The following is a 72,089-nucleotide window of genomic DNA, read 5'->3' as shown; positions in this document are numbered from 1 at the left end:
ATGGCGGGAAGCTTTGAAAGTAGACTTTCCTTTATCACTAAATTCGACCACAGTATTACAATCACTGTGTCCTAGGTGTACTGTACCATTTTTCCTAACGCATAATTCACCTTTTACGGGTAAAACTGTTATGAATGGTAAGTCCGAATTAGTCTCGGACTGGACGTTCAGAATCATGAGGTTAAGGGAAAAATTACCTAAATCATAAACTTCATTTTCTAGATCGGTCCCTGTCCTTTGGGGAAGACCGTCCTTGTCTGGGAAACAGGCTTTATTCATAACTGTATTCTGGTCTCCCCATATCCAATTGCTCTGGGAAACTGTGGACTTACTGCCTAGTGAGGACATTAAAGCAAACCGTGCTCCGCACGAACCATTGTGTGAAAACGGATAAGGAAAGAGGGGCAGAGCTCCCTTCATTTTCTGGTAAGGTGGGAGTCGGCCACATACCCAGCAATTCGTGACATTGCTGGTCTGGTGAGAATGGTGTAACATACAGATAAAAGTGTTGTTGCGCAGTGCTAGTCGATAGGATAGTTCGTGAGGGGGCAGGTCACTAAATGTGTGCTCTATAGTGTCATTGAAAGAAGAATGTACATGTGAACCAAGAGGAGGAAAGAAAACATGTAGCGTCAAGCTTATACATTTAATCGTAATATTCAGAAAAAACATAAAAAGCAATGTAACGATGCATCTACTACGTAGATTTTTACAGTATTTCATTTTCATTATTTCCTGTCTATCTCTCTCACTATTTGGGTCTACAGTCTCATACATATCAGGAACCTGTCTAACCGCTTCACCCGAAGGGGACTTAAACAATTAAATGCTGCCTGACTTACTAGACCGTAGCTTAGTTCTGTACTCCTGTTGCGGAGTTTTTTCTAACAAAGGGAGTTTAGTGTCACTATCAGAAATGTTCTCAGAAACCTCCGAGAAACAGTCTTTGGAATCTGAGCTTAGTCCATGAAATCGTTTAACATGATGGGCATGGATCCAGCCCTTGCGACCTTCTACTTTTATTGCCGTCCTCGTTGTTAACAACACAAGTTTCGGTGATTTCCAGCGCGGCTCCAGGGGACTTGACCGGTCGAAATTTCGTACAAAAACAATGTCGCCCGGGGCAATGGAGTGATCCTTAACCTGGGTGTTGTCTGGGAAGGCGGCGGCAACCTGTGAACGACAAGAGAGTAGTGCAGACATCAAGGAAGCCAGGTAATCTGTCAGCATGTTACTGTCAACATCGGTTATTTTCCTAGGCATAGGTGTACCCCAAATATTTGGGGGTCGACCGAAGACAACCTCATAAGGAGATAGTCCGGTTCTGGAATGAGCTACCATACGCATGTAAAAGAGGGCAACCAGCAAGGCTACCATCCAATCTACGCCTTTTTCTGCACAGATCTTTGCTAGTCGTGTTTTCAGATTCTGATTGCGTCTTTCTACGAGGCCAGCTGCCTCTGGATGTCGTACACAATGGAACTTCCACTGGTACCCTAACAGAAGAGATACTTGTTTCATGAGTTCGGAAGAGAATGGTTGTCCATTATCTGAGTACACGACACAGGGCAAGCCGTATCGCGGGAAGAATTCACAAACCAACTGTTTGGCAGTGGTCCCAGCAGTGTAATCTGGGACTGGGTAAGCTTCTGTCCATCTGGATAGGGCACATACAACTACGAGGACGTACTTGAATCCTCGGCATCTGTCCATCTGGATATAATCCATCTGAGGGACTTCAAAAGGGTGGTCAGGAGGATGAAATCCACCTTGTTCCACGGGAATGCCTTTGCCTGGATTGAACTGACAACAGATCATACAGGTACGTACTTTCTGTTTTGCTGCTGCACGTAAATGTTTGTTGAACCAAATATTCTGTATGCTGTCTAACATAGCTTTTTCTCCTAAGTGTGCCGGACTATGTGCTGTATTAATGATAACTTGAACCATAGAGTCGGGGAGAGACCATGTGGCTTTTCCCTTTGTCATCCATCCCTGATCTGTCTGGACCCCTCCTTGTTCAGTCCATTTCTTGATTTCGTCTGGAGTAGCATGTGTCTGTATGTCGAGTACATCTTGTGTGGGATCCCTGACTGTCATGCAATTCGTCAGTGATGATACTTCAGTCTTTGTCGTGTCAGCTGGAATGTCTGTATGAGTCTGAGCTGTAAGCTTGGCTGTTCGATCTGCCAGGTCGTTACCCTGGGAAATGGTGTCAGTAACTTTCGTATGTGCTTTGCATTTCATGATGGCTATGGCTGTAGGCAAGTGTATTGCATCTAACAGAGCTTGAATGAGGGGACCATGCTGTATCTTGGCTCCATGAGAAGTCAAAAAACCTCTCTCTTGCCAGAGGACACCGAAGTCGTGAACGACTCCGAATGCGTACCGTGAATCTGTGTATATGTTTACTTTCAGGTTCTTGGCTCGTATGCAGGCTTGGGTCAGAGCGATGTGTTCTGCTGCTTGGGCAGACAGAGTGTCAATACGATGTGTTTCTATGACTTCAGTTTCAGTGGTCACTGCATATGCGGCCACTAACTCTCCTGTGCTTGTTCTCATGCATGAACCATCCACATAAAGTGTCAGGTCTGGGTCGGGTAATGTAATGTCTGTCAAGTCTTGTCTTGGCTTCGTCGTAGTGTTAATGACTTCCACACAGTCATGTGGCGTAGGGTCTGCTGTAATCGAGGGTAACAGTGTAGCAGGGTTTAATATGTTGCAACGTCTGATCTCTATGTGTGGCTGGAACAGTGTCAGTTCATATCCTGTTAGTCGTGCTATGGTCAAGTGCTGAGTCTGTGTCCTGTTTAAGAGAACTTCCACGGAGTACTGTCAGGGGATGTCCTAACACTATGGAGTCACTTTGTCTGATTGCTAGAGCTGTTGCTGCAACTGATTTTAGGCACGCAGGCAAAGCCTGGGCTACTGGATCCAATGTACTAGAAAAATAAGCACAAGGCTGGTGTTTACCGGCTTGATCTTGTGTGAGAACAGATAATGCTGTGCCATCGCGTTCAGTGACAAAACGTGTAAAAGGTTTGCTGTAACATGGTGTCGCTAAAACAGGTGCTTGACATAGGGCTTTCTTCAATTCGTCAAAAGCAAGTGTATGTTCCTGAGTCCAAGGGAGGACAGTCGAAGTCGCTGCCTCCTGTGTTGTCAACTGTATGAGTGGTTTGGCTAGATATGCATACTGAGGAATCCATTGTCTGCAGTAAGAAGTGAGGCCAATGAAGGCTCGTACTTCCTTTTGTGTCCTGGGCTGTGGAAGATGTGGAAGATGTGGAAGATGTGCAATTAACTGAATGCGGTCAGGTGTCAGCTGTCTACCCCTCTTGGACAGCAAGTGTCCAAGGTAAACCACTTGCTGGGCACAGAATTGTAGCTTCGAAGGGGACACTTTATGCACCTTTTCGGCCAGGAAATACAAGACTGTCAGTGATGCACGTTCGCAGTCTCGTTCGCAGTCTCGTTCTGTTCGTGCTGTGATCAAGAGATCGTCAACGTACTGGAGTAGGGCAGTGTCAGTAGGCATGTGAATACTGTCTAGTTGTCATTTCAATGCTTGACTGTAAATACTAGGGCTTTCTGTGAACCCTTGAGGAGCCCTCGCAAATTTGAAGCTTCGGCCATTTAAACAGATTCCGAAAAGAAACTGGCTTTCCGGATGGATGGGAACGCTAAAGAAGGCGTTCTTGAGATCAATTACAGTGAAGAACGCAGCTTCGGAATCAATGGCAGTCAATAAGGAAGAAATGTCTGGGACCACTGGGTACTGGGGTATGATGCATTTGTTTAATTCTCGAAGGTCAATCACCAGTCTGTAGACCGGTGGTGCATTAGGGTCAGTTCGTTTAAGAACCGGAATGATAGGAGAATTACACACATTGGAGTCAGTTTCTACAACTACTCCTTGTGCAATGAGTTCGTCAATAATTTTCAGTAAGGCCACTACAGCCTCAGGTGGTAACTTGTATTGACGGATTCGGGGCAGCACAACTCCTTGTTTGAGAGTGACACGGTATGGTGTAATGTGCATGCAACCTACATCAGTCGGACCTTGTGCCAATAAATGCTGTGGTACATTCTGTAATCTTGGATCAAAATCTCTTAACACATAATGTCCTTTAAAATCACGTAAAAACAATCTCACTCCTTCCGGAGAACAACAAATCACTGCTCCTAGTTCTTTCAACGTTTTTATACCAAGCAAGTTTTCTGGACATGATTTCGTAAGTAACAAGTCTGTAGTACGAGACAATGGACCAACTTCTAGGGAAACTGGTTTTGACACTTCGTTAACAATAGGCTTTCCTGAAAATCCCAGGGAAACATTTCGTGAGCCTGAGAGGGGTGCCCCTGGAACCTCGTCATGACTGATGGTAGTTCTGCTCGCCCCTGTGTCAATCAAAAACTTTCTGTCTTTCCCTAATACATGGCTATGTACATAGGGACCCTCTTGATCTACAGGAACCTCGATAAGGGGCAAGCCAACCTCCCTCTCTAGGCTGTTTCATGAGTACTGTTGATAATCTGGGTAATCTGACTGAGCATACTGGTACATTTGCTGTGTAACATGTTGTGTGGCAGCTATGGGCTGGGGTACGGCTACTGTCTGTTGGGCATTCTGAGGGGGTTGCGTGTTCTGCGGAATGTGTTCCTGTCTAGGAGGACGCGGTCTTTCTTTTGTCCTGCCTGTAGCTATATTGTGTTTCAGGACGGCACATTCATTTATATAGTGACCTGGCTGTTTACAATAATTGCACGTCCCTTTTACAGGTGGCGCGCCTTTTCTCTGACCATCAGCTGTCGGAACAGTTTGGGCAACTAATACTTTCATTTTCGTGTCTTTCATGCGTCTCTGTTCGTGTTCCCGTTCCTCTCTAATTCGGTTCTGATGATACTGTAACATTTGTAACATTTGGGAAGGGGTATTAGCTTGCCAGGTACTCTCAACCTTTAGTACTCTATTTTTAACATGGGGTATAGAATTCTCTACTAGTTTGGTCACAAACAGATGTGGATACGATTCACTACTTGTCTTTAGGCCGCTATTAATAATAAAGCATTTCTCAAATCTAGAATAGAAAGCACCAGTGTCTTCATCTGGTTCTGTTTGCAGGCTGATATGGCATCCCAATCTTCCTTTTTGGTAATCAATAATCTCGGCAAAACCTGTATCAATAGCTCTGGTAATTCTCTAGCTCTATCCCCGAGACCACTTCCAGGGACCCGTGTATTTTCTTCGTTCTCCAATTCTGTCCAATTAATCTTTTTCTCTCCCACCTCCCATTCTTTCTCTTTAAGTTTCTCGTAAATGCCTGCAGGTAACAGGACTTTTAACATTTTAAGTGTATCAGCATATGTATATTCTCCCATACGGAGCATGTCTGTTAATTCACGGTGGAACCCCGCTGGATCTTTATCATGACAGGGCAGTAATTTTTTCATTTCCAATAATTCCATTTTAGTCAAGGGTGTGTATACGAATACTCGTTGAAGCGTACCCGCGTCATTTCTGACGGGATGAACCTCACGTAAAGGATTCTGTCTGTCTATGTAATAGGTCTTCCTTTCTGGATGTGAAACAGGAACGAAATGTGGAGTCAGGAAAGTCCTATATTTGTGTTGTTGTTCTAGAGTGACATTAATTAATTCAGTAACTAGACCTCTCCATCTTGCTAGGAGTAAATCGTCCAATACTTTATATAGGGGACCTGGATCAGAATGCTGACTCTCGTACAATATAATGAGATGTAGAATCATGTACATACCAGCTAATCGCTGTTCTTCCGGAGGAAGACTCAAAAATGTTTGCGCTACTATGTCATCTTTATATACACTAGTATTGCCAGCCCATTGTACTGCTGACCGGGCTAGTTCCTGTTCATGCATGGTACTAAGTTCGCTACTCCCTATTCGTCTTTTTAATACTTGGTCAGTGGCTTGAAATATGTGTTCGAGGGAATACTGTTCTGGTATGGGAGAAAGAGAACGTTTCTTGTATTCTAGGTGTATAGGTCTGTCAAAGGGCCTTGCCCTTCCTACGTATTGTATTCTATCCGGGTTCTCAGTTTCTATATCATCGTCTTCTGAAACTTCGTCATCCTCTTTTTCGGCCTCTCTCTCTGCCCTTTCCCTCTCGTGTATCTCAATGATTTCTTTACGTATCTTTTTGTACATGGCTTCTATACAACTCTGTTTATCATGTTTACCATCAGCTATGTTGTCACTCCATTTTGTCAGGGTTCTCATCTCATCTTTATCTTTACTTGGCTGGTCTTGTTCCCTTATCAAACAATTAATCAAAAACTGCAAGATCAAATGTTGAACCTCCGCTTTCCTATGTGCCATGGCCACGTGAATACTTTCTGGTCCCTCCCCCGTTCTAATGAAATGGTATATTTTATCTAAATGTTCCTTCATGTCTGGTAGAACACTCAAATAGTTTGCAACGCGTCTTACACGTAATGAGTATATAAACATTTGGCCTTCACCTGGTACTGGATCATATATACAATCAGTAAGATACTGTTTAAGGGCTGCGTGAGTAGCTGCTTTTGGCGTGCGCTGTAATGCTAGTTCTCGTAGTGATGGTCGTTTTAACTGAGGCGGGGTGGAGGGGCCTCCACCCGCTGCTCCTAAACTGAGATCGCCTAGGCCTGCGTCGACCTTTACGGGCTGTGCTGTTGCTGGTAGTGTAGCTGTAGCTACTGGTAACGTTGTCACTGGTATGGCAGGTTGATCTTGGGCTACGGGTGCTGACGAAAAAGGATTGGGAGGGGGATTGGTAACAGGAGGAACAGTAGGGGGATTCGTGTTATTAACAGGGGGAGGCAGAGGACAATTAGTAGGTGGTACACGTACATTTACATATTCTGGAGCAACGTCATCTAAATAGGAAGAAAGGAAAATGTCCGCTGCGGTCTGTTTATGACGGAGTTTAGTCGGGATTAGTGGTTGCGGCAAGTTACTGGGTACTTCCGGGGTCGCCGTAGGTAGGCCCTCGGCGAGAAGGGGATACATGCCTTTAATAAGGGCATTTCTTTGTCTGTCTAATTGTTCTGCTCTAACTCGTTCACCTTCTTCTAGTAATTCCTTTTCTTGGGCTTTTTCTGATGCTTCCCTACTTTTCTCTGCTTTCCTAATTTCTTTCTCTGTTCTTCTATGCGCTTCTTTATGCCACAATTCTATGGCATCTTTCTGGGATTGTCTGGCTTTCTTTTTCCACAGTGCTTCTTCGACTCTCATGATGCAATCAGCATCCCATGTCCCTGAGACAGGCCATCTATATTTCTCTTCCAGATCTTTAGTGTAGTCAGCGCATAAATCTAAGTATAGTATGGCATCTAAGCCATGTTTATGGTACATAAAATGTCCGGGAGTATCCCTAGGCGGGACGGGAACTGCCTCTTCGAGTATCCCTTTCCTGGTTCCTATCTGACGTAATTTCGAAAACAGCGGCATATTTGAACTGACTTGAACAAGAACACATTAAGCACAATAATAAACTGCAAACAATCATTCATACCACGACATTAAAACATTTCGAACAGAGATTACCTGATACATAGAATAACACAAATCTGAAAAACAATACTAGAATACTGGATACTAGATGCACTGCTAGAACAGTACAGTCATACCGGTCCCATAAAGAGACACGTCATACCGCATCCACCTAGGTGGACATGTCTATACCGGATCTGTGTACCCAGACCCGTCTTGACCGGGCTCAAATAAATGAACCCGTCTAAATGCGTTCCCAACAACGGTACTCACCGGGAAGCAAACTGAAGGCCTCGGAAACTCGACACTGGACTGGACTGGACTGCTACGGCTTCTGGCTGCTACGCATGCGCTTCGTAACAGGTGGGCCTCCGGATACCTCGGACCTTGCTCTCTCGGCTTGGGCTCTGGTCGGGACAGTCCGCATTCCTCACCGCCTCGTATGGATGCCTGGTCGCAGTCTCCGTCTCCTCCGTGGGCCTGAGGGAGTTAGCAGGAAAACCCGCGGATGTGCACAGAAGGGGGTCCGTCACAGCTGTAGAAGGGGTCAGGGGCCTGCGTTACATCGCCGGCGCGTGGGGAAGGGGACTCGTCCCTGTTCGGGCGCCAGATTATGTGGTAAATAAAATTACCGGGACTATTTTTCTATACATTAAATGACAATAAGGATAGCTCATAAATAAATGAGAGGCAGAGTCCGTGGTATCTGAATCATACGGGCTTTAATTAAGATGACTCGAGTCACCGAGAATCGGGTTCCATCACCACTAAGGTTCAGGAAGGGATATCTCATGATTTATTAACATCACACATTATATATAGTAAAACTGTACAGTTGCAATGAATACAGTAGGCGTAACAAGTGAAGAGAGAGAGAGATAAGAACACATGGGCGTAAAAGAAGGCGTGTACAGGGGCGTACACGGAGGTGTGTGCTGGATACGTCACAGAAGTGTCATAGGTGGGTGGATGCATAGAGGAAATCTGCAGGGTCTGCAGAAACCTTTAACATACATGCGCGCGCAACTGAGCATGACGTATATTGACGTGTAACTGGGGAGAGCTGGGGGCTTGACTTTAGCACTAGTAGAGGAGTCAGGTGTCTGGGATGTCAGAACGACCTGCACCTATAGCATATCTGATATCTTGTGTTTGGAGGATGTGTTGTCTGAAGTAAAAGGTCTCTCGGGCAGAGGCCGTTCATCACTGAATGTTAGTGGGTGCATACGTATCTTCGTGTAATGCGCGGGGCCATGGGCCTACTATGGCAACGGGTGCAGTAAATTACTTGCAAGGAGACAGGAAGGCCGGGCCCTTTACTCTGCACACTGGAATATGTTTACCTATTTCACTAGACTGGAATGTGTTTTTGCGGAGGCTGAGCAGATAACTGTAGGCAAAATACCATTTTGGCAGGCAGACCAGGCCGAGCCGGGCACCGCTTGGCTGGGCAGGAAGTAAGGTAGAGGTCAGGGATGCATACCTAAACTGCAGCTTTCTGAGACAGAAGAGGCTCGGAGCCTGAATTAAGGGTCTGGCTCGATTGAGCCACAGAAACGTGTGCTTCGCGATATTTAAAAGTGCACCATGTAAATGCATTGGAAACGTAGGCCTGGATGCGGAATTGACATGAGAACCATGGAGGGCCTACTAACTGACATGCTAACATTTGACGGAAATGCAGGAGCATTATTAAAACAGGCACGGAAAAGGAATTACATGATAGCATGGACATACATGGGACATAGGTACATGGATAGGGTGCGAGGGGGGGGCACACTGACTACCTGAAAATTTCTATTTCCTCAGTTAACAGGGCAAAAAACGATGACTGTCTAACATGCCCCCCTGCTAAGCGAAAGGTGATGGGTAATTAACCTGCATCCTGGTAGTCCTCATCAACTAAGTGGAAAAACCTTGAAAGTCCAGCTGCATTGGCAGGAGGAACGCCAGGTCTGTGTTCCACTGTGAACTTCATCCACTGTAGGGAAATGGACCACGTCAATAGCTTTGAGCTCAGTTTGATTTAGCAAGTCCCCTCTGCAGAATCCATCCTCCTCAGCTGCAAAGCTCTCTCCATCAGATAACATCTGTCCAGCCAGGTTATTTATCACCTAGTCAAAGATGCCTGGCTAAACCTGTTAAGGCTGACCAATCAGCAGGGACCTCTAGAAGACTGGATTGTGACTTGCAGAAGAGAAAGTTCCATAACTTCTCTTCTGTGCTAGTTATGATAAATTTAACAGTTGCAAGTTTTCGAATTTCACAATACCAATCTTTTAAGTCTTTGAATTATATTATTGTACTTCTGTCCTAGCAATAGTTATACCTAAATAAAATATTGCAATGTTAGCTGATGGAGCTAAGTATCCACAATGGGGGAAAATGAAACGGTCAGTTTTCCCCTCATCAGGGCATATAAAACATATTCTATAAGGTCCCTGCATATAGTTACATAGTCTTCCACCCCTAGGACAACTAGAGGAGACCTTGGGGGTGTGTAATATGTATGAAATAAGGTAAATTGTCACTTTTAAAGTTCTCATACCACCAAAGTCAAGTTTGCACACAATTTACTTTTAAAGGCAGTCTGCAAAGCCATGCTGCCTTTAAAATGACAGCAGGCCCTCAGCAGCGCACACATGCTAGTGCAGGAAATATGATGGGCCTCTAAACTTCCTTGCCATATTATATACTAGGTACTTATAGGAAGATTGCACCCCTGGTCCTATTATCTACTAGGGATTACCCTTTTTAAACATGGCACTGGCCCAGGGCCTGGTTAGCGGTGCCCAGGGTACAGTCAGAGTGAGTTACCACCAGTATCATTCAGCAAATAAAATGGGGATGAACAGTGCAAAATGATTATTTTATAACAGTGCCTGTCTAATGTGATGCAGGCCTCTACAAACTGACGCATTGGGCCCAATGCATCAGTTTGTAAATATGGAGCGTTGTGGAGCACTGATTGTGTCCCTGCTGCCTCAAAAAAAGTGACGCTGTTGCGGCGCTAGCTTCTTGTAAATATGCCCCTTCATCTTTAAATAAATATGCAATTCCTCATCTGGAGCGGCAAATGGAGAAATCACTCTCTGTGTTAGCGCCTGCTGTTGGCTGCCCCCTAATGGGAAACATATTGCTCTTTACAGCTCAAAAATGCTGTGCTTATGAGGTTTTGATAAAGACATATTGGACAGAAGGGAAGACTCGTCTGAAGGAAAATGTGTATTTTATTAACTTTTCCTACACAATATTTGGAAATGTGGCAGAGTCAAGCATTGCTAACTTCTCTCAGAGGGATTTTGGTCATCAGGTGATAGGGTGACAGGAAAATATGTACAAAAGGCTGAAGATACTAGGAGGAGGGCAAGCAGCTCAGAACCCTGTTTTCAACAAGTGTTAGGTGTACACTTATATCATATACTGCAAAAGAAAGAAGCTAGAATCTAAGGACAAGGATGGAAAGGTCAAAAATCAGACAACAGGTCAATTGGCAAATACATGTAAAAATATACACCTCTTTCAGAAAGGCATGGATTTGTGTCACATATAGTGAGCACCAGAAGAGATATTTTAATGCAAGGACTCAGTTTTGGTCTGACTGGTGTCTTAAATAGTTGAAGATCTGGAACACTGGTGTTTTACCATCTCGTACGGTGATAAATAGTATCTTTTAACAACAGGTTTAAAGGAAAGAGTAATTTTGTATGTAGCAGTTTTTGTTGAACTATTTAAAGTACCCACAGAACATAAGACATAACTTTAGGGAAGCTTATGAAACTCTAGCGAGTAGAAGTAGTTTATTAAGCTTCAACATACACAGAAAAGTGTAGTGAGCACAACTGCAACTGACCAGGATTTGAGCCCACGCATCCTGTACTCTACATTCCACTTACACAGCAACATAGGCATCCTGGTACAAGTCCTCACATCACCGGCTCTCAGCAATAACATGACGCAAAGCAAAATAACAACATAACATAAGCATAACAGGGAACACCATCAGTCAGTCAGTCAACAATACTTCATTTGATTAAAAGATATAATCATAAAAGTAAACATAAATACACATACATAATAAAATAAGTCAATGGAATAATACATTTCAAAAGTTAATGGTTAAAAACATAACGATTTGCAACATTTGTAATGGTTTTGATTTTTGTGCTGGTGGTAGTAATGGTGACTCAGTTAGACAGTGGCAGAAAAATAATTAGCAGATATATGTTGAGACTGGCTGAGGGTGAGACTGAGTGACATTGACAAAAAGACTGACGGAAATTGAGCAACTGAGATACACCCAGACTGACTGAGATTGAAAAGTTCTGAATCGGAGTGAGACTGAGAGTGACAGATTTATTGGCAAGACTAAGAACCAAATTTAGATCTTGGTGGAGGGGAATACTCTGTCACAAATGTGATGGAGATCCCATCCATGGATTATGATCCCATTATATCCTATGGAGGTCGTAATACGGCGGACAGAATATCCTTCACGTTTGTGACGGAATATTGTATCCGCCGAGATCTAAATAAGTCCCTAAGCGTGACTGTGATTGAAGACTGGTGAGAAGACAGAGACTGACCAGTGGTGAGACTGAGTGAATGATGGTGAGACTGAGTGAATGATGGTTAGAATGACAGAGTAAAACTGACTGACAGAGAGACTAAGATATACTGAGCTTACCCGAGATACACCGAGTGAGAGGAAGACCGGCAGGGCGAGACAGGCTGACTGAGTGAGACAGAAGAATGGCTGAGACAGGCAAGAGTGACTTGGACAGCAAGACATTCAGAAAGAGAGAGACAAATCGATTGACTAAGTCTTACTGGGAACAAGAATGTCGACTGTGAGTTACAGCGTAACAGAGTGGCTGAGCCGCTGAGCGTGAGACTGATGGGCAGGACGACTAAGAATCAATGAGCCTGTCTGATCCTGACTGAGCATTATTGATACAGACTGAGTTGACTGAGAAGACACAGAGTGTATCTGTGAACTGACTTGAGAAGAAATTCTACTCCTGCGTGCTACCAAGTGAAACTAAAGCCAACTTTGATATCCCGCCTCAGCCCATAGGTGGTATCACAAACATTTCTCACTATATTGTCTTGAGGTCCTATATTCTTACAATGTACAGGTTCACAGCCACATAGGCATTGATAACCGAGGTTTTCTTAGCTGCAAACAGGACATTATTCCAGCTAGTAAATCTATGCACCATTAATAGTAATGGGGTGACCCAGTATACCTCAGAACCTGGGAACTCTAGTGGTATGCAACAACAATTGGTTCTGTGGGAAATGTATTTCTTTCACACCAGACATTACTTAATAAGTAACTAGTTACGCGACCCCAAGCTGATTTATTATCCTTTCCAGCACTCTATGATATATGATCATTTAATATACCATAAGATTCTTAATTTTGGTTGTTGGTGTCATATAATTTATGGTCCATATCAAAGCATGATTGAGTCATCAGACCTACAGAAAATATTTGTGTATTAAGTAATGTCTGTTGTGGAAGAAATACATTTCCCCACAGAACCAAGTGTTGTTGCATACCACTGTAAATCTATGAAAGCTGCTAAAGCTAAGGCAAAGTAGTAGTTACAGAAAAGTTACCTTTTCTTAGACATAGCAGTGACTTTTAATATTATATATACGAATTAGTCACTATGCTTTTCATATCTCAAAATGTTTACATTAACTGATATTGCCTTGTTTTGTCAAATCCAGGTGTTTGCCATCTGTCATGCCACGCTTTGGAATGTGGTGGAGAAAACTTTTTAAACGCGGTGCTCCATACCTCAGGCAGTACCTTTTAAAAAAAACAGAACAGAACATGGAATGTGGGTGTTACTTTAATTCATATGCACAGTTTCTCAAAAAGGTTGAGCCTTTTTAACAGGAAGCCAATTCAGAGCGGACAATCAACAGGTCAACAATTTTGATTAGCCTGAACAGGAAGTAAAATGGAAACAAACCAACACACACATATTTCCTTTTGTCTATGTTAAAGTGTTAATGTTCCTCATGGTGCTTCTAAGTCCAGTAGCAAAAGAGCATGTATATTTTCAAGGTAAGTGTTACTTTACCTTTCTACATTTTGCTCACATCACAGTATCTTGGTAATGGTTGTCCCTTTGTTCTTTTACCCAGCTTCCTATACTTCCGAGGTACAAATTACCAAACTCATACCATCCACCGGCAAATAGATATAAGGGGATGTCCACTTCTGTCCTGCTACTCTACCTTCACCCACTCTCCCCTTCTTCTAACCCCCCTCCCCATTCATGGACCTCTTCTCATGGCCAAGACCACTTCAATGCAAAAGGTACAAGGGAACGTGAGCCTCTGCCCTACCAGTTTCTCTTCATCACTCTGACAAGTAGGAAAGAGCTCTGTCTATGTGGTTAGAGAGGCTTGGGCATGCCTGTTGTTCTCTACCTTTCAACCTACTGGTCAGAACTCTGTCTTATCTTGGTATGCAAGGTTCTAATAAGTGGGGTTCGGTTCTTAGGAGAAGAAGAAACTCTTCTCTTGAAAGAAGGATCCACCGCTCCTATCCTTTAGGAAGATGGCATGGTGAGTAGAACTCCCATAGGGAACCCGAAGGTTCAAGTTGCCTTTAAGTTGGTAATTCCCAGCAGAAGCAGCAGGCCAATGCCCTGCTCTCCTTGCATTTGATGCCAACCTTGGGGAGAATGTTTTGCCATTGTGCAACATTCCGTCCATCACCTTGTGTGTTTTGCTGTTCGCCCTATGTGGGAAGGGTATGCACAGACGTGGGTCCTGTGCTCACTACGCCACTGGAGTCAAGCTATCCTGGCTGATGACAGCTGATAGCCAGAAACCGGTCCTAGGATGCTTGATTCCGGTCCAGGGAAGACAAGGCTTGGCAGTTCGGGCTGGGCTGTTCCTATGAGGCACAGGGTCAAGACTGATTTGCATTTGGTCATGTCTGAACTGGGGTGGCGTGGCGAGCAAAATAACGATGGATTAAACCCAGATCTGTGACTGGGGGTGAATGTTTTGCCGATGTACAAAATTCCGTCCATCACCTTTTGTGTTTAACCTTGCCACAGGAGTCAGGTTTGGAGAAGGTGCTGCTTCCTTGAGTGAGCGTAAGCTATCAGTCATTTGCCATTGTGACGGAGCATTACCACATATGGAGGACTACCAGATGTGGAACCTTCACTGCAATGAAAGACCTTGGGGCAGATTTACAATTACTGGCGCATCCCTGCATATCGGCAGGGATGCGCCAGTAATTGTGCGCCGCCGCTCCGCCACCATTCATGCGCCGCATTTACAATGCGGCGCACCATGGGGCAAAAACGGCACAGATGCGTCACGCATCTGTGCCGTAAAAGCGGCGCATTGCTGGAGTTGCGTCTCAAGCGCGACGCAGCTCCAGCAATGATCAGGGGGGCCCTATGTGCACAATGCTGCGTCAATCCTTACGCCTGCTTCAAGCAGATGCAGGGTTTTGAGGCAGCATGGGCCCAAAAGTGACTGAGTGAAATCTTGTAGATTTCACTCAGCCACTTTTGGGAGGCGTTCCTGTGCCGGAACACCTCCCCCTGCGATGGTACGCCTCTTCTGGCGCAGGGTTTTACAACGTGACGCATCTGGGAGATGCGTCACGTTGTAAATACCCCTCAACATGGCGCATCTTTTGCTCCGCCGCTGAGTCACAAAAGTGACGCAACGGTGGCGTAAAAGCGGCGTAAGGGGCTTGTAAATCTGCCCCTACGTGTCTTATGCAGAATTTGATGGTAATAGAGGATTCTCCAACTTCTGGAGCAAATGCTAACAATGACCCACATTACGAGCAGCATGGCGAGGCAAACATCATTTACACCATTTATCAATCTGATTAACGTTGATACGCTTGGCATTGGGTGAATAAATAAAATTAATTTTCTTCTCATAAAATCAGTGTCCTGGAGTTCACTAGACGTCTTTTGACACATTAAATTTCAGCAAACTTCACCTGTGGAAATTGAAATCTGCCTAGTCTTTGATTTCATTAGGTGAATCTTGTGGTCTACATTATCTAATTTCCACACAGCCTACCAACTCCTATGTTGAGCTTAGGCAGTTAACAGTCTTCACCTTGTGGGAACTAAGTGTACAAATAGAATCATTTGATCATCTAAATTTTGGGACATTTGTGTCTCTTGCCTTGGATATGCAGCTCTCACCACACACAATATCCTTTAATTACAAATGCTATAAATAGTCAACTGTGCATTACACTGTTATTGTAAACTTTATTATTTTATCCGCAGGTTTATTGCAAGTGAATATCTGGCTGTGCTCACAGTTGGGTGGGAAACTGGTCTGGCGGTTTGCATATAACTAGTGCAGATTATTACATAACCATGCACTGGATCCAGAGACAGTGGCCTTCTAGGACCCGAATCGATATATAAACACAAGACTGAAGTACATGAACTTGAGTCATTGGGCTGCAGCCAACACTTTGACAACTAGTGAAATTCACTGAGGAATAAAAGGACAGTACAGAAAAACCAAAGCTGTGACGTCCTGATTTTCACTCCACATCTAAAAGTAACCACCATCACCCTACTTTAGCACTGCCAACGCTTGTTAGCCGCCAGCTACCATGATTTAATAGTTGGTCTAGTAGGCAATAGACACTTGTTTGTTTAACTGATCCACCTGCTTGTTATAATCTTTGAAACTTCAGATTGGCAGAAAACACTGATAATTGGCTGCACAGCATAGAAGTGCTTAGTACTATGAACAAGTTGTTCATATAAACAAATTAGAAAAAGAGGAAAGTTGGATGACTTAGGCATGCTCAATAAAAACAGCTGTGTGCGTTGACTCTGTATCAATAAATCTCAACCAATGCAATTCATATTTGCCAAGGAAGAAGAAGCATGCTATCTCTCAGACTCTTTCTGTTCCCTCTTCTTTTTTTCTCTGTTCTTTTTTGTCCTTTTCTGTTACCCTCTCTCTTGCCCTGCATTTCTCTTTGTTGCTTTCTCTGCCTCTCGCTTTGTTGCTGTGTCTCGCTAACTTGCTCTATCCATCCCTGTTTTTCTGTGTTTCTCTGTCCCACTCTATCCATGTCTCTGTCATTCTGTTTTTCTACGTTGCTCTTTCTGTCTCTCTCTGTCTCATCTTCTTCTGACTTTGTATGTGTTTACCTGCTTATCTCCACCTTTTTCTCTTTTATTGTCCAGGCAGTTGCAGGGACGAACGCAGAAGTGCTTTGCAGGCCCAGTCTTTCGATACATCTGTGGGGGCAGAAGTTTGCTGTAGCTGCAATCTGTTCTAGTTTGAGCCGTCTAGGCACCTACTGGGACAGAAGTCTAGACTCTTCTGTCACCGCAGATACTGGGACAGATGTGCATTGTGGGCCCTCCCTTTCACCACATCTGCAGGGACAGTAGTGTGCTGTGTCTCCAACCTGCCGTCCAGGCACCAATGTGGTCAGAAGTGTTTAGCGGGCCCATTCTGATGATGCAGGGACAGAAGTGCTTTGTGGGCTCAACCTTTTCTCACATCTGCAGGGACAGAAGGGTGTTGTGGCTGCAATTTGTCCCACTATCTGTGGGGCTTGAAACGTGGTGTGGGTCCATTCTTCCCTAGAATCTGCAGGGTCAGTCTCAGCCTCATTTGAAATGCATGGGGGTCAGCATTGACCGCTGTAATGTTTTCTAAGGTAAGCATCTTAAACCATGAGCATCTCATACACAAATGTGCACATACACACATATATACCTCCTTCCTGGAATGTTTTGGGGTGGTTCAGCAAACAGGGACTGAGGAAAAGAGGGGGGGTCCTAAAAAGCATTTTTTTGCATGCAATTTTCCATAGGAAATTTGAGAAGCGACACAGAAAGAAACAGCTGAGAAGAATTACACCAAGTTTGGCAGAAAACTAGATATTTACTCAGAAAGTGTGCTTTTTGTGATTTGGTGTACGGTAAACCTTTTCAGGGATTTTCCAGAAATTAATGTTCAAAATATAGTGATATCTGGATGGTTGTTCCCGCAGCTGCTAAATAAAATAATTAAGCATTCTGATTGGCAGAGAGGGCTTTTTACTCGTTGGCTCCCTCAGTCCCTCAGGGCACATACTGCCCTCATGCGACTGAGTGATCTGATTCAGTGACTGCAACATAAAGAGGAGGGGAATGTAGAAAAAAATGTGTGCCACGTGCTTGCGGTGCTTCTGTATTCAAAAGGTTTCCCTCAAATATTGGCCAGTCTTCCCTCTGTGAAGCATCTTCTGGCACAAAGTATATGTCACCTCCTGTGCACTATTGTTTAGTCAGCTGGATGATATAAATAAAATTGTCACACTGGCCTTGCTTCTTGCGGGGCTGCAAAAGTACTTGGTATCACAATGTCGACAACATCTTCAGGCGGTGAACATTGCACAGGTGTGGTGAACAATATGCTTAGTGTGGATTGTATGTATTGCAAACTGTCTCTGTAAAACACCAATCCTGTAATGGTGATTAGCAAAGTCAACTGCGGTTGTTTCTAAAGGGGTTGGGCGTTTTGTTAGTAGCATCTACTTGAGTGTCTAATGAGATTACTATAACTGGTGAATGTCAGTGATTTTGCTCATTTTTCACGTTTTTTTTTTATTGGCATTTTTACCTAACTATAATTTTAAAGTTTGTTCTTTCAATATGTGTGTGTGTATGTGCATATATTTATTTACATATAGTTATATGTATATAAATTCACCAGCTATAGTAACCATAGCTCACTATAACTTGCGTCGTCGCTATGCACTGCTTATGGCCTCACATAATGTGGGCATTTTCCGCTCCGTCCTGAGGTGGAGAAGTGTCCGACCACTCTGGTATGGTGTTTAATATAATTGATTCATAGTAAGAGCGGGCCCAGGGGCGGCCTTAGGCATGTGCAAGCTGTGCACCTGCACAGGGCCACAAACCCCAGGGGCCACCACTCCAATATATATCCTTAATATAATAATCCTCTGAGGATGGATACATATTTGCGTGGCGGCCCCTGGCAGGGATTTGGCAGCCTCCTGAGCTCGGATGGGGGGGGGGGGGGCTCTGCACCGCCCGGACCCCCTCTTCCGGGGCCCCCTACCTACACTATCTGCCCAGAGCCGCCATGAGCCTAGAGCCGCCCCTGGCGGGCCTGTCTTCTGGTCTTTTCCTTCTAGGTTCTCCTTGCTCCATACCTATCAACAGGCGTTGCCTTCACAGACAGGTATCTTGATCTCCTCTGCAAGGTAGGGTCATGTGAAGACGCTTCGAACTGTTGGAGCAAAACCCACAATAAACTGCATCCGCTACTAATTTACAAACATATGAACGAATGTGTCATCTCTGAATCAAAAATATCCCATCCAGCTGTTAGATCAATCTAGAGAGATGGGAATGAAGACGGTGGTGAGTGCCATGGATTGCAGTCAGTGGCACATTAAGAGATCTTTAAATTGTGGGTCCCTTGAGTGAACTGTGATGGTAAACCTAATAAATAAAACTAAGCACTGAGGGTCAGGATACATAAAAAGAGAAAAGTGGCACAATGATACAGACAACCCTGTGCACTGTATGTTTTTTCTCTCCTGTTACACTTCATTATCTACGGTTAATTAATCACCATAAAGCCACCGAACAGTACAACTTGGATGATGTTTAATTCTAAATTATTCGCAGTTTAGCATAAGAAAGAACAACTCCATCAACAAAGTCAAAACGAGAGTAATATAAGCTGCTAAAACAGAAGCTTTTAGAAAGTGTTGTTGTGGGGCTCTAATTACCATGGCCAGTACTGTGCCATCTATACTAATATAATAAAGAGAGAGCCCAAACCTTTGAGGCGGGTAATCTCAGGAACGACAGCGCCAATCACAACACTCAATACAGCGTTGGAAAGGGCAGTTGCAGCAGAAGGACATAGGCTATGCAGACGCCCACCTTATACATTTAAAAGGTAAAAGAACCGTGCCAGTAAAGTAGTACCTGGGGGCGTGTGGTACGTTCCGCCCTTCATGCCATGTCTCATATCGTGTGCTGTGGGCGTGTGCTGGGGGCGTGGGCGTGAGCGGGGCGCGGGATTACGGAAAAAAAAAGCGAGCGTTGTGCCCAATATTTCATAGTTTTTTCTTCCCAGGTTCTGTACATTCCAGCTCCGTGCTTGACCCGCGCTCCCAGTGACGTGCACCTGCTTTACTGTATGGAGGTCAGGCATGGCACTATTCCCAAGGGACGGAAGGAGCGCAAACAGGGGCCATTGTGCAGGAAATGTAATCTCGCCTTAACTTCCGGTGATGCCTGAAGCGCACACTGGAGATTTTCCACTTCTGTTGCGCACAGGCCTCGCGCCACGCACATCCGGACACAAGGCCCGCCTCCACAGAAATAGCAAGAAAGGGACAATCCCTCCCCTGGGAATATGTGATGATATTCCGCAAACCAACATACCGCATACCATCACTCCGCAATTTTTATAACGCGGGACTAATACTCCGCAAAGACATAATTTCTAAAACTTTTACAACGCATATGACTTTATCACGCATGCCATTATAACGCAAATGCATGTGTGGTAAAGTCATAAACATTGTAAAAGTACATTATTAAATCATCAAATATATGTTTGTATATATGTGTATTATATATATATATATATATATATATATATATATATATATATATATATATATATATATATATATATATATATATATATATATATATAGTACCTACTGGCGGTCGCCAGTAGGTAGTTATAGTTAGGATTATTTTGAATAGGGAAATCGCAACATTCTATTGTGAATAACTTTGGCGCCGGTTGAGGAATCTGCCTGAAACTTTCCTCAAATTTGCCTCGCAGCACTCCGGTCCTTCCCTGAGAGTTTGGGGGGGATTCGTCAAGCGGGGGCCGAGATAAAAGGGGGGTCCCAAAACGTGTTTTCCCCATGTTAATTTCCATAGGGCCGTCAACCTCACTTTTAGCCCAAACGGCTGAATGGATTTCCACCAAACTTGGCAAAATTGTAGGGACTGGTAGCCCAATGTGCCTTTGCTATGTCTCAAGATATGTGCTCCAGTGGATTTTGAGTAATATAGGTTCAAAAAAATATATATATATCTGTAAGCGCGCCCCGGTACGGGCACCGGGGCGCGAACCAGCGCGCTACGCAAGTTCGCGCACGGAAACCTGATTGGCTCTCGGGTGTCTGTCAACATTCCAAACAGTCCGGAGCGGCCGCCATCTTGTGTCTCGGTAGGATCGAGACCCAAGAGGTGGCAAAAACAAAGGGGGAAATGACCAAAACGGGGTAGAGTAGACCCCCCCTGACCCACTAGGTTTGATGTGGGGGCCATAAAAGGACGATTTACGTGGGGTAGTGCCCGGTACGCGCACCGGGGAGCGTACCGGGGAGCGTACCATGGGGGAAAAAGAATGACAGAGTTTTTAAAAAAGTCGCTTTTTATTTTTTTTTGATTTAAGTACCTACATGTAGGTACCAATGCAGGGACTTAAATTTAATGTACACCGTCTTCACTGTAGATATCTTGCATGTTGTTACAGAAGTTATTGTGGTATATGGAATCCATACCATAGTCTGTCAGGAAAGCAGAAACAGATACTTTAAGCACTCCCTGAGAAGGCCTAGGGGATCATGGGTAGTCTATCCTGCTCCCTTATGATGAAAAAGAGATGTAAAATACACATTGGAGATAATATAGTGGGAGAAAGTAAGTAACTATGAGCAAACTTACTATGTAACACAAAAAAGTTGCACAGTATACTATAAGTCTCACTTTATATAATAATCATTTTGGTACTACTTCATGAATTACATATACAAATGAATAATGTCTCAAACAATTTTTGATTATTAAATATAAATGTATTCTTCTGATTCTTTTTCAAAATTTAATAAAACTTCTAACATTATATTTTCCGGAATTTCCTCATATTTATCATTGCATGATTCAATGTGTTCTAAGCAGTCAATTAATTGTTGGTCCAAAGAGTCATCCATGAAATCCAACTCATCTTTTTTTTCTTCTGGATTTTCAACCTTTACTTCGAATGAAATAACATTGGATTGTTGTTTTCCTTCTATTTTCTTTCTGTAAATTGCATAAAAAATAACTATATCAGTAGAGTTAGGGTACTTTTGGGTTTAAGTTCAGACAGGTACTTCTGAGTTCTTAACAGTGAAGTAATTTTTGCGCAGTGTATGGTTTCAGGCAGGAAGTAGAACTATTAAAAAGTGCATGTGATGAAGCCTAAGTAAATTCATAATTATACCAGAGAAGCCTAACTCAATCCATAACTATAACAGAGAAGCCTAACTCAATCTCTAACTATTACAGAGGGACAGTATATAACTATCAGAAAACGTTTTCCCAAATTAACTTAAAGTGCACAACATAGTTCCCCTTCCAAATTAACAACTTACCTTTGTCAAAGTAGTTGAAGTTTTCCGTGAAAATCCTTTTCAAATGTACCTCAGGTAGTACTAGTCAAAATGGCTGTGTTTCCCTCTCATTTTTCATATATATTCATGTACATAACCAATCAAATGTCAGCACATAAAAGTATAAAATGTAAGTAACATTTTAATTGGTTGTAAATTCTAACACTTTCATATGTGTTTTTGTCATGTAATTTACCTCAGGATATTTAGACAGGGCTACAGTCTAAATGGCTCAATGGAATACCACCAAATTTGGGAAAATGGTAGGGACTGCTATGTAGTAGGGCCTATTCTATATTTGGTGAAAGTGTCTCTAGTGGTTTTTATGTAAATTAACTTCACACATTTTTCTGGGAGCGCTTACCGGTGCGCGCTCCGGTACGCGCACCGGGAGCGCTACGGGAGTCCGCCATTTTGTGTTTCGGTAGAATTGAGACACAAGATGGAGGACAAACAACGTTGTGAATGGGTAAAAGGGGGCCCGGTAGACACACCCTGACCCTCTAGGTTTTCTGAGGGGAGTTTAGGAGGTACATATATGCCACAAAAAAAAATCTAATTTTTTCGCGGAGGAGCGCCCGGTACGCGCACCGGGGAGCGTACCGGGGAGCGTACTTTGGTGAAAAATAGTGAAAAAAGTTTGAAAAAGATAATCATTTTGAGTCATCAGAGGTAGGGTAGCCCTGAAAAGAGCTTTTGGGTTCTGTGGCTGATTTAGGTACCTACAAGTAGGTTCCAATGCACACTTTTAATTTCAGGAGGAATATTCTATTCCCCTCATCTGAGAAGTGCACACCATCTCCTCTGTAGATATCTTGCATGATGTAACGCAAGTTATTGTTGTATATTGAACCCATTCCATAGTCTCTCATGTAAGCAGAAACAGTTTTATTCACATGTTTCCGTGCTTTCTCAAATTGCGGACAAAATTGGTTGGACCACTTCCATTTCTGTCTTTGACATATATTGGAATATACCAAGGCAGTTTGTGGAAAAAGTGCCATCAATTTACCAAAGGTGTCCTTTAAAAGCATTTCCAGACCTACCCCAGTCAAAGTGCCCAAGTCATTTCCACCACAGTGCACAATTAAGAGGTCAGGGTGTGGCAGATGCAAAAAGGTTTTCCCCAATTAGTGACATCTCAATCCTCTCTGGCCAATCCACTTGATGTCCACATTTGGTAAATCAAGGTTGTGAACATTTCTGATAGCTGCATACCTTTGAGCCCAGTGGATGTAGCTATGTCGAATAATCCAGACAGAATACATGGTGAGAGAAGGTTCTGGTGCAGTTAGATGAAGTGTGGGAATGAAATGGCGGTTGGAACAGTAGGAGCTTACAAAAATAACTGTGGAGTTTCACTGCTCTTGAATCACAAGCAATGATTGGTGGATTCAGATAGTTGAAAACTGAAGGTTAGGATGCATGGTTGTGTTCTGTGAAAGAAGCAATTTGTATGGTTAAGAAAAAGTCATTTAAAGAAACATTGCACCGGATAAGCTGGTGTATTAAGAGGTCAAACATCCTTGCATTTGCAACATTGTAGAATAAACTTTTTAACCTGGGAGTTCAGTGAGGAGGGAGTTGCTATGGTAACAGGTTGAAAGGGCTGAGGGGGGAAGGGTGTTGGTTTGAAAATAGTGAGGGAAGAGTTTTAATTGGATGAAATGATGCATATATGTGTAGAATTAGAGGTTTTCTGTGCCAGTCATGGTTGCAGTGTCTGGAGTGCATACCTTTTGCTCTGCTAAAGAAAAATTGGTGTGTGTGTCTGACACTGTTCTCAATCTCCCAAAGCATTTGTAAAGGTGAGTAATGATTCATTTAATTTAGATAGAGACGTGTATGCTCTACGGAGAAGATTTGGAAGCAGATTGTGTTTTTTTAATGTTGCTTAGTGTCATGTTTTTTTTATAATGCTTGGTAAAAAGATTTTGCTGCTAGAGGAATTGTCTTTTGTGAAATAGTGAGGTTTCAGTAGTGAAATTAAATGCTTGTACATAGGACCTGTGCTGTGTTTCTAAAATGTCATTTTAAAAACGATTTTGGGGTAAATGAATGGCTTTTAAATTTTTGAGAAGGAATTAATAGTGTCTCCCTCATTAAATAAATATATTTGAACCTTTCACAATGATGTCACCTGCGTTACCTCAGATTAGGAAGCAGATTGAGCTTCTTTCTTGTTGGTTTGTGTCATGTTTTTTGATAATGCTTGGTAAAAAGATTTTGCTGCATATAGGAACTGTATTATGTAAAATTGAGAAGTTTCACTAGTGACCTGGAATGCTTGTACATAGGACCTGTGCTGTGTTTCTAAAATGTTATTTAAAAAAACGATTTTGGGGTAAATGAATGGCTTTTATATTTTTGAGAAGGAATTAATAGTGTCTGCGTCATTAAATAAATATATTTGAACCTTTCACAATGATGTCACCTGTGTTACCTGAGATTAGGAAGCAGATTGAGCTTCTTTCTTGTTGGTTTGTGTCATGTTTTTTGATAATGCTTGGTAAAAAGATTTTGCTGCATAGAGGAATTGTATTATGTAAAATTGAGAAGTTTCAGTAGTGACATGGAATGCTTGTACATAGGACCTGTGCTGTGTTTCTAAAATGTTTTTAAAAAAACGATTTTGGGGTAAATACATGGCTTTTATATTTTTGAGAAGGAATAAATAGTGTCTGTCTCATTAAATAAATATATTTGAACCTTTCACAATGATGTCACCTGCGTAACCTTAGATTAGGAAGCAGATTGAGTTTCTTTCTTGTTGGTTTGTGTTATGTTTTTTGATAATGCTTGATATGAACATATGCAAGATAGAAGAATTGTATTTTGTGAAATAGTGAGGTTTCAGTAGTAAAATGGAATGTTTGTACATAGGACCTGCGCTGTGTTTCTAAAATGTTATTTAAAAAACGATTTTGGGGTAAATGAATGGCTTTTACATTTTTGAGAAGGAATACATAGTGTCAGCAAGATTAAAAAAATATATTTGAACCTTTTAGAATGATGTCACCTGCGTTACCTCAGATTAGGAAGCAGATTGAGGTTCTTTCTTGTTGGTTTGTGGCATGTTTTTTGGAAATGCTTGATATCAACATATGCAAGATAGAGGAATTGTCTTTTGTGAAATAGTGAGGTTTCAGTAGTGAAATTGTATGCTTGTACATAGGACCTGTGCTGTGTTTCTTAAATGTGATGCGAAAAACGATTTTGGGGCAAATGAATGGCTTTTACATTTATGAGAAGGAATAATTAGTGTAGATGAGGTGAGGCCTGTCCAGGGGTGTAGATGAGGTGAGGCTTGTACAGGGGTGCAGAGGAGGCGAGGCCTGTGTTCAAGAGTGTAGTGGGAGAGAAGCCTGTCCAGGGATGCAAAGGAGGTGAGGCCTGTGTCTAAGAGTGCAGTGGGGGAGAGGCTTCATGAAGTCCAGTCCACTGCATTCTTAGACACAGGCCTCACCACCTCTGCTCCCCTGGACAGGCCTCACCTCCCCTGTGCTCCTGGACAGGCCTCACCTCATCTACATCCTTGGACAAGCCTCTCCCCCACTACACTCTTGATCACAGGCATCACCTCTTCTACATCCTTGAACAGGACTGATTTCCTTTGACCGCTGGACAGGCCTCACCTCCTCTGCACCCCTGGACATGCCTCACCTCATCTGCACAATCTGCTTCCTAATCTGAGGAAACACAGGTGAAACGTGCAATCATGTACACAGTATCTAAACCTTGTGTATATTGTAAAACCAATTCATGTGCTGTAAATCAATTTTTACATAACATTTAAAAAACAGAGCACAGGTCATATGTACAAGCATTACATTACACTACTGAAACTTCACTTTTTTTCAAAATACAATTCCTCTATGCACTAACATTTCTTTACCAAGTATTATCAAGAAATATGACACAAAGAAAAAATAAAAAAGCTTAATGTGCTTCCTAATCTTACGAAACACAGCAGACAAGTTTTGGAAAATTGCAAATATATTTATTTAATCATGCAGACACTTTCTAATCCTTTTGAAAAATGCTAAAGCCATTCATTTGCCCCTTAATTGTTTTTAAATTAACATTAAGAAAAACTGAGCACAGGTCATATGTACAAGCAATCCATTTCACTACTGAAACCTCGGTTTTTTACAAAATACAATTTCTCTATGCAGCAAAAAATGTTTATCAAGCATTAACAAAAAACATAGCAGAAAGCAACAATAAAAAAACACAATCTGATTCCTAATCTAAGGAAATACACCTGACATGATTGTGAAAGGTGCAGAGAAGGCGAGGAAAGCCCAAATGCCTTTTATGATTGTGAAAGGTGCTGAGGAGGTGAGGCCTGTGTCTAAGAGTGCAGTGGGGGAGAGGATTTATGAAGTCCTGTCCACTGCACTCTTGGACACAGGCCTCACCTCCTCTGTTCTCCTGGACAGGCATCACCTCATCTGCACTCCTGGTCAGGCCTCACCTCATCGGCACCCTGTCACCATCAATTATACCCTATACATTGAGGCCTGTCCAGGGGGCACAGAGGAGGTGAGGCTTGCCCAAGGTTCAGAGGAGGTGAGTCCTGTACATTGCACTATTGGACACAGTCCTCTCCTCCTCTGCACCCCTGGATAGGCCTCACCTCATCTGCACAATCTGTTTACTAATCTGAGGAAACACAGGTGACATTATTGTGAAATGTGCTAATATATTTTTTAATCATGCAGATACTATCTAATCTTTGTCAATAATGTAAAACCAATTCATGTGACAGATATCTTTTTTTAAATAACATTAAAAAAAACAGAGCATAGGTCATATGTACAAGCATTTTATTACACTACTGAAACGTCACTTATTTTCAAAATACAATTCCTTTATGCATCAACATTTCTTTACCAAGCATTATTATTATTTTTCCACCTGTCCCCTTCTAACACCCTCTCTCTGACTTATTCCTTTTTATATCCTGACTCTGTGTTACACTCTCTTACACTCTCTCTTTGACTCACTTTCTGTTACACCCTGTCTCTGATTTATTCCCTCTCTCTCTTTGTTTTTTTCAGCAATTTCTAAATCATACTCTGTCTTACATCCTCTTCCTGATTTACTCCGTCTTACAACATTTCTCTATGTAACATTCTCTCCCTGTCTTACTCCCTATTACACCTTTTATGTGTTTTACACCCTCTCTCCCTCTTTCTGACTTTTTTTATTCTCTTCCTTTCTTCCTGTTACATCCTCTGTCTGACCTACTTCTTGTTATATCCTCTCTCTTTTTTTACTTCCTCTTACACCCTCTCTCAAACTTACTCTCTCTCTCTCCCTTTTACAGGCTCTCTCTGGGGGACACAGTCCAGTCCAGGACTAGAGCCACGGGTCACGGAGAAGGAGAGACTCACCGGGACTCACCGGGCACACTCCGTCACTGCTGCTGCTGCTGGGGCCCACATGCTGTGAGTGCTGCACGCCGCCGTTGCTTTCCACCTGCACGGCCGCCGGCAGACTACAGCTCCCAGCAGCCTGTGAGGGGCATTTCCGGTAGCTACGCGCCCGGAGGCGCAGAAAAAGGACGAGGCTCCCACTGAGGAGCGGGGGGACACAGTCCAGTCCAGGACTAGAGCCACGGGTCACGGAGCAGGAGAGACTCACCGGGACTCACCGAGCACACTCCGTCACTGCTGCTGCTGCTGGGGCCCACATGCTGTGAGTGCTGCACGCCGCCGTTGCTTTCCACCTGCACGGCCGCCGGCAGACTACAGCTCCCAGCAGCCTGTGAGGGGCATTTCCGGTAGCTACGCGCCCGGAGGCGCAGAAAAAGGACGAGGCTCCCACTGAGGAGCGGGGGGACACAGTCCAGTCCAGGACTAGAGCCACGGGTCACGGAGCAGGAGAGACTCACCGGGACTCACCGGGCACACTCCGTCACTGCTGCTGCTGCTGGGGCCCACATGCTGTGAGTGCTGCACGCGCCGTTGCTTTCCACCTGCACGGCCGCCGGCAGACTACAGCTCCCAGCAGCCTGTGAGGGGCATTTCCGGTAGCTACGCGCCCGGAGGCGCAGAAAAAGGACGAGGCTCCCTCCGCGTCGCGGGACGCGCGTGGGACTGCGCCGGGCTAAGCCCGGGCAAAGGGCGGGCCCTCTGTGGCCCTCAGAGGCACAAAGAGGCCGGGACGGGCCACCACCCTTATCACTCTGTTACAGCAAAGAGGTACTGTGCTCCCCCTTATCATCTTCATTTAGCCCACTGTTTGCTATTTAGCATTATACCATGTCTATCTGGGACGAGCTTAATGCCATGTGTGGAACTCAATATACCCCCGACCTTTTATCCTCCATAAGCACAGACAACAACCCACATCTCGCTTACGACACCCTGCAGATGTCACCTCTGTCTGTAAATAAACTCCAATCTCCACTTATAGCACTACCGGGTGGGCAGAACACCAAAAGAAAGACCGATGATGCCATCAACAACGGAAAGCCACCCAAAACTCCTAAACTATGCCCCAGTCCCTTTCAGCACCACTCAAATGTTACCTCTGTGTCGGGGGATATGGAGCTTGGAAAAAAGGAAAACTCCCCATCATCTCCCCAACCAACTTTATTGGCCCAGCTCGAGCATTTATTAATCTCCCTTATTTCTCCATTGGCGGAAAAAATCAACGATCTGGGGGATAGGATATCTAACATTGAACTGATAGTTAAAACACATATCCCACCAGGATCTAAACCAGCATCATCTAACCCTCCGATCCCCCTCCTTGTCCGGGAAAAACCAAATCTGAACCCCCGCAGGAATGCGCATTCTCAAACTTTATCATTGGCCCAAACAAACCACATTGAGGTGAAAAATGAACCTATTAGAATGCCACGAATAAATTTACCCCCCGAAGCCGCCCCCTATGTGACTGTTGTTTCCGGGATTCCACCCCTAACCCACGGAAAAGTTGAAACACGCCAAGACTTACTACACAAGGCCATGCATTGGTTACAGACTAATAGACCTCTGCCACCTGACCTAGATGGGGGGATCCTAAGCGTTAGGAGGGTGGGGTGGTTGGGCACTCTGCCAAAAGACATTCCAGGGGACTTGGTCCTAATTAGGTTCAAGCAAAGGAAAACAACCCCTTATTTACGTTCCTGCAAGTATAAACAGGGGGATGGCCCAATTCGTATCTGGGATTTACATGACTTTTATCCGAGCTTTCCACCCACCCAGATATCAAGAACACAAGGGCCTAGGAAAACTTTAGATCGATATGGGACATAACAATTATTGCTGTTTTTAACTTGTTGTTTTTAAATGTCGTTTCTAAATAGTTCCCTTATCAGTGATTTTTAACCTCCTACTGAGTATTGGATGACTTCTTTTAACTGAAATCGTTTCTTGTCCTTCATTATAATGCTTTTTTATAATGCTTTTTTAAATTTTCTATAAAAATGTATGCTTATGCTTATATGATATTTTTTCTAAATATCGAATAAAGCTTATTTTGAACCTTTTGAACCTCTCTCTGTTTAAGTCTATTTTACATCCTCTTCCCTTCTAACAACCTGTCTCTGTCTTACATCCTTTTACACCCTTTCTCTGTTTTACACCCTGTTACACCCTTTTTTTGACTTACTCTTTTTCTCCCTTTCTTTGACTTACTCCCTCTCCCTATTACATCCTTTCTCTGTCTTACAACATATTATACACTCTCTTTGTCTTACTTCTTCTCTATGTTTTACTCCCTCTACCTGTTTCTTTGTCTGACTCTCTCTGTCTCTTTGTGTTACTCCGTCTAGCTGTTTTTCTCTGTCTTACTTCTAGTTATATAGTTGCTGTGGTATAAACTTAGATATGTTGTAAACTAGTGTTTATATTGTTTGCTTATTGTCATTCCTTTGTTGTTTGCTAATAGTGGTCTATAATGTGTTATTATTTTCTTTTACCACAGATTGAAATCAACAATTCAAAAGTAAGGAAATATGCCCTCAAGTCAGAAGAGAAGAAAAGATGCCATACGAAAAAAATCAAAAAAGGCAACGGAATTAGAGCACTCCCCTACAACAAGTACTTCAAAAACACAAAAAAAGCTCCTGGTAAGACAACTAAGTCTTTTTTTCGGAATATATGTAGACCAAAAAAAAATGTTAATGGGAATGTGAATATACAGAAGGAGAGAGCAAATTTGAAAAGGAAGGAGAGGCCCCCCAAAAATGTTACTACTGGACCACGAGAGAACAGTATGTATAGCAATAGAAGGCAAAACTAATTTAGGGACATTCGTAGATGATTGTTTCGCAATAGGGTAGTTTTAAATTTGTTAAAAAATGTAAAGAAAGGTAAACAGAGAGCTGCTTTCTACAAGAAAAAGAAAAGTGTAGAGAAGATTGTTGATCAGGCTTTCGAAGTTAAGAAAAAATTATTTATTTTAGTAATCAATAGAATTAGGATACTTAACAAGGCAATTGATGTTTTCAAATCGAACAGTAGATAGAAAAGAATAATTAATCGGAATAATTTTTGTGAAGTTTTGTCTGGAGAATGGATGCATAGTTCAAGTTCTGAGCCATTTTTTAATGAGGAGAGTTACTTCCAGGAGAATGTTTTGGTGCATGCAGTTGACACCAGTGGTCGAGCATATGAGGTGAAAGACGGTTGTCCGATGGAAAAAGAGAAACTTGTGTCTAGAGATGCAGAAGAGGTGTTAGCTGATGAAGTTTTAGGGAGACGTACTAAGGGTCCAGTGTACACATGGAAGTGTAGTAGTATTTGTAGTGTGCAACAGGATTCAATCGATTTGCTTCGTAATTTCTTACGTACATATAGTAAGAAAAGTCTAAAACAGAAAATGAAGATGTTGCAAGACTTAGATCCTTGCAGAGTGAGATAAAACACAGGTTTGCATGGGCATTCACTGGCTTGTCTTTCTAGAAAAGTATGTCAGAGTGTTTTTCATCATTTTAGGATGTTAGCAGTGCATCATAATAAAGTGAGGAAATTAGTGAGAAGGTTGTATTATGCAAAAAGTCCAGCACTTAAGCTTAAACAGTTAAACAGTGCTCTTTTGCATGGATCTGAATTAGATGTGAAGAGCATTTGTGAAGAAATTGAGTTTTGTTATTTTCGGAACAAAGAGGACAGTGTAGAAATTGATATAGTAACAGATGGTAATGTGGAAGACAATGTACAGATTTCAAGTATAGAAAAGTTTGACGAGGAAATTACCAAGTTTAAGGTGAAATCAAGTGAAAGGCCTAATTTTACTTGTGTTTGTTGTCGACGGACTCATTATAAGATTCAGACTAGGTTAGTTGATTTATATGCAAAAAGTGAAATGGAAAATAATAGTGAATGGAAGGATTTTGTAACTTATTTGTTGGTGGAGAATTCTTTTGATTTGAGTTCTGATCAGCGTATTTGTAATTATTGTTTTAAAAAATTAAATGAAAATAGAATGCCTGCTAGAGCTGTTCATAATAATCTTGAGTTGGTAGATATTCCTTATGAATTGATGGATTTAAATACTTATGAATCTATTTTGATTCAATGTGTCCATCCTTTTCAGGCTATTGGTCGCATGGAGCCTAAGATAGGGAAATTGCCTCCTTCAGATTTAAAAAGAGGATTAAAGGGAAGAGTTGTTTATTTGCCTCTAGATTTCAAGAAAAATATTAATACAATTGGTGTAGAAAGAGTAGAAGAGGATCATCTGGTTATTCTAGTTAACGGGGTTCCGACAAAGAGTAAGAAAATCTGGCAAGATTTAGTGGATATTAGGAAAGTCAAAAAGTCAACGTTGTATTTGGTCAAAAACAATGAGTACTACAAACATGTATGTGTTGGAGCAGAGGAAACAGCTATAGAAGAAGACAGTGATTGTTCAGCCAGCCAAATTGAAAACGTTGATGTGTCTAGAAGTGAAGAAATATATGAACATTATACTGTTCATCCTTTGCATTCCAAAGAAGTATTGGGGAATGCAATTGACTTGTTTCAAATGAAAGCAGCAAAAGGAAGTCCCATTAGTGTATAGGAAGAAAGTTTGGAAGCTCGTTCTTTTCCACAGTTATTTCCAACAGGTCGAGGTGGACGATATGACGATCGACCAGTTCAAATTCCTGCAGCTGACTACCAGACTTTAAGATTATATGCTGAAGATCCAAGGTTTCGTCAATGCATTCCGTATTTGTTTCATCTACTGTATGAAAGTGACTTGTCTGGGCTTTCTTATGCAGTTAATCATATACTGAAAAGTGGAGCACATCTGCAAAATGTTTCTGCAAGGGACTTTATGGAGAAAGTCAATCTGCAAGACAGTATTTTGGAATCTCAGCTAATCAATCTCATGGCATGTCAGCGTGGTACAAGCGAGTATTGGTACCGTCGTCATGGGGAATTGAAATGTATGCTAAGAAACTTAGGAACTCCTACATGGTTCCTCACTCTTAGCTGTGCTAAGTATGCATGGGACGACTTACTTCAATTTCTACGAGAGGCAAATGGAAACATACAAAATATAGAATTCAAAACACCTGGAGAACTGTGTTCTTTGGATCCAGTGAATGTATGCAGATATTTCAATCATAGATTTGAAGCTATGATGTCTTTTATTACCAACAAAAAAAATCCTCCCCTTGGAGAGGTTTTGGATTTCTTTTGGACGAAGGAGTATCAAGCGAGAGGTGCTCCTCACATACATATGTTGTTATGGATTAAAGATGCACCCAAATTTGGAACTGATTCGGATGACACAGTGATGAGTTTCATTGAAGAGTATTCAACATGTGCTGTTCCGAAAACTACTGAAGAAAACAGTTTAAGGCAACAAGTTTTACGCTTTCAATCCCATCGTTGTGGAAAGTACTGTCGTCGAAAATTCAGAAACAAGGACAAGTTCTACACAAAATGTCGTTTTGCGTTTCCACGACCAGTGATTTCTAAAGGAAGAGTAAATAATTTGATGTCTTCTCTGCGACATACTGTGACGAGGAAATCACCAAAAAATACATACAATTTTTAAAAAAACGAAGAGTCCAAGTACATCAACGACTACAATCCAGTGATTTTGTCCATGTGGAATGCTAACATGGATATTCAGTTCGTTGCTGACAACTCTATTGCTGTGGCTCGATATGTGACGTCTTACATCACATCACAAAAAAAGAAAAGACAGAACTGAAGGAAATGTGGGAGGACATTTCACATGAAAAGAGTATAAGTAAAAAATTATACAGTTTCGGTCTGAACATGTTGTCACATCGAGAAATTGGAGCATATAAATGTTCTGATCGGTTATCATCAGCAATCATTTGGGTGATTCTAGGTCTTGCTGCAACACGAAACCGAGTTTAGAAATCTGTACAAGAAATTGAGTATTTGGCGGAGAAAGAACCAAACAGTACAGATATTTTGAAGACAAACATGTTGGATACATACTATCCAAATAGAAGTAGTCATCTTGAGAACACTTGTTTGTATGAAGTTCTGCAAAACTATAGTTATAAGAGGAACATCACAGAAGATAACAATAATGGAAAATATGCTGTCATTGGGTATGAAGGATGTCTAGTGAAGCAGAGAAAAGGCCATTTGATTAATCATCGAAAATTGAGTTGCGAATCTCCAGACAAAAGGGAATTTTACTATTTAGCTCTTTTGCAACTCTTTAAGCCATGGCGTACAGAAGAGGAACTACTTGGAGATTTTCTCTGTTACGAAGATTCTTTTAATGCGACCAAGGATACCTTAGAATGTCCTGTTTTTCCAAATTATCTGCAAATGTTGAACGAAGAAATAGAGCAAGAAGCAACAATTGCTGAAGAGATTGCTAGAGACAGTTCTCAAGACAGTCAGAGTTCTACTTCATTGAGTCAGGATCCACTAGGAGGACCAATTATCCAAAATGAAGCTGCCACTGCCATGGATGAGGTGGAAAGAGCTATGGAACAAGCTCAAGAGGATGTAGTTAACTTAGAAGATTTGGTGAAGCAACTAAACGTTGAGCAGAAAAAGATATATGACGAAGTCACAGAACAGATTGAACATGGATTCAGTCATGAAAAAAACCAGTGCTCATGTACAACATTTAAGCCTGTCCGATTGTACGTAAGTGGAGAAGCGGGAACTGGAAAAAGTTTTCTGATTAAAGCAATTGCTACTTATCTGCAGAAAAGGACTGAATCACCGCTGTCTTGTGTTGTAACCGCTCCAACTGGACTGGCAGCACATAACATTAAAGGGATTACTCTACATCGTTTACTGATGCTACCAGTTGAGCATGATAAAAAATTGCATTACAACAAGCTATCTGGAGATGCGTGTTCTGAAGTTTCCAGAGTCCTGAAGAAAATGAAACTTCTTATCATTGATGAAGTAAGCATGGTCTCAAATCTAATGCTTGCTTTTGTGCATTTGAGAATGAAAGAAATTCTTAGAACAGACTATGATGTGTTATTTGGAGGGAAACACATTATTCTTTTTCGAGATCTACTGCCGTTGACTCCAGTAAAAGGACAACCAGTGTTTAAAATGCTCACGCATGAAGATACCAGGAAGTCCCTAGGAAGCATTGGAAACGTTAATATATGGTTAAATTTCAAATATGCAGAACTGCTTCAAAATATGCGACAGGTTGAAGAATATAAAAATATTCTACAAGATGTAAGAATTGGAAAAGTAAGTGAGCATGGGAAAGAAGCTTTACATGCACGATTAATTTCAAATTTGTATCCAAATGAAAACATTCTTCGAGAGAATATTTTTAAGAAAATTACTGAGAAGAAATCTGGGATATGTTTGATGCCAACCCTTCAAGAATGTTCCATCTTCAACAACAAAATGTTAAAGTTAGAAAATGAAGAGATTGGGGCGTGGCTTAGGTGCCGCGCAAGATGGACGGCTAGGTGAGGAGCTTCTCCGTGCCGAATTACCTCCTGGTGATTTTCTTGCGGTGCAGGGGACCGTATCTGGGACAACTCGCCGGATTTCGGAACCGGAGCATGCCGTAAACAGTTGGAGCCTCATGGTAGCTTTTTCTGACTTAGTTTGAAGATTTTAAGTCGGATGTCAGGTTTGCGATGCCGGGACCCGCCATTTTGTGAGTTGCCTCAGCATTAGCGGTTTTCCGACGGACTTTTGCCCTCCCGCTTTCTGATGCCGCTTTCCTCACCTCCTCGCCTACATTCATCCAATGGACCTTGGAGGTGAGCTTTGGGGGCTATTTTATGGTTATCAGTGCCCTACTTCACGTCAAGGCGTATCTCCAACTCGATGTTGTGCAGCCGCCATTTTAGATTTACCGCAGCTAATTTGAGAGCCGCGGCTCCTGCTTTTTGCAAACCTGCTGCCTCCTACACTTTCACTTTTACTGTGGTGTCTAATGCCTCCTACTTCATGACGTTAATTCCCTTTGCCATGCTCTAATGTTACCAGGTTCTCTACATGATATGTGCTTCTAAAGAATGTACAAGCTTTTTTCTGCGACATAGCTGTGGTACGATCATTTCGGGACAGAGGTTAAAGCGGACATCTGGCTACTATATCCAAAATAGTCTCTCTTCTTCGCTCTCAGTAACGTTTAATGTTGGTTGGAAAGAATTCAAGTGGCCCGTTTTTTCAGGATATCGCACTTCTTTTCCTTGAAGGATACATACTTTTCAATTGAAGTATTGATAATCTCGTCTATGGGCTCTGGCATGAAATTATTAGCAAAGTACAACCAACAAAGCCAAAGACCTGACCCAATTCATGATACTAACTTGGGATTTTGTCGTTTGGTGTCAAGATAAAAAAGCATCAGACAGGTAATTTCAAATCAGTATTTATACCACACAAGCACAAAGGAATAAAGGGAGCCCGCGACCGTGATACTGGTATAGTAAATATCAGCTGCAATTGAATTGAACTGTAGCGACTTATTAAAGGCTATATACAGAACATTCTAGATGGAACTTTCAATGTACCAGAACCATTACCATTAAGTTAAAGGTGGCTCGAGCTCTCTAATCTTCACTGTGCGGAGTTCTACATCAATACCCTTGCCAATTGTGCTCTTATTGACCTGATCCCTCCTATGGTGAGGCTGCGGAAACCCAAATTTGTGTTCATTCCCTCTGCGAATAGTCCTCTGAGTTCCTCTAATTTGAGTGCCCCCTCACAGTCTATCAAGATGGCGACCTCCTCTGCGCAACGCTCCTCTTCAGGTAACCAGCCATCAAATAAGACATCACCTTCTGCGTCGTCTAGCAAAAGGCTGAAGCAGAACTCTCCTACACCAGATTCTTCTCCTTCGCCTTCCATTGACTTAATTCTAGAAGAGATCCGTGCGTTGCGTCCATTCATTGAGGAAACAAGCAGGGACATGCAACTTTTGAAGGACAAGTGGGAGGTCATGGACACTCGCATCTCCTCCATTGAACAACAAATTCCTGAGGTTCACTCCAACACGCAACGTATTGAGTCTCTAGAAAAGACTGTCCTATCTTTACAACACCCCACAGAGGATTTGGAAAATCGAAATAGAAGGAACAACCTTCACGTTTATGGTTTGCAGGAAACTCTTGAGGGTGATGATCCAGTCACTTTCTTTACATCCTTCCTTCCGAAATTATTGGACATGCCACCTTCCACGTCCATCAGCATTCAAAGGGCCCACAGACTTGGATCACGTTCGTCCACCTCTACGAAACCTTGTGGTGTTATCATCCTTTTTTTGAAATTCACAGATCTGCTATCCATTCTCTCTGCAGCTAGAGCCAAAAGACAATTATCTTGGCAGGGTCAACGTGTCTACATATCCCAAGATGTTTCTAATGCCACCGCATCTAGACGTAAGGAATTCCTGGCTCTTCGGCCCTCTTTGCGCTCTCTAGGGGCCCGATATGGCTTGTTCCACCCATGTACCTTCAGAGTCACTCATCAAAACAAGTCTTGGTCTTTCCAAGATCCTGGTGAACTCCGTAATTTCCTTCTTCTACACAACAACGATGGAATGGACTCCTCGCCTTCAAATAGTGGCTGATAAATACTGTTATCATTCTTGAGTTATTGTCACTGTTCTACTCTTTGACCGGTCTTTACCTATTTTCCCTATATTTTTCTCTTTGTATGTATTGATATGGTGTTCTATTGGTGCTTATTTCGTTATTTTCTTTCTTTCTTTCTCTTTTTTATTCTATGTTATTGAACATGTTCTCAATTGTCCTCCTCTATATTGGATTCTTGCATTACTTATGTCTTGTCTTATAGTAAATAGAATATATGTCATATGTTCCTAATTTAATAGTTTTTTCTTTCTCCCCCTATACAGATGTGTCTCAGTTATCCCCCTCACCATGTATCATCCTTTGTAATTCTGTGAGGTTTCGGTGCGGTCGTGCTTCTGATCCTAGTCTACCCGTCTTGTTACGCATCACCACTTCCCCATCTCCCTTTGTGTACCCTCCCCTTCAGGTATGTTTCTTGCAGTCATCCTTATGGATTTCTACTGTCTTCTATGCATCCTCTCTTTCCCTTCTTCTCTTTCATGCACAGACCCTTTTCCTTTTCCTAAATTCTCTTCCCTTCCCTCTTCCCTATTCCTTCTCCTTTCTCCCTTTCTTCTTCCACTTTCCCCTATTCTTCCTTCTACTCCTTTAATGGTTGACTTATTTTCTAATTCGTTAATGTTTGGCTTATTGCTTGTACAGTATGTTTTTGCACTTTTCAATTTTGAACAGTTTAATATGTTTTAATCTTCAAAGTTGTTTCATGGAATGTGAAAGGATTTAACCATCCTATTAAGCGGCAGAGAGTACTTTCACACCTCTCCTCTTATAATCCTGATATTGTTCTCATTCAGGAAACCCATCTTTCAGATATTGAATCGTTGAAACTAAAAAGATTATGGGTTGGCACTGTCTTGTTTTCTCCAGCCTCTCATAAAAAGAATGGTGTTGCTATTTTGATCCACAAACGTCTCAAATGTAAAGTAATTCTTAAGGAAAAAGATGATGAGGGTCGTTGGATTCTAGCCAAGTTGCCTATTAATGCCATCCCAATTACTTTGTTCAATGTTTATGGTCCTACATGCTTTGATTCCTCTTTTTGGCCCATGATTACTGCAAAATGTATCCAACATAAAGATGATTCCTTCCTGTTGGGCGGAGATTGTAATCAGATCATTGACCCCTTTTTAGACCGTAAGTCCTCTGTTCGTTTCACCCCTCACAAACCCCATAAACAGTTTCTTGATACTATCACACAGGTTCATCTTGTGGATTCATGGAGGCTCACCCATCCGGACACTATAGATTTTTCTTTTTTCTCTCCCCCCACATGCCTCTTTCGCTCGTTTAGACTATATCTTTCTTTCCTACTCTTTATCTCAAACTCTTCTATCTTCATCTATTGAACCTATTGTCATCTCTGATCATGCCCCTATTATCACTGACTTTGATCTTCTTCCTCCTACTTTCAAATCTTCTCGTTGGCGCTTTAACTCTTCTCTACTCACAGATCCTCTTTTTTCTTCCTCTTTTCGCTCTTTCACCTCTGAATTCTTCCAGCTTAACTCTGACCCTGATATTTCTCCCCATGTTCTTTGGGACTCTTTCAAGGCCACGGCCCGCGGATTTATTATCGATTTTGTCTCCAAAAAAAAGAAAAAGTTTCTCCAAAAACGTAAGGTTGCTCTCGCACATATAAAGTCATTAGAACACCAATGTTATACTTCCTCTCCGAACCATATGTCTTCTGAACTTCTTCAAGCTAAAATTGCATTTAACAAACTTACCACGGATTCAGCCTCTTCCTTCCTCCTTTGGAGTAGCGCACGGTATTATGGAGGCCGTAACAAATCGGGCAAATTGCTTGCTAACTATCTAAAATCGCGTAAAGAGCGAACTCTCATAGACTCTATCTACTCCCCTTCCAATGTCCTTTTACACACTGATAAAGAAATTCTGGAACAGTTTCAATCCTTTTATGAGTCTTTGTACTCTCCTGAGAACCCCCCTACCCCAGATCTCCTCCAATCATATTTTGAGAACTTGCCTAAACCAGATACTTCCCAACTTAATTTCTCGGACATCGATACAGATCTTACCCTTTCTGAGTTATCCAATGCTTTGTCTTCTCTAACCAAGGGCAAAACTCCAGGGCCTGATGGCTTTCCAGTTGAATTTTACTTACACTTTTCTGATCTTCTTTTGCCCAAACTTCTCTTTCTTTTTCAGTCTTTTTGTTCCACTGGTCTGGCTCAAGGCTCATTTCAAGATGCTACCATATGCCTCATCCCTAAAGAAGGGCGGGATCCCAAATTCTGTAAGAATTATCGACCAATATCTCTAGTTAATGTGGATTATAAAATCTTTGCAAAATTATTGGCTCTTCGTCTTGATCCACTCATGCCACACCTCATTGGGAAAGAACAATGTGGTTTTGTCAAGGGCCGACTTACCTCAGACAACTCCAGACTCCTCCTCAATGTTCTAAATAAGGCCCCCTCTCTTTCTATTCCTCTTGCAGCTATCTCGGTTGATGCTGAAAAAGCCTTTGATCGGGTTGATTGGTCCTTTTTGATGGCTTCACTGAAATGGCATGGCTTCGGTCCGAAATTTATTTCCTACATTTCTTTAATATATTCTATGCCTAAAGCATCAGTCCTTGTCAATGGTCAACTTACCTCCCCTTTCACACTTAAACGAGGAGTACGTCAGGGCTGTCCTCTTTTCCCTCATCTTTTTATTTTAGCACTTGAACCCTTCATATCCTCTATTCGTAACAATTCTTCCATTTCGGGTTTTCCGTACGGTGATCATCAACTCAAATTATCGGCTTATGCGGATGACATACTTTTATTCATTTCGGATCCACTTACCTCTGTTCCTTCCTTATTAGATGAATTTGACAAATTCTCCCTGGCTTCAGGATATAAAATAAATTCGGATAAGACGGAAATTCTTCCTATCACTAAATTCTGCCTTCCACATTTCTTTGCTTCCACTGGCTTTACTTGGAATAGTAAGAAAATAAAATATCTTGGCGTTCTCTTCTCTAACTCTATTTCATCCTCTATCCAACTTAACATGAATGCAGTCATTTCTAGAATTGACTCTTTGCTCTCGTCTTGGAATCCTCTATACCTTTCCTGGTGGGGTCGTCTTGACTCGGTTAAGATGATGATTGCTCCGATCTTGATTTATTTACTTTCCATGGTCCCAATGCATATCCCAGCTCTTTATTTCCGTTGTATTGACTCTGTTTTGTCTAAGTTTCTTTGGAAGCAGAAGAAGGCTCGTATATCTCTTTCAGCTCTTCGTAAGTCTAAATCCAATGGTGGGGTTAATTTTCCAGATTTCTGTCTTTATCATAAGTCTTTCTCTCTTCGTCAAGCTTCCCGCTGGTTATCACAAGACATGGCCCCTTTTTCTCCCCTTTGGCTCTCTGTTGAACGAGACTTATTGTTTCCTTACTCTTTTCAAGATGTAATTCGCTTCACCGCTAAGGCTCCATGCCTTAATCCCCCATTATTCAAACACACTTCTTCTCTCTTGCGGCCCTTGGTATCCACAACCTCTGTCTCCCGTGAATCCTTTTTATTGTTGCCCATTTGGTATAACACACTCATTCTAATACGAAATAGACCTGTTGCCTGGGCTTCGTGGAGACTGAAGGGTATCATATGGGTTCACCATCTTTTTGACGGTACTTCTCCTCGATCCTTCCCTCAATTTCAAGCCCAATTTCACTGCCCTCCCTCGTTTGCAAAGAAATACTACATCCTCATGGACACCGTTCTTGATGGATACTACTCTTTAGCATCGGAGGTATTACCCTCCTTGCCCTCCTCTTTACTTACCATTCTCTCTACTATTCCTAAGGCTTCTCTTATTTATCGATACTTCTCAGCTCCTGATCCTGCTCGTCCCAAATTAAAAATGGAACTTTCTTGGGAAAAGGACTTAGGTTGCTCGTGGCCGACCTCTCTTTGGGACAAACTCTGGGCTAAATCCTTGAAGACTTCCCGTACTGCATCTCTCACTCAATCCTTATTTTTCTTCTATCACAGACTCTACATTTCTCCCCTTTCTCTCTCTCGTTTTCTTTCTTCTTCTACTGCCAACTGCTGGACATGTAATGCTCCCAATACTGACCTCTTTCATCTTTTCTTTCTCTGTCCTTCCACCCGACTTTTCTGGACACAGGTATGGTCTCGCATTTCCCGTATATTATTATTATTATTATTATTATTAAAAACTCTTGTAGAGCGCGTAGTCACCCGAAGGTATCCCAGCGCTAAGAACCCTACCCTAAACCTGGCAAGGGGGGCCGGAAGGAGGGGGGGTGAGGGATGGGACGGGGATACAGTGGTTCGGATGGGAAGGGATCATTGGGGAAAAAGATAAGTTTTCAACCGCTTCCTGAAGCGAAGGTAGTGTGGTTCAGTTCTCAGGTCGCGGGGGAGTGCATTCCAGAGGCTTGCGGTATGGACTGTGAACCGCCTTCCACCTGTGCGTGCCTTCCTGATTCTAGGGGCGCTGATGAAATTCTCCGTGTCTGATCTGAGGGATCTGCCGGATTTATAGGGTTTGATAAATTTTCTAAGAATGGGAGGGCCTTGATTTTGTAACAATTTGTGAGCTAGGCACAAGGCCTTAAATTTAACTCTCTCCCTTATAGGAAGCCAGTGGAGGAGTTTCAATGCTGGTTTGGCCGAGTCTCTGGCAGGGGTCTTAGTGAGAATCCGGGCGGCTATGTTTTGAATTCTCTGAAGTTTGTTCAGTGTTGCTTCCGGGGCGCCCAGGTATATCACATTGCTGAAATCAAGCCTAGAAATTATCAGGCCTTGTATAAGCAGTTTTTGGGAGTTGGGTGGCAGAAGGGGCAGGATATTTCTCAGTGATTTCAGCAGGCCGAAGCATGTCCCGGCTACTTTTTTTGCTTGTGTGGAAAATGACAGGGTAGTAGCTAGCCACACGCCCAAGCTTTTTACTTCTTGTTTTGGTTCAGGAATGGGACCCAAACAATCAGGCCAGATATTCGGGGGGAGAATGATTCCTTTCTGACCAAGAAGAAGGATATCTGTCTTTGCTCCGTTTAGTTTCAAGGCTGAGCTGTTCATCCAGTTTTGAACCTGCGTAAGGCAGTTAAGTAGATCTGCTGGTTTTCGATTGGGATGGGATAGTGATACCACTAATTGTGTGTCGTCAGCATAGCTGACAACGCTCACTCCGAACGGGGTGATAACCTCCTCCAATGGGGACATGTAGATGTTGAATAATGTGGGGCTCAGGGAGGAGCCCTGAGGCACACCACATTGGAGGGGAGTTTCGGAGGAGCAGGTGTTGTTTTCCCAGATCTGAAAGGTACGCTGGTCCAAAAAGGATGAGAGCCAGGATAGGGCAGAGCCTACCACACCGACTCTTTCGAGCCGTTTAATGAGGATTTGGTGATTGACGGTATCGAAGGCCGCACTCAGGTCGAGGAGGATCACTGCCACTGATCCTCCCTCGTCTTAGAGTGTCCTGGCCTCCTCTACCGCCGCCAAGAGGGCGATGTCAGTGCCCTGCCCTGGCCGAAAACCTGTCTGAGAGTTTTTTAGTTTGTTATTGTCTTCCAGCAACTGAGACAGTTTTTTATTAACCAATTTTTCGGCAATCTTGCTTATCCCAGGGAGAAGGGAGATTGGCCTAAAATTGGCCAGGTTTTCGGGATCAAGGGAAGGCTTCTTCAATAGAGCCTTCACAACTGCAGCCTTCCAGTTCAGGGGAACAATTCCCTGTTGGAGTGAGGCATTGATCAGGTGGGTAAGAGGGGGAACAATGATGGGGGTTACTTCTTTCAGGGTCCGAAGCGGGACGGGGTCTCTAGGAGATCCACTTTTAATGGATTTTAGAGTATTTTCCACATCTTCGGTGGTTACTTGACCCCAAGAGGGGAGACAACTGAGTGTCTGGGTGTTCGTAAGATCGTTATCTTCGCATGGACTGGCAGGGGGGATTGAATCAAGGATTTTTTGGATCTTTTCTTGAAAGAAATTAGCCAACTGATGGCATTTTTCCTGATTCACAGTAGGGTCTGGGGGGCTTGTCAGTTCAGGAGCTGGGGGTTTCAGTAGCTCTTTTAGAATGGCATAAGATTCTTTGCTCGAGCATACTGCTTTTTCTATTCTTTGCTGAAAGAATATGGTTTTTTCCTTGCGGATGGATGATTTATAAGTTGCAAGGGAGGTGGAATACGCTCCTTTGTTTGTAATAGATTTATCTTTCCGCCAGATGCGTTCGGCCCTCTTGCACTCCTGGCGCAGAGCTTTGAGTTCTGCGGTATACCATGGAGCACAGGGCGCTCTTTTGGTGTGTTTAAGAGTGACCTTTTTAGGGATTAATTTGTCAAGTGAGGAAGTAATCCAGGTGTTAAACTGTTCATTAGCCATATTGGGCTCGGAGGAAAGCTCAGGAATGGAGTTTGAAAGAGTGGTGGCCCATTCTGTAGATACAAGTTTGTGCCACCGTCTATCAGTGACTTGAGATTTCCTAGTTTGAGGGGTCTTAATGGGGACATCCCAGGAGATCGGGACTAGGAAATGATCGGTCCATGGTAAAGTCAGGGGTGGGCCTGTGGTGATATTAGTGACATTGGTGAGGACTGGGTCCAACAGGTGTCCTTTATCGTGGGTAGGCTCGTTATTAATCAATCGAATATTAAAAGACGACAGGTCTTGAAGAAGCTCGACCGCTATCCGATCGGTGGGGTCCATGAAATCCAAATTTAGATTGCCCACTATAAGAAAGTTAGAAGCAGAAGAGGCTAGTTGTGCAACCGCTTCAGTAATGGCATTAAGAAATTTCCCAGGGGTACCTGGGGGGCGATATATCAGGAGTCCCGACAGGGTGTGGACCGGGGAGGTTTGAATAGAGAATTTGCATCCCTCGCAGTCATCAATATGAGCATTAGAGGTTCTACAGATGAATTGTTGTCTGTGGATTAGGGCCAATCCCCCACCTCTCCCTCTGGGTCTATGAAGAGTTTGGCACAGATAGCCTGGGGGGAGGGCAGTGACGATGTCCGCATCAGAGTAGTCAGATAACCACGTTTCAGTAAGAAACAGTGTATCCAACTCCTGATTTTGTATTAGTAAATTGATTTCGTCTGCATGCTTAGGGAGGGAACGGCAGTTAAGGAGTCCCATCTTAAGCCTAGGTTTAGCTGGGCTATGGGTAATTGGGTTACATCGAGCACAGTGAAAGAAAGGTTTACCTTCCGTGTGCGTATGGTAGCAGGGCAGAGATTTCGCCGGTTGCAAAGTTTGAAGCATTTCCCTTGAGAATACCCGACGTTCAAGAGAAGCATCCGGCATGATCCCTGGGCCTGGGTCCGGTCGGGCCCGGACGGGCTTGCCTTTGGCGCGCCTTTGGCGCGCTGACGGCGCGCCCGCTGCGCCCGTCCGCTGCGCGTCCGAGGAGCACACATGTTTTTATGCAGAGGGTGAGAGGGATAGGCGTGGCCTCTGAGGGGGCGTGTCTTCGTGGCTCGCCGGTAATGGCGTCGGGAAATGAAAGTCTTTCCCTCGCGTCAGCTGGTAATCAGCAGCGCGTGCAGACTAGGACTGAGCTGTGTCCTGTCAGAAACGGCGAAGTGCAGTGATTTTAAAAAGATCTGCGAAGTGAAGTGACAAATTTTAAAAAACCCTCCCGGCTTCCGCCTCAGGAGTACAGGTATGTTCTATCAGGCGCTAGCAGTCGGCGTCTATTTATATCCCAAGCAGGGGGGCGTGGCCTCCGAGGGGGCGTGTCTTCGTGGCTCGCCGGTAATGGCGTTGGGAAATGAAAGTCTTTCCCTTGCGTCAGCTGGTAATCAGCAGCGCGTGCAGACTAGGACTGAGCTGTGTCCTGTCAGAAACGGCGAAGTGCAGTGATTTTAAAAAGATCTGCGAAGTGAAGTGACAAATTTTAAAAAACCCTCCCGGCTTCCGCCTCAGGAGTTCATTAGGATGGCGTCCGCCCGCCACCCTAACGGAGATCGGGACCGACATTGGCATTAGGATGCGCCCGCCACTGTGTTAAAAACAAAAGCACGCATTTGCATACTCGAAGCGGCAGGCACCGCGCGCAGCCTGCCGCTGCGATTATGCAAATGCAGGGGGGTACCACAGGTACCCCCCCCGTGTGCCTCCCCCCTTTGCCCGTCACTCTGGGGGCCCACAGGGGCCCCCCAGAGTGAACACCGCATGCCTTTCCGTGGCGGCATTGCCGCCACGGAAAGGCATTGAGAAATGCCTATTCTAATATGGCTGGCGGTATCTGATAGACACCGCCACCATGTTATCCCTTTTCCGCCCCGGCCGCTATGCGACCGGGGCGGAAAACAGGCGGGCGGGCGGTCTTTCCGACCGCTGCGGTCCCCTCCGCCATCGTAATATGGCGGGGGGAATGCAGGGAAGGATGGCGGGCGGATTGCCTCCGCCAGGGTGGCAGTGGCCACCGCTACCCTGGCGGAGGCAATCCGCCCACCATCCTAATGGGCCCCTTAGTATCTCTATTCCTTTTTCTGCTTCTTTGGTTTTTTTGGGTAGCCTTTCAGAATCTTTTGACCTCCCCCTGCATTCACATGGTCTTTTGGACCTTATGCTAGCCCTTGCACTCCAACAGATTGCCTCCAATTGGAAGTCTTTGACCAAACTCTCCATAATTTGCTGGTGGAACCTACTATGTCACTCTCATAGATTGGATGTTGCCTTTGCATCCTCCTGCAATCCTTCTCGCAATGTTGAACTCTATTGGTTGCCTCTTACCCTATACTTAGATTAATCCGCCAACATGAAATACACTCCGCTCTCCTCTGACAATTTTAAACCTCCTTGAGCAGTTTGTACTCCTGCTTGTAGTTTCAAACTTTAGATTTCACTAATGTAGTTTTGTTTTTCTCTTCTTTACTCATGTTTTGATAGTGTTCTGATTCCACATATTTTCTAGAGAAGTCGTGCACTTACTGTACTTTATTGCCATTGCTTAATTTGCTTGTTTCTATTTTATTCTTAACTGTATTTACATTGTCTTTATTTCCCCTCCCCTCCCCTCCCTCCCCCCCTTAAAAACTTAAAATGCTTTTGCTTTTTCATTGTGACACCAGCTGACTTCGTTCTATTTCTCCCATGAATGCCCCCTTTCTCATTCTGTTCTGCTGATGTTACCTTACTGTATTGACAATTTTATTTCAATAAAGCTTTCAAACATAAAAAAAAGAAAATGAAGAGATTGTGAAACTGGAAGCAATAGACAAAATAGAGCATATGGGAGCAACAATTATTTTGTCAGAAAATGTGAAATCAAAATTAGATTCATTAGAGAAGAGTATATCTAAAACTGCTGGTTTTGAAAAGACTCTGAATGTGTGTTTAAATTGTCGTATCATTTTGAGAAGAAATTTAAAATGTTGAAAGAGGTCTGGTAAATGGAGCAATGGGTCATGTTGTTGATTTTGTGAATTATAGAGATGGAATTGAATTGTTAAAAATTCAATTTGATGGCATTGAGCAAGTACAACAAATCAGTTGTTGTTCTGCAAGATTGTAAAAGACTTATATGTTCGCCGAAAACAGTTTCCTGTTTGTTTGGCATATGCGGTGACAATTCATAAATCTCAAGGTTTAAGTGTAGATAGTGCTTTGGTGAACATTGGAAGTTCTGTGTTTAAAGAGGGTATGGCATATGTGGCATTATCACGAGTTAGAACTTTATCAGGATTGTACTTGATTAAGTGTGATGAGACAAAGATTTGTGCAGATCTAGATTGTGTTAAAGAATACAATAGGTTAAGAAGAGAGTATGCTCCACATTTGCCTCAATATCCTCTGTTTGAAAAACGTGTGTTAGGCCGAAAAAGAAGAAATGAGAATAATTGCAGTGAGGTAGTAGCAAAAAGACAAAAAGTAGATGAAACTGTAATTGTAAGCAGAAAGAAAAAGGATTCTGTTGAAGATGTTGTTGGATTTCAGTTCGAAAACAGTTCTGGTGTCAACTGCTATGCTAATGTAGTGGTTAATGTTGTTTTTTTTCTTGAAACTTTACAAGAACAGATTTTTGAAAATCGGGATCAAAGATTCTGCGGTTTATTGAATTCTGTGTTTGAGAAATGTAGTAGTGATAGAGCAAGAATAGAAAGTGTTACAGAAATTCGAAATCTTTTAGACATATGTTCTGGTCAAAAAAAAATTTCACAGAACATTCAGCAGGCTTGTCAGGAATTTTTAATGTATATGTTTGTGTTTTGGAAGATGAAGGTGTAGATGTAGAAAATCTTTTTAGCCTTTCTTATCAATGACAGCATGACTGCGACAATTGTAGTTTATCAAGTACTACTAGAATAGGCACTGAAAGATTTATATATGTGACTTTACCAGACTGCAAATCAGTGTCTTTTAATAATCTAGTTAAAGCAGCTGATCATAATATGGTGTGTACCCAATGTAAGTGTCCAATGCTGTCCACATTATTCATACAAACTTATGGTCAGTATGTCATTTTAATGTTCCAACGATGTAGACCTGATGGAACTAAATTGACAACTTGTATTAAAAATGTTGTGGCTTCTCAGTTATCAATTTCAAGAAGAACCTTTGCAACTGTAGCTATTATTTATCATGACGGTTCTTTGACAACATCAGGGCATTATACAGCTTATTTAAAATGTCGAAAAGGTTGGACTTACTGCAATGATACTCATTTGACTTTCAAACAACGTTTGCCTTTTGACTTAAAACATTCTTACCTAGTGTTTTTAGAACCAAAATTTAAGTAAAGGTAATTGGCCTATGAAGACGGGAGCAGTTAATAAAAGTTAGTCTACTGTTTAAAATTATATTGTGAGTAAAAGTGATGAACATAATATAAAAAATCCAGTTCTCATATAGGTACTGTAAGTGGATCTCATAGTAAGTGATATTAGTATTATAGGAAATGTTGAACATGAATGATCCAAAGATGGGAATATGAATATTTAAACATTGTGAAAATGTTGTATGAGCTTTTCTTTCAGAACATCGAATAAACGGTAATTTCAGAGTTTGATTTGAATAATTTGAAAACATACTGATATATCTGACACTATTTGGCCGTAAGGAAAGGTGAAGGAATGAGCAAAGAGACATGACTTAACACAAGGAGGAAATGAAAACGTTGAGATATATTTCAGATGTTCTTAGAGCTTTTTTTATAGAAAGTCGATGAAATGGAAGTTTTAGAGAACAGCAGGGTGTTTTCCAACGAAAATGACCTTCACGATCTACTATTTGGCCTCAAGGAAAGTAAGTGAATCAAATATTAGTGTACATATATGATTTGTAAGTTTATATGTTTTTTTTTAAACACAATCTTTTAGATTGTGTTTTTTTTCCCGCTGTCATATGATGAATAGTTTGAACTCACTGTTTTTAGTGAAATTCAATATATTCTGAGAACAGCAAAAATAAACTATCTAACATGTTGTACAAGTTATTCTATAGTTTGTATTGTGTAATTTATATTGTATTTCCATTGTCTCACACTCACTTTCCTTTTTCCATCCTTCTTCAGCTCTCTTTACTCACTCACACTGCCTTTCTCTCACTCTGTTTCATCTCCTTTCCTTTACTCCACTTCTTTCACAACCCCTCAATCCCATTTCAACTGTCTGAATCCCCTCTCTCCCTTGCACCACTTTTCAGCTTTTAGCCTCTCTACTTTACTTCCTTTTTCCGTCTTTTCCTCCTTTGCTCTTTTACTAATTCCTCTTTACTCACTCACCTCTTTTGTCGCACTCTGTCACTATAACTCACCCATTCTGCGTCACTTATCCTTCTTTGCTTCTTTCTTTTGTCCTCTTTTTTCGTTCACTACCTCTATGTCCTCAGTCCCTTACTCTCCTTGTGTTATGCTCACTTGTGTTTATCTACCTTCTATCATTTCTCTTAAAACAACTTCACTGCTCCTCTCTCATCATTCTTCACCCCAGTTCTTTTACTCTGGTTCCATTACTACCCCGCATTTCCTATCTTTCAGTGTCCTTCTCTTTACTTTCATCACCGAATCACATTTTCTCAGTACCACTGCTTTAGTCCTCTTCCCCTCTCTTTCCCTCTTTTGCTCCCTTACTCATTTTCCTTTCCTCACTCATGGTACTCCATTTCACTCAGTCCTTCCCTTAGTCTCTCTGTGTACTTACTTCCTCACTCCTTTTCCCTCAATCCTTCTATATTATCCTCACTCCCTTCATCCCTTCACTCTGTGACTCCCCTTCACTCACTCTCAGTCATCTTCCATTCCTCTTTCTTGTAAATGGATCCTAAATCAGACTCCTTTCCCTCTCACTCATTCCCCTTTTACTTACTCCTCTTTCCTGATTTAGTTTTGCTAACTCACATTCTTTTAGTATCTTACTTACCTTCAGTTCATTTCTCTCTTCTCTCTTCCTCTCTGTCACTGAATTTATCTGCCTTACTCTTAGTAATTTGCTCTCCTTCTATTTCTTTTTCCCTCTTTTTGTCCTTCTACATTACTTTATTTCCCTTTCTGTATCCTTCACTCTTGCTTTATTTCTTAGTACACTTTTATGATTTTTTACCTCTTAACCTGTCTCTTCTATTTTAAAATATATATTTTACTAATTATAACTTATTTTTTCTTCTCTCTTTCACAGATACAAAGTGTAGAAAAAGTATGTAATTAAGTTTACATTAATTATATGGTAAGTGTGACAAAAAAATGTAGTTTGTCATCACCCTTGGCTTTAACCTCACTACTTTTCTCTCACCCTACCTCACCCCTGTTTCCTTACTCTGCTTCCCTCACTTATTCTTATCCTCCATGTTTACTTCTCTTTTCCTTACTTTCCTACCACATTCAACTTCTTTCAGTCCCCCTGCTCTCCCACACTCCCTCACTTACCTTTCTTTTCTGGTTCACTCAGTCCCTTTCTGTCACTCCTTCCTTTACTCTCTCTGTCCTTTCTCTCTGTCACTCCCCATGTCTTCCCCTTATTCACTTTTATCCACCCTCTTTCACCCCTCTTTACTTACACTCACTGCTCTTTTCTTACCCTCCCTCACCGCTGTTCCTTTTCTCTGGTTCCATCACTACCCCTCATTCCCCATCCTTTACTCTCCTTTTCTTTACTTTCATCACCCACTCACATTCTCCCAGTACCTCTGCTTTAGTCTTCTTCCTCTTTCTTTTCTTCTTTCGCTCCCTTATTCATTTTCCTTTTCTCAGTTACTTCCTGTAACACCTTTTCTCTGTCTTACTATCTATTACACAGTCCCTCTGTGTTCCTCCCTCTATCTCTCTTTCTCCATGCTTACTCCTTCATTATTTATTTATTTATTTAATTTTGGTGCGCTAACAGGACGCGCCCCGGTACGCGCACCGGGGCGGGCTAGAATACTGCGCTTACTGGTGCGCTCACCGGTACGCGCACCGGGAGTGCTCCAGGGCAAAAAAAAAAGGAATATACATAAAAAAAATAGTATTACATTAATATACAAGATAGGATTCATTTTAAAAAATATTACATTTCATAGCTATAGAAATTTGCTATTAAAAAGTTATAGTTAGGGATTAGCATTTAAAAAACCTATGAAATTCACTGAAAAAACCATAGGTTTCATACCAGTTATAGTTAGGAATTAGCATTTAAAAAACCTTTGAAATTCACTGAAAAAACCATAGGTTTCACACCAGTTATAGTTAGGAATTAGCATTTAAAAAACCTATTAAATTCACTGAAAAAACCATAGGTTTCACACCAGTTATAGTTAGCTGGACATTTTACTGACATAAAACCATTGAAATTCCCACGTTATAGTTAGTTGGACTCACTATAACTTGCGCACCTGCAATGCACTGCTGATGACGTCACATATTACATCACTCATGACATGGTCAGTGACATCACTCATAACATCACTGATAACACCATCCTTGTGACAGACTGACAGACCTCCTTTCATTGTAATGTAACCCTTTAAACACATATTCAAAAATAGAAACTAACATTTTCAAAAAAATGGAGATACCCATACCAGTTACAACAACCAATTCAGTAATTCTACCATCTATAAACACATCCACTCATTCAGCAACAGTTCTATAAAGTCACTCATACATATATACTCACTCATCATATGTAGTGATACACATATACATCCTGTTACACACCGACAGTCATCCAAAAGTTACTCACACACATACTCACACATGCAAATAAACTATTGAACATCCATTTATTTGCATATACAGCTATACACACACTAGCACATTACTTCAAAGGAAACTTACACATACATACTCTCTTAAACAATCACTTATAGAAACACATACTTATTTAAACAGGAACTCTTTCAATCTCTCACTCTCACATATACTCACTTATATACATCAATACTCACATATACTAGATTAAAACATATGTAGTTACTCATAAAGACACTAGTGAGGCAGGCATTCACTCACTAACACACATATATACACACTCATCCACCCATACAGTCCTGCACATATGCTGTCTTCAAAACACATACAGTGAGTCAGTCACCAATCCATGCAGCCACTTATACACAAAGTGAAACACTGATACATATATTTAAATATTTAAAAATTGCTCGCTAATATATGTATTCACTAAGATACACTTTATAAGCCAGTTAACCAATCAATATTTTATTAAAAATAAACATCCATTTACACGCTTATTTAAACATTTATTCGTCCATCGACCTTTACATATACATATATTAAACATATTTCTTTTTCAGGAAAACACACATTCACTGGATGGTGTCATCAGTGATGTCAAGAGTGATGTCACTGACCATGTCATGAGTGATGTAATATGTGACGTCATCAGCAGTGAATTGCAGGCGCGCAAGTTATAGTGAGTCCAACTAACTATAACGTGGGAATTTCAATGGTTTTATGTCAGTAAAATGTCCAGCTAACTATAACTGGTGTGAAACCTATGTTTTTTTCAGTGAATATATATATATATATTATTGATATTACTTGTATTTATTATTCCTTTTTATTACCCATTATACCCTAAAAACTAATCCCACCCTGCTCCCTTTAAATACCCCTGCACCCCATAATCATAACCCACCCTTACTACTTAAAATACCCCAACACCCTTAAACACTAAACCATCTTAACCCTATAAATATACCCTGTACCCCAAAACCCAAACCTATCCCTAAACCCTAAAAATACCCCTGTACCCCAAAACCCAAACCTAGCCCTGAATCCTATAAGTACCCCTGTACCTCAAAACCCAAACCTGGAATGGAATGGAATGGAAATAGATTTATTGTGCGCGACTGCTGCCCAGGGGCGTCCAAGAGCTGGGGGTAAGAATCGGAGGGACAAGCGACGTGACACATTAGAGCTCGGAGGCTTGGGTGAATAATAAAGTCTTGAGCTTTTTACGGAATGACAGCAGGTCCGGGTTGGAACGGAGTGAGAGGGGGAGGGTATTCCAAAGTTTAGCGGTATTCAATGAGAACAGCCTACCCCCGGATCTGGCTCTCTTCACTCTAGGAACCACTGCCAAGAAAGCCTCAGAGGAGCGGAGATTCCTATTTGGGTAGTAGGGAGTGACAAGCTTGCTGTTAATAGCGGGTCCTGTTTTCCAAAATGCCCGGTGTGCGATGCACAACGCCTTGAATAACACTCTGTGTTTAACTGGCAGCCAGTGAAGACTTTTCAGTGCAGGTCTGGCTGACTGGGCTCGTGGAATTTTTAACAGGGTGCGTGCTGCGCAGTTTTGCACTACCTGGAGTTTCCGGAGAGTCATCTCGGGAGCCCCCACATATAGAGCATTGTTTGAATCAAGGCGGGACTGGATGAGGCCTTGGACTGCCACTTTCTTGGCTTCTAGAGGCAGAAGTGGAAGGACCTTCCTTAGAGTTTTGAGGATACCGAAGCAGGTGGCAGACAGCTTGGTAGCCTGGGTGGAAAAGGACAGCTTGCTGTCCAGCCACACTCCTAGGCTCTTGACACTTTCCTTGGGGGTGAGAGGCGTGACCAAGGCTTGGGGCCACAAGGAGATAAAAGATGTTGGCGAGGCTGGGCCTAGAAGCATGAGCTCTGTTTTATCTCCATTTAATTTGAGGGAAGAGCTGGTCATCCACTCCTTGATGTCCTCTAGGCAGCTCAGCAGGCCTCCTTGGGGGTGACTGATGTTCTCTTGAGCCAATGATACCACTAACTGAGTGTCGTCGGCGTACGACACAATTTTGATGCCGTACGGTTCGACGATTCCAGCCAGTGGTTTCATGTAGACATTGAATAACACAGGGCTCAAAGAGGAGCCCTGTGGTACTCCACAGCTGAGAGGCTTGCTGGTTGAAATTGTGTCGCCATCGAAGATCTGAAAAGATCTGTCGGACAGGAAGGAGCCGAACCACCTTAGAGCGTCGCCATAGACTCCGATGTCCCGGAGACGGTTCAGCAGGGTGGCATAGCTGACCGTATCGAAGGCGGCGCTTAGATCAAGGAGGATCACTGCCACTGATCCTCCCTGATCCAGAACCCTTCGAGATTCCTCGGCGACCGCTAATAAGGCAGTTTCGGTGCCATGTTTCGGCCTGAAACCTGTCTGGGATGTATCCAGTAGGGAGTGATTTTCAATAAACTGGACCAGTTGGACGTTTATATATTTTTCCAACACCTTGCCAGCCCAAGGGAGAAGAGAGATGGGACGGTAGTTGGAATAATCGTCGGGGTTCAAGTTCGGTTTTTTTAACAGCGCCCGCACCATGGCTTGTTTCCATGCTGTAGGAACAACACATGAGGCTATAGATGTGTTAAGGAGTTCCAAGATAACAGGCAGGGTGGCTTCGTGTGCTTGCATCAAAACTTCTGGTGGGGCTGGGTCGCGTGGGGAACCCGATTTAACTTGCCGTGCCATTTTACCGAGGGTGTCGAGGTCCAAGGGAGGGAAGTGCTCAAGGGTTGACTGGACAAGGGGAGGGAGTATTCTAGAAGAGGGTGGGTCAGCTATCTCTGGAACTGTGGCTCCTGTTTGAAAGGTGGAGTAAATTTTCAGGACTTTATTGTGAAAAAAGTCAGCAAGCTCGTTGCATTGATCTTGGGTTTTATTCGGAGGGGGGGCGGTGGTGACATTTGAGCAGTGTTTTATTATCTGGAAAATTTCCCTGGGCTTTGATTTGGCCTCTAGGATTTTATCAGAATAGAATGTTGCTTTCGCCGTCCTGATCCCATCTCTGTAAGTTTTTATCGCCTCTTTATATGCGTCCTTTTTTTCCGGGAGAAAATCCATACGCCAGGCTCTCTCTCGTTGCCTGCAACGACGTTTTAGTTCTCTTAAAGGGTCAGAGAACCAGGGCGCTGATCTCTGCATTCTTTTAGATGAGGATCTCTGGAGAGGGAGGATCATGTCTAGTGAGTTAGTGATCCAACTAACATAGTTTTCGTTTGCTGCACTGGGGTCTAAGCAGGGAGGCGGATGGATAGCGTCCAGGCTATGCAGCCAGGATTCCAACTGGAGTTTTGACCAGTTTCTCCTGAGTGTTGTCCGGGGGGGGTAACTGAGGGACCTTGTGGGTTGCCCAGGAAAACGGTATCAGAAAATGATCCGACCATGGGAGGGGGATGGGAGGGTCGACAGTCAGCTCGCTGCAGCTGCTGAAAATTGGATCAAGCAGGTTGCCCTTCTCATGAGTTGGAGCTGTGACCAGCTGGGAAAGCTGCAGGGCTCCTAGGTCGTCTATTAGCTCTTTGGCAGTATTATCTGAGGGGGAGTTGAAATGGAGATTCAAATCTCCTAAGACTGTGTAGTTAGCCACAGATAGAGTTCTTTTGGCAATGATCTCCGGGAGCGACCTATGAAACAGTTTTGTTGGGTCAGGAGGACGGTAGATCAAGGTGCCCGAGAAGGAAGTATTGGCGTTGAACTCTATGCAGAATTCTATGCTTTCGCATTCGGGAATACTTTCTGTTGTGGTGCGGCAACGGTACTGGTTTCTGAAAATAATAGCCAGACCGCCGCCTCTCCCTACTGGTCTGTCCGATCTAACGATGTGGTATCCACTTAGTAGAGCTGCGACTATGTCTGGGTCAGAATGGGTGGAGAGCCAGGTCTCTGTTAAAAAGATAACATCTGGCTTGCGCTCCTCTAGCAGTATGGACATTTGGGTGCTATGCTTAGGTAATGATCGACAATTTAATGCCAGCATGCAATATTTCATTGTCGAGGGGCCTGCTAAGGCATTTCGGAAGGAGTGTTTGCATTCTGGGCAGCAGGGAGGAAGGGATATGACTGCGAAAGTACAGGTACATGAGACAGTAGCTCTGCTTCCTATGGACCGTAGGGCAATGGGGCTGTAGGTCCTGACTGGAGGAGCGGGAGAGGCAGGGGGGGTGGCCCCTGGTCCCGTCGCGGACGGGCGCAGACGGGCTTGCCTTAGGCGCTCCCGCTGCGCTCGTCCGCTGCACTTCCGGTGGCAACACATGATGTAGCTGAAGAAGGGGGTGTGGCCTGCAGTGTGGGCGTGGCCCAAGGTCTCGCCTGAATGGCGTCTGTGTGGTCGTTGCAGCCGGCGCTAAGGAGCGTTTCACGGCTGTTTCAAGGTGGGCGTAGGTAGGCTTTTGTTACAAGAAGAGTACACAGAAATTCAACAATTTAAAAAAAAATCGTCTCTAAAAGCTCCCGGCGTGTGCCTGCGGAGTCCGTTCAATTCTGTGGCGGCGCTCTGTTTGGCGCGTTTTATCAGTTTCCTAGGCAGAGGGGGCGTGGCCTGCAGTGTGGCCGTGGCCCAAGGTCTCACCTGAATGGCGTCTGTGTGGTCGTTGCAGCCGGCGCTAAGGAGCGTTTCACGGCTGTTTCAAGGTGGGCTTAGGTAGGCTTTTGTTACAAGAAGAGTACACAGAAATTCAACAATTTAAAAAAAAAAAAAAAAAATCGGCTCTAAAAGCTCCCGGCGTGTGCCTGCGGAGTCCGTTCAATTCAAACCTAACCCTGAACCCTAAAAATACCCCTGTACCCCAAAACCCAAACCTAGCCCTGAACCCTAAAAATACCCCTGTACCCCAAAACCCAAACCTAGCCCTGAACCCTTAAAATACCCCTGTACCCCAAAACCCAAACTTACCCCCGAACCCTAAAAATACCCCTATACCCCAAAACCCAAACCTAGCCCTGAACCCTAAAAATACCCCTGTACCCCAAACCCCATACCTATCCCTAAACCCTAAAACTACCCCTGTACCCCATAACCCAAAACAATATCTGAACCCTTAAAATACCCAAACACCCCAAAACATATACCTCAGTACCGCAAAACATATACCCTTATACCCATACTTACCTTATCCAAACACTTAAAAAAACATGCTTTTACCATTCATGCATTTACAACGAATTTCGTTGTCAATGTATGCGTGGTAAAAGCATATAAAATGTAATGCCATGCGTTATAATGGCATTGCGGCATCATGGTACTTTCGTAATGAAAGTATGCGGAGTGATGGTATGCGGAAAGAAAGTTGCGGAATAATGGGTGTTTACCGTGCCCGGTAAGTACATTGGTGGCACGGCAGCCCACATCTCCAGCAACATACTCATACTTTTTCACCACCCATTTGAAAAATGCACAGGTCTCTCTCATTGATGGCCAGCACCGACATACACTTTTAGACACACCTCCCGCCACAAGTTCTAGAATTGCGAACTTTAGAGCTGGGGAGCTACGTTCGAATCTCGGCATCAGCTCAATATCCTGTGATTCCAGGCAAATCGCTTTGTCTCCCCGTGCCTACCACAAATGAATGTGTTCTTCAGTAATGTAAATTGTGCTCATGCCATGTTGTCGAGTTTGCGCTATATAATATTGCAAGGAAAAATAAAGTAGGGAAACTCGAGTTCACACACGACTGAACGCGCACTCTTAAGTGCATCAGCAGTGAACTGTGAATCGCAGCGTTTCACAGGCCTGTCACAGATAAGAAATGCTATCAAAACGAAATCCTACAAAACAATATACTACTGGCCGGCAGCAATTCATACCCAGACAACGTCGGGACGGGCTGCCAGTACAGAATAAAACACAAGCAGGGGTTAAAAGACAGCCCCACACACCATTCTGTCTTGACAAAAGATGTTTGCTACAGTACACGTTATGCCATTCACCCCACTCATTGTCATATTCGTGTAAAAATTCATTTCTATCTCCATGGGTGACGTGTAATGCAAATTCATGGGGCCAGTAATCTGTGGGATGCTTTAATATTTGCAGTGCTTTGTCTTTAAACATCTCCTCTTCCTTCAAGGGAGAGTTTTGTTCCTGCGAGAGTGAGGGGTGTTCGTGGAGTAATAGTCTACCCCTGAAGTCACTTAAGGCGAGGCAGCAGTCAGGGAGAACCTGATTCCACATCAGTTCTGTAAATAGCTGCCCCCACTAGATCCCTTTACAAAGCGTTCCAATAGATTGACACCTGACTTAGCTCAAGAGGTCATGCCTGGTAGCAAACTCCTACAGATTGATTACTGAATGCTACCTGCATGACACGGGACTAGATTGGCCCAAGGCTCGTTTTCAGGGGCAGCAGGGTTCAGTTTCATTGCCTCCCTGCAGGACATGTAATATCAGACTCAATGCATTATTTAAGGGATGGAGGGCCCATACTGTGCCCTTTAAGGATACTGCAAATCAAGGAGAGCTTCTGTATGTGCCATAAAGAGGCATGAGGCGTTATAAAGTCACAAGTGACTTACTCACAGGTGACTTACAGAGTACTTATAAAGCAAGGGAGTGGTTAATTTAAAAGTGACAGCACAGCGTCACACCATCACCCCACCCCCAAAACTCTTTTACTCCCTTCCTGTGACAGAGATGTTGTGTCTGAAATCTTGTAGAATCAAAGTAGCATCTGTACTGTTAAAAGAAACACCACTAAGCTAGTTTTAGAGCTAAGACTAAACAAACCTGCAAGGCAAGTCATAATCCAGGCAGACCGATAGACTGACTCCATTTCTATATATTTACTTTTGGTTACTTTTTTTTTTTACAGCGCAAATCTTACATCAGGAGGCAGCAAAAGCCTAGATTTACAGACATTTTGAACCGTGCTTGAATCACAAAAATGACGCAAACCAGCGCAAAATGTTTTTTTTAATTTGCTTTCCAGAACAAAAAATGTTTTGCTCTGTAAAGATGCCTAAAAGTAACGCAAAGCAACGCTCTGTCTTACGTAGCGTCAAGTGGGGTTGCATGTGTAGTACATGGGCATTTCCATGCACCCACACATGCTTTTTGACGCAAAACCATATGCACTAACATTAGGAGATACAGTTTTGTGCCCAAAAAAATAACGCTGCTTTGAAGCAGGCATTAAAAAGGAGAAATGCTTTTATTTCTCCCTGCGCTTCCCACCTTGCATATGTGTTGTACTGAACAGCATACATCCAATGTAGGAAATGCTTTAAAGTTGGTCTAAACATAGTACTTGTTACAGGAAGAGTACCCTTCCAGTACAACGCCTATGCCGGACTCACACAGATATCTTTGCACTATGGTGCAAAGGTGTGTGCATGGCGCTCAGCAGCCTGACTCTGCACTTGGGCAGGGTGTGCATACAGAGAAGTGCACACAAGGATGTTTAACATCATCTGGTAAAAAAAAGCTTTGGTGATCAACGGTACGGGTACTGTACATGTGCTTTGGTTCACTGTCCATACCATAAGTATTCCACAGGTAGATATGTAGAGTGATTACCTATGAAATCTATCAGCAATCCAGAGCCGTATTAAACATGTGTCCAGGGCATGCAACAGGTGTTTGCCTGACTCAAGGGCACTTTGGTTTTACAGCAGGGACCGCAGACGCTTGTGCATCCCCTTCGGTAATACAGATAGCACTGGTGTACATAAGGTGCCGGCACTATGTTCAGAGGGTATTCCCTTATTTGCATGTGGGCATGGCCCCATACAAATGAGGAAATCCCTTTGCCTCTGCCTCCATGCCATATTACAGATGCTGGCACAAAAGCAAAAAAGCTCTCAGGAGGCGCACTGATAGTGCGACACCTAAAAGGTGGCACACTGTCAGAGAACCCCCTGATTGCAGCTTCCTGGGGGGACCACGGGGGTCCCATGGGCCCCCAGACATTCCTTTGCAGGCGGGTAAAGTCACTCACTGCATCCACTTACAAGGGGATCTCTAATCCTCTTTAAAATTGTAGTCATGTTGCCGCCTGCACTGTGCAAACATGGAGCGCATTTAAAGTAGCTGCTTCGTTTTTCACATGAATGAACTGCCCGTAGGGAAGCGCAAGTTTGCGGCTGCTCTGGGGGCAGTACTTTCACCATTATGTGACGCATTTTCCTGGATTGCGCTGGGAGCACCTTTTGCATAGATGTGCCGAGCACAATCCTGGAAAACGTGCTGCTTCCATAATATGCAAAATGCACACAATTGATGGATGGAATGCAGGGCAAATCAAAACATTCACCCCAGTCAAGAGATCTGGGTTAAATCTATCATTCTTATGCTCACTATCCAAGACCAGTTTAGGCCTGACCATATGCAAATCAGTCTTGACCCTGTGCCTCATGGGAACAGTCCAACCCGAAATGCCAAGCCAAGTCCTCCCTGAACCGGAAACAAGTATCCTAGGACCAGTTTCGGGGTTTCCATAATATGGCCCCAGGTACAGTGGTAGCTTGGGCACATTCCAGTGATCGATGCTACCTGATAGAGTGTCATTGAGCACCTTTATCTGCAGCCTTGATTGAGTCAGAACACTTCAGTGAACCTAAAGCTTGCTATAGATATCTTTTCATCAATGTCAGCAATTTCGAAACAATCAAACCCAAATCTACTTTTCATCTTTGTAGAGGCAAAAGACAGAGGGACTCATTCTCAACTTGGCTGCTCGTCCGTCACCTCACCCGGTCAGTGGTGCTCAGGGTACCACCAATCCCTGGCAGAGGACGGCCAACTATATTTAGGGATCCTACCCACCATGCAGCAGATGCCTTAGAGCCACTGATGAATACCAACCTGGGGCCAGTTTTTGTTTGGTGCACCAACCATTAACTGTTTGTCTTTCAGAAACAAACTCCCAAAATGAAAGTTTGTTCCAGAAAAAACAAAGAAAACAAGGACTCCAAGGGGCAGGAAGGTTTCTTTGTGGGATTCAGAGTTATTGTGTGTTTTCTATGCCTGTGTCCGCCATGCAAGGTCAGAGGCTTTGTGGATTTGGGCATGGAAGATAAGCAACCGTATCAGTGTCCTTTTAGGGCCGGTGTACCCTCATTGCAACTTGGTGGCCCAATGGCCGACAGACCACCAGGTCAAGGGTTTCTGATGGGGAGCCAGCTGATGTCTCACGGTCGGATGCCCAGCCATTCCCCCAACTCCAATTGATGAGGGAGAAATACCACTGAACTGGGTGAGAGTAATGGATGGCATTTGCAGCACTTAGAAATATAAAAGTTGGGGTGCATGGTAAAAATAAAGGTACTTTTGGTGTTACGACTTGTGCATTATTTTCATGCCTGCTGGTAGCAATGGGAGACATTTCTGTTGTTCCCTACAGTGAGAGTGGCACAGTATGATAACAGAGCCCCTCTAGGGATATCTCTTTAATGCAGACCAGCAGCTTCATTATTGCCAGCACATCTTCAATAGCCTACATTATTCTATGCTCACAATCGGGATAAAAGAGGAAAGGAAGTAGTGCTTTGTCTTACTCTTGGAACAAAGGAAATGTGTTTCTTTTGCTCAAAGTTTACTCATTCTGTCTCCAGCTTTGACCAGTCTATAGTCTTTCTTCCATGGCTCTCAGGGACAGACGGACAATGCTTTGAATAGGGTGCTCGCCGGCCAGTGTGCTTTGTCAGGGATCCTTTTGTGCTTTGAAGAGGCAGCTTTGGTCCAGGCTCTTGGAGCAGAAATGTCTGTTTTGTGCCTATATCACAGGCACAGAATAGGCTGCATATCTCACAGAAACACTGCAGAACAGGAGGGACCCTCGATGAATCACTCCTGTCACTTCTGCAGGAAAGGGGAGGCATTCTGCAATTGTAGTCCACATGCAATTGTCTGAGCAAAACTCAGGCAATGCAAACCAGACTGAACTGCCCATTATGTTCATGATACAACCGGGTGCCCACCACTTTTGAGTTTATGAAGTTTCTTGCTAGAATAGGGCAACGTTTTAGAAAAGCCAAGAGTGCTACTTTATATTGTGTAGAAGTGTGGCTCAATGATTAGAGCGGCAGACCCTAATGCAGAGGTCTAGCCCGGGACCAGGGTTCAATTCGCCGCCTCGGCGGGTCTTGGGCTCAAAATTCCACGGACCTGATAATTCTCGCCTCGGTGCCTATTCCAATCATGGAGTCCCACTCTGCAACTCTGGGCAATAGCTTCCTTAATCTCCACAACGGCCCCCACAACGCTAAGAGGACGCCTCACAGGGAAAGCCAGGATGGGTTCCACGGCAGTATTCGTACAAGCGCCTTGAGACCCTTGCGGGTAAGTAGTGCGCTAAAAAATGTATCAATTTTTATATTCAGCTGGTAAGAAATCTATCCTTTCCCCTGGAGGTCACATACAGATCTCTGCATGTGCTTCCTTAAGCCACAGGGGGTGCTGCTGCAGCATTTATAGTTTTGTGCTGCTTTGCCAGTTTCATTTATACTCATCTTTTTGCTCACTTCCATTCTTTCAGATTTCTCACATCTGTCCTTCTCCTTCCATGGCGCCACATTCACCTGTTCATTTATGTTGTTAAGAGGTGTATTCTTGCAGGGTCGCGGCACAAATCCGAGCCTGATCTGGTAATCATCTGAATATCTTACATTTTTGGCAAATATTTGCAGATCTCTTTTGGAAAGATTTGCCTCCATTACTAGAAGACAATAAAAAAACTATTTTGCTTTTCCCTTGTCCATTTTAATAGAATAGGGTGAAGATGGTTTAGCGTTGGTATAATCCCATTGGTTATGTCGAAGAAAATCTGCATACATGCCAATCAAAGTCTATGGCGCCGATTTACAAAGGACCGCCAACTCCTGGCAGAGGCCCCACAGTTGTGGCAGGGGTAGCTCACCTATGGTGGGGACCCCACAATGGGTAACTGCAGTACGGAGGTCCCGCCACGGCTGCAGGGCCTCTGCATTCTTGGCAGAGGCCCTGCAGTTGTGGCGGGGGTCTTGCACTCATGGCGGGGGCCCATAAAGGGCAACTGCTGTACTGAGGTCCCATCAAGAGTGAGGAGCCTCACCTCTGGGTGCAGAGCCCCTTTGTGAATCAAACCCTAAATGTTTTACCAGGGGTGGCTCCTCAGTTTGTGCAGAGGAGTGTTGCCCCACAAACAAAAGCCCCAGGCCAGAGCCGGAAAATAAAATGGTCATAAAGTTTATTTCTTACCATTTTATTTTTCAGCAACTGTCCCATCCCGAACTGAGCATCAGGACGGGGCGGGCCATTGCTACTGAGTGGAAGCAGGGAGCTTTGTGATCTCAAGTTTAAAATGTGCATGTCTCTTTGGCCGGCATGACCAGGCATGCCCATCGCAAGCCTCTCTAACCCAACCCAGCTGTCTTAAGACAGCTGGATAAGAGAAAGTAAAGGCCTCTAGTGCTCATGTGAGCGCTGATAGAGGCTGCTCCCACCAATCCTAGTGCTGCTCTTTTAATGCTTGAGAGCAGTGCCAGTATTGGCTTGGGAGTCGGGAGCCTTCCTACCTTGAGGAGAGAAGGATCAGGGAGGACGCCGCATTCGAAGTAAAGGTAAGTGCCTTTTATTTTTTATGTGCACCGCCTCACCACCCTCAGGACATGCCAGCCGCCACTAAATTTTATGTATCTGTGAATCACAAATCTTGTTAAACTGATTGTCGCCCTGCAACTGTAAAAAAGTAGAATCAACAAAGAGAAAGCCAATACTGAGACCAGTTTCAAAAACAAACCAAATTATGTTCAAAGCTAACAAACAATCAATTATTAGCCAGATATTTGGAATTTATCCATCATTATTTATTTATTTTGTGTGAAATCTTTTTTGAAAAAACACAACCAAAATGAAGAACTTTTCATATATATATTTATACAGAAACAATTGGACAAAGAGAGTTTTTAAAGGTAAGACAGACACTCAGATACAATAGACAGTTGGGACATATATTCACCCTCACTCAGACAACAACCATTTTCCAGACATACTTACACTCCTATTACCTCACAATATACCAGACATATAGCCCAATAGACAACATGGAAAGCAAAAAGGTCAATGACTTAATCCATAAACTATTTGCAAAACTATAGAAGAAAGACTGTTTTTCAAAATACTTAATATCAACCAGTATTAAAAAGATCCAAATATATACAAGTTTTTTGACACCAAGCTAAACAAACAAGGTCGACGTCTGACCCTTTGTCCGATTCTCATCAGGACCAGGCAGAAAATCTGAGTGTTCCAAAGCTTCAAGGTGTTAGCTCTAAAAGAAGAGGAAAAGGTGTCTGCATGCGTTCTATATGAGAACGTGTCTTCTGGTGCGATTATTTTAAAGCATAGCAACAAGTCGCCAAAGAGGTTGAAGGTTCAAAGGTGTAGCTGCAATGTAAGTAAAGAATTATAAAGGAGTAACCCTTTCAGAGAAAAGGGATGGGGTTATTAGATGCTCTAAAAAAACAAAGGTTCCCTTTTCGTAAGTTTTTTGGAGAGGAAATACTACCTCTGAGGGATTTTCTACCAACAGGTTAAGGATGAACCATATGATGTATTCACGGTTGCGTAGAGATTAACAAATTTACACAAGTAACATTATTTCACACAAAGTCTGTCTAGGATTATTTAAACCCCCAACTCTAAGGACTGCATACTGCACACTAGTACCCTAATGAGAATATGCACAATCACAGGAGAAATTTCATAAAAATATCTTTATTAGGTGATTTAACCGACCAATTGATTAAAAACCAGATCATTCACATTTATTCATTAGAAACATTAAAATCTTAAAAGGGCTGAAAAAGTGTCGACGCGGCGTTTCGGTGATGTCAGTTGTCACCTTCTTCAGGACAATATTTCAAATATTAAAATCACTATTAAAAAGATACAATGATTACAGTTATTTCCATTCTCTTGAGTGACAAAAGCTTAGCACAAAAAATAGCACACTTAGTGGTACGGTGACTACTGTCACAATAGCATTCCAATTATTCATTTATTTAAAAGAAACCTTGTGCATATTCTTCATAGTCTCCACTATTTTCTATTAGGCCTTAGTCTATACAAAACAATGTATTTGGAACAAACATCATTTACTGGTCATTAACAAGCGTAAACAGACATTTGTGAATCTCGCAACCTTCTATGGTCTAACCTTACTCTGGTATCCCTCTTTGCACCGTTTGAAAAAATCAACGGCCCCCTTTTTTTTAGAAATTAAGAAAATTGTACTGTCTTTATTGTACAGTGCAGGGCACCTGTTTCAATTGGTGGCTGTGACTGGGCTATATGATTTTGTTTACTTAAACCTCCTGCCCTGGAGGAGTAACATACTTCTTCTCTTATTTTCGTACATTGGATTTTAGTCATTCGGAACTTTTATTTGTAGACCTTACCTACTTGGTAGTTCATTGATCGTTTTTTTCAATTTGCGATTTCTGAGATTTGTTACTCGTTTGGTACAGTTTCTAAAAATGAAAAACACGGATGGCATAAGTTTATAGGACTTTTTATTTAGTTAATCGACCAAAGGGATTATTCACAAGTTTTATCTACCTTAATTCTGTGACCTTTCACTTGAAGACAGAGTTTCCAATTCTCAATGTAGTTGTTGGGTCTGATAAAGGTTTTTTCTAGATGGCAGAGGAAAGTTTGTTCTATTATTTTTTAGCAAAAACGTTTTTTTACATAGTGCACCATTAGTTTTTGCTTGAATCTGATTGTCTGCACAAAAACATTGGCATTACAGTTTTTATGTTATTATCCTCTTTTAATAAGTGCCTTACTGCTTGGCTCCTTAAGCGTACATGATTAGTTCTTGGATGAGGGTGTTTAGGGGCATAGTTTGTTTTACTTAAGTACCTTATGTATCTAAAGCTCCTTAGTTTAAAGCGTTATTTACCTGGATTGATTTTGTTAAAATCCTACGGTGGACGGTGGTATTTACTCCTTGCCCAGCCGAACAGGGGGAAGTTTCCCTGAAAGTATATGAGAGAACTGTTACAAGTTTGACAATTTACCACTATTTGAGATAGTCTCGTTACGTTGTTATATTATTCTTACCTTAATTAGATATCATATGTATATCTCTGTATACTCCCACTATTTCTTGGGCGGCGGCTTATGTTCAAGCCTGGGCGTTCAATCAATTCTGGCAGGAGGAATTTAAAGAAAAATTATATTCTTTCCATTGTTATGCCTACTCTAACTTGCTTAGGGCAATAGGTGGGTAAAGCATACCTCCGTTCTTAAATCGACTCAAATGTGGTCCCTTTGCTTACTTACTTGTTTTAGAGGCTTTTTCTGGCGTCTCGAGTGGGCATCTGCACCGACCGTCTCACCGGGCTGGAATGGCCTTGCTCATTCCTTCTCCGTTTAAATACCTTTCTTAATTGTTTCAATTGCAAGGTTTTAATGATTTTCACCTGTGGGTGTCTGCTTGTTTCTATTTGGTTGCGCAAAAACGACGGCGGCCATCTTAAAGTTTCTTCTTCGTCATTGTTCGGCAGACCCGATCTGTCGAAATATTACTTTCTACTGATGTTAGGATGGTCTAATGCTGTTTTATGAGCGGGGTTCGCCTCTGCTTTACGTCTCTATATATTTAATGACAGGTTTAAGGTTTATTTTGGATGAGGCTTCGTATTGCGATCCCGTGTTTTTTGTAAACTAAAACACATGTTTTGTTCGTTTCATGCGTATCTATATGTTTTAAACAAACCGGGGTCAGGTTTGTTTAGATCGAGGGTTCATGTATCAAACCTGTTGCCTCTCTGTCAGTACATGTATGTTATACGTAACTGGGGCATCCATCTTGAAAAATATCTGAGAGCGCAAAACAGCGCGTTTAATGTTTACAGGGTGTGTATACGACCTAGTAGTGACTGGGGATTCAAGTTAAATAAATATATGGTTGTGTTTATCATTTTTATTCTACATCTGTTCCGAAATTATCATGTTGTTGTCTAGTCCCACATTGGTGGTTCTTTTCTTGACCGCTTTATTCTCTGCCATAATTTGAGCGTGGTCCCACTGTCACCAGGTTTTATGGGCAGCCATCTTACAATGGTTTACTCCATCTTACTCGGGGTGTATTTCTCGGCTACTTGGGCAGAGGTTTTTCTTTTAGTTCTAATATTTAAAAATATTGTTTGGTCAATATATATTATTAACAATTATTATGAGTATAATTGTGGTCATCAGGTATTAAGTGGTATCCTATCTACTCCAAATCTCTCCGCTATAGGTATCTCTTGCTTTTATTATGGACGGCAGCATAACATTATGGTGGCATTGTCTGTTCATAGAGATTAGTTCTTGTTTACTTTTTACGGGAGGTTGACAGGTATTGCAGAATAGATGAGTTTGCATAGATCAAACTATATTAATTTAATACAGGATGGTACTGCTTCTTGGGAAGACATTCTAAATTATTTTATCCCATTCTTCACGGCTATTTAGTCCATTTCAGAATGTATTGAATTTGGACATGTAGTACTGCTCTCTCTTTTTACGTTTACTGTCCACATCTCCACCTCGGTTGTTCAATTTGACCACCTCAACTATCCACCATTTAAGATCCTCTACAGTATGTTTATACTGTTCCCAATGCTCAGCTAGTGGTGCATTGGTACGTTTGGTTCTGATTGAGGATTTATGCTCATTTAGCCTGAGTCTCATTTCTCTAGCAGTCTCTCCTATGTACACTTTTTTACAAGGACACTGAATCATGTAGACCACGTTGTGGGTTCTGCAATTTACTAGTTCCTTTTGGTAATGAGTGGTGCCATTATAATTTATTTTGTCACCTTTGATTATCAAGCTGCAATTTTTACATGATCCACAAGGGAAGTTGCCCATCGGTCTTTTACCATCTATGGTTTCTACCCTATTTCTTTTGTTCTCTACAGGATAGGTGTGTACTAAACAATTTTTAATTGTTCTGTTACGTCAGAATGCAAAAATAGGTTTTGGGAAGGGTATTTGTCCTGTATTTTGCAGCAGATTCCAATTCCTATTTATAAGGTTTTTGACTTTGTTACTTACATTTGAAAAGTTAGTAACACAAACTAATTTCTGCTCTTGTGTTTTTGTGTTTGTGCCCTGAGTTTTGGGCTCAAACAGGATCTCTCTGTTATAGTATTTTGCCCTTTTATAGGCTTTTTTGATCATCTTTTTTGGGTAGCCCCTTTCTATAAACTTGTTAGTCAAAGTTTGGGCATGCTTTTCGAATTCCCCTCTATCGGTGCAATTCCTTCTGACTCTTAGGAATTGGCCAAAGGGTATGTTGGTTTTTTGAGATGCAGGATGGTAGCTGTCAAAGTGCACCATGGTGTTGCGATCGGTGGGTTTACTGAAAAGTTCTACCTTTAGGGTTCCATCTACAGGTTTTATTCTGATGTCAAGAAAATCACAGTTTTGATTGCTGTAGGTAGATGTGAATTTCAAATTTTTGTCCCCCAGATTAATCCATTGAATGAACTCTTTTAGTTAATTTTCGCCTCCTGACCAAATACAGAACACATCATCAATAAAACGGACCCACATCCTTATGTTCTCAAAGAATGGGGCCATTTCATTGAAGATGTGTGTGTCTTCAAAGGCTGCCACGTACAGGCAGGCAAGGCTCGGCGCACAGGTAGCGCCCATGCTCGTGCCTTTTATTTGTTTGAACAACTCTTCTTTGAAGAAAAAAATATTGTTAGTTAAGACAATCTCAATACAGTCTACCACAAATTGAGCATGATCGGATAGTTCTTCGTCCGACCCTTTTAGAATCTTTTCTATCATTATTTTTGTGTCATTTTGTGGAATGTCTGTGTATAGTGCCTCTATGTCTAGAGTCACTAGCCACTCACTATCCACATTGAAGGGTTTATTTTCAATTTTTCTAATTGTATCTGTGGTGTCCTTAACGTATGCTTTTTGTTGGGTCACTAGTGGTTGAATAAATTTATCAGCATATTGGCTCAACGGTTCCGTTAAGGAGTTTAGACTTATTTATTTATTTATTTTATTTATAAAAGCATTTGTAAAGCGCTAACGAAGGCCCTCGGGCATCTCGGCGCTAAAGTACGATGGAAAATGTTTTCGGTGCGGAGGGGAAAATGCAGATATTGTCCATGTTTTTTACAACTGCTCAAAATTATCGTTTTTCATATCCAGTATAGAAAAGTTTATATCCTTCGTCATTCACCATTCGTTTAAAATATCCCCTGCACTTATGTTAGTAGGGGGAGGGCAAAGTGTTAATGATAATGAGAATATATGTAAATTTAAGAATTTTTTTATTTATGGCTATGACTATAGCTCAGCTATGTATTGCTACAGAATGGCTACAACCTGAAGCACCGATGTTTGAATTTTGGAGAAGGAAATTGTTTAATATATATCAATTAGAATGGAATTTGTATGCTCTAAAGGGTGTTAGGAAAAAACGATTAGGTATATTTACTTGAAACTATAGGCCGCATCGGCGGGTCTTTGATATCTTTGTGTACTTTTGGGAGGCCATAGATGGCGGGTATCACCGGTGTCTCGTTTTTTAAAAAGTTAAATTCCTCCTGATTAATTACACCGTCTTCTAATGCGAAATTTAGTCTTTCTCCTATTTTCCTTTTTAAATCCGACCATTCTTGTCTATTGGAAGGGGCATAATGAAGGGTGTTTTCAAGCATGTCTTTCATTTTGTTCTCGTACCGTTCAGTGTCCAATATTACTATACTGCCACCCTTATCACCCGGTTTTATTGTGATCTCCTTGCATCCTTTAAGGGTTTCTAGGGCTGCAATGTAGTCAGGCGTTCGTTGTATGCAATTCATACGCGGCAAACCGCCACAGTCTTAATAAAGAATCTCACGCTGCATCAGCCGGGATGCTGCTGCGAAGTCAGTGCTGTAAAAAAGTAAGCTCCCAAAGCAAAAACAAGGCACTAGTATAAAGCAAGCTCTTTAAATATAAACAGTGCCCAAACATATAGCATTTCAAATATCAGCTTTCAAGGAAAATGACATGACTTCATGAGAAAAGGGAGCAGTATGCAGTCTGGAATCATGATAAAGGGAGAATGCAGGTTTAAAATCTAAGAATAACATAAACCTTTTCGGCTAAGCAAACTAAACAAGAACTATTTTTCATCTCGGGACCAAGCACAGTTAGGATGAGCAAGAAAACTGCAGTTTTTATTGTAATTATTAGGAAAGGCTGATTTTTCTCTTTATTAGTAATTACTCCATTCGTTCATTCTAATGGGTCACTCGCCAATTTTTATTTATAAATCTTTTTTTTGTTTTTTTTTGTTTAGAGTTTTATATAGCTCAAACTAGACCCGAAGATATCAGTGATCAGAGCACTTTACATGAGCACCAGTTTCGTTACAGATGGACACAGTCATTTTTGTTAGGCATGGGGAGATTTGCTGGCAGATGCATCAAGCAAAATACCTCCCGGTAAGTTAGCGAATCGGTAAAACAGGCCGATACCGAACGCTAAATCAGAAAATGCAATGAATCAACCCCATTCCCTACTAAAGTAAAGAATCGCTAAATAATCCCCTCAGAAAATTACCGAATCGCAAATTAGCCAATCAGTAATACCGAGAAAGAAATCAGCCTCCGGAAATACCGAATCGCTATTAAAAATCGCAACGAAATGCATCAAAGCTCGCAAATACCGAAAATGCCCAAAATCACTATTTTGCATGAGCAAAATAAGGGAAATCACAAACTGGAGGTAAAGTTAGTGGAAGGAAGAAAAAAAAAATAAAACACAGGTGCAGACTGTCAGAAACCCTTTAAATATGCCTCTGGAGACCCTGTATGTCTACCAAAATGGCTGCCCCCTACGTGCTTGCTAGGAGGAGGAGAATCAACGCTCTTGCACCGTGCAGGAGGATGATCCAGGACAGGGTCTTCAGGGTGCGCATCACATTGCTGGGCCAGACAGAGGAACTGATCTACGACAAGTACAGAATAAACCGGGCTACGATCATGAGCCTCATTGCTGAGCTGGAACCACTACTGCAGCACCAGACCCTTAGGACCAACGCCATCCCAGCCCATGTCCAGGTGCTATGCAGCCTGCACCTACTGGTGTCTGGAAGCTTCTAGGGGGTAATAGCAGAAGCTGGAGGCATGTCGCAAAGCGCACTATCCCGCTTCTTCCACAAATTCCTAGATGCCATGCTGACATTCATACATCGCCACATCACCTTTCCCACAACCCCACAGCAGTTGAACCGCACCAAACGGGAGTTCTCCGAGGTGGCACAATTCCCCCATGTGATAGGATGTGTTGACTGCATGCATGTCCCCATCTGTCCTCCCTCAGCCAACGAATACATCTTCCGCAACTGGAAGTCATATCATTCAATCAACGTGCAGGTCGTGTGCAATGCCAAGCACATCACAACGGACATCGTAGCCCAATTCCCCGGCAGCACACACGACGTATACATATTCCGTCACAGTGGCATCCACAGGCGTCTGATCATCAGTAACTCCATCCTCACATGTATAATTGATTATTGCTGCTAACCCTTTGCTCCCCACCCTGCAGGTGACACCGCCTACGCCTTGCGTGAGTATCTCCTCACTCCCTACCTCAACCCAGCAACACCTCAGGAGCAGCGCTACAACACAGCACACATCAGCACCAGGAATGTGGTGGAGCGAACCTTTGGCATCCTCAAGAGTCGCTTCCGGATACTACACAAGACAGGAGGTGCCTTGCAGTATGGCCCAGTGACCTGCTGCCGGATCATAGCGGTCTGTGCAATGCTGCACAACATTGCCACAAGAACGGGGATACCAAAAGAGGTGGACGGAGAGAGGACGACTTACGTGCACAGCAACCCCCCCTCAACACCAACAGGCACACGGGCCTAACTCAGCAGAAGGCCAAAGGAGGCAGGCATACATCACACAGCATCACTTCTGAGATGGGTAAGAATAAGCCATCACAATATGATCTTGATTGCAAAATTTTAATGCTCATGAGCAGCTGTCAGGTGCAGATAAATGAGACGCCAACATGACGCAGAATGAAAAGAAATATTGGGATACATGTCCGTTGTCATCACGGGTGTATCATGTGGCAGTATAGTTGGCCCATGGTTACGTCACCATGGCAAGGGAGCCAATGGAACATGGCTATTTGTGCTTGCCACGTACCCCCAGCCTCCTGTCTCGTGACTCCTCCACATCCCCGCAATGTGTGTCAGTGGCTGTGGTGCTGCGCGCACTGCGCCTCCTCTCGCTGGCCTCCGGCACAGAGATGCTGCTCACGCTTGAAACAGCCTCACTCCCCTCCTCCCCTCCCAAACTGCTGGCACTGAAAGTCCCAGACTGCAGATGCTCCACTGCAGTGTTCACTCTTTCTAAGGACTTAGCCACATCTCCACAATAATGCCCCAACTCGACCTGCAGGGACACAGACCTGCGTGAAAGCACAGCTGTGCTGTTGCACAGCTTAGTGATGGCCCTAATGGAGGCATTGGAACGGAGCATGCTCTGCCGATGCCTCCGGCGCTCGCTCTGTTGGCCTGCAATGACAGCACGTGTGAGTTCCTGCAGGCACTGTTTAATGTCACTGTTGCCCTCAGCAATGGCTGTGGTCATGTCACGCACAGCGTCAGTCATGTTGCCAATTTTGTTTGACAATTTGGAAAGGTTAATGTTCATAGCACCCATGTGTCGCCCCTGCAGGCGCTGGACACGCAGCATCCGTGTCTCAACCACTCCGTACCCGTCTGTTGGATCCTCAGATCTCCCTGCAGCTCTACCCAGGGGCCTGGCCCGCTGTCGGACTCGCACACGTGCTGGTGTTTGGGCGGTTGAAGTAACGGCTGTCTGCCGTGGAACAATTGTGGCTGCTGGCCTCTGCTCTGTCTCTATCACCTGCAGGGAGGGGACAT

The sequence above is a fragment of the Lissotriton vulgaris genome, chromosome 6, assembly GCF_964263255.1.
Source record: "Lissotriton vulgaris chromosome 6, aLisVul1.2, whole genome shotgun sequence".
NCBI classification, from domain to species: Eukaryota; Metazoa; Chordata; class Amphibia; order Caudata; family Salamandridae; genus Lissotriton; species Lissotriton vulgaris.
Note: the sequence above shows the minus strand (reverse complement) of the source record.